The sequence below is a fragment of the Oncorhynchus tshawytscha genome, linkage group LG03, assembly GCF_018296145.1.
Source record: "Oncorhynchus tshawytscha isolate Ot180627B linkage group LG03, Otsh_v2.0, whole genome shotgun sequence".
In the NCBI taxonomy this organism is placed as follows: Eukaryota; Metazoa; Chordata; class Actinopteri; order Salmoniformes; family Salmonidae; genus Oncorhynchus; species Oncorhynchus tshawytscha.
In genome coordinates, this window is record NC_056431.1 from 46,355,751 (window position 1) to 46,427,839 (window position 72,089).

A 72,089-nucleotide genomic window follows, 5' to 3' on the forward strand; every position below is an offset into this window, starting at 1 on the left:
GATCCTGGTTGTGATATAACTGTAGTGAAATAACCATGCCAAATAAAGGATGATGCATCAGATCTTTCTTCTCATAATTGTGCCTTCAGGGGATTAATGGTTTGTGGATAATTGCCCTTCTGAAACACCACTCAAGTCTGAGTGGTGCTAGATCAGAGACTAAGTCAGCACACAGACCCTCAGGGTGTCACTTGTATTACTCTCACTTCCGGAGTACATCTCATTTCCTGTGTCAATAGTTCTACATTGAGCTCCAAAAGTATTGGGACAGGGGATTTTTTTTAGCTTGTTTTGGCTCTATACTCCAGCACTTTGTGAAATGATACAATGATTATCAAATCGAATCAAATTGTATTGCTCACATACACATAGTTAGCAGATGTTATTGTGGGTGTAGCGAAGTGCTTGAGTTCCTAGTTCCAAAAGTGCAGTAGTATCTAACAATTCACAACAATACACACACAATAAAAAACAATTTAAGTAAAAGAATGGAAAGAAATATAGAAATATATATATATATATTTATATAAGAAATATATAAATATTAGGACAAGCAATGTCGGAGTGGCATTGACTAAAATACAGTAGAATAGACTACAGAATGTCACATTTTTAAAGTAACAAGTGTTCCATTATTAAAGTGGCCAGTGATTCCATGTCTATGTACATTTTGAAGTCAGAAGTTTACATACAGCGTAGCCAAATACATTTACAGTCAGTTTTTCACTATTCCTGATATTTAATCCAGGTAAAAAAATTCCCTATCTTAGGTCAGTTAGGATCACCACTTTATTTTAAGAATGTCAAATGTCAGAATAATAGAATAATAGTAGAGAGAATGATTTATTTCAGCTTTTATTTATTTCATCACATTCCCAGTGGGTCAGAAGTTTACATACACTCAATTAGTATTTGGTAGCAATGCCTTTAAATTGTTTAACTTGGGTCAAACTTTCGGGTAGCCTTCCACAAGCTTCCCACAATAAATTGGGTGAATTTTTGCCCATTCCTCCTGACAGAGCTGGTGTAACTGAATCAGGTTTGTAGGCCTCCTTGCTCACACACGCTTTTCAGTTCTGCCCACAAATTGTCTATAGGATTGAGGTCAGGGCTTTGTGATGGCCACTCCAATACCTTGACTTTATTATCCTTAAGCCATTTTGCCACAACTTTGGAAGTATGCTTGGCGTCATTGTCCATTTGGAAGACCCATTTGAGATCAAGCTTTAACTTCATGACTGATGTTGCTTCAATATATCCACATAATTTTCTTTCCTCATGATGCCATCTATTTTGTGAAGTGCACCAGTCCCTCCTGCAGCAAAGCACCCCCACAACATGATGCTGCCACCCCCGTGCTTCACGGTTGGAATGGTATACTTCGGCTTGCAAGCCTCCCCCTTTTTCCTCTAAAGATAACTACGGTCATTATGGCCAAACAGTTTTATTTGTGTTTCATCAGACCAGAGGACATTTCTCCAAAAAGTACAATCTTTGTCCCCATTTGCAGTTGCAAACCATAGTCTGGCTTTTTTATGCCGGTTTTGGAGCAGTGGCTTCTTCCTTGCTGAGTGGCCTTTCAGGTTATGTCAACACAGGATATGGATGATTTTGTACCTGTTTCCACCAGCATCTTCGCAAGGTCAATTGCTGTTGTTCTGGGATTGATTTGCACTTTTCACACCAAAGTAAGTTTATCTCTAGGAGACAGAACGTGTCTCCTTCCTGAGTGGTATGACGGCTGCATGGTCCCATGGTGTTTATACTTTGTACTATTGTACTTTTGTTTGTACAGATGAACATGGTTCCTTCAGGCGTTTGGAAATTGCTCCCAAGGATGAACCAGACTTGTGGAGGTCTATATCTTGACTGATTTCTTTTGATTTTCCCATGATGTCAAGCAAAGAAGCACTGAGTTTGAAGGTAGGCCTTGGAATGCATCCACAGGTACTGTACACCTCCAATTTACTCAAATTATGTCAATTAGCCTATCAGAAGCTTCTAAAGCCATGACATAATTTTCTGGAATTTTCCAAGCTGTTTAAAGGCACAGTCAACTTAGTGTATGTAAACTTCTGACCCACTGGAATTGTGAAACAGTGAGTTATTAGTGAAATAATCTGTATGTAAATGACTTGTCATGAACAAAGTACCGTGTCATGAACAAAGTACATGTCCCAACCGACTTGCCAAAACTATAGTTTGTTTAACAAGACATTTGAGTAGTGGTTGAAAAACGAGTTTTAATGACTCCAACCTAAGTGTATGTAAACTTCCGACTTCAAATGTATATAGGGCAGCAGCCTCTAAGGTGCAGGGTTGACCAACCGGGTGGTAGCAGGCTAGTGATGGCTATTTAACATTCTGATGGCCTTGAGATAGAAGCTGTTTTTCAGTCTCTCGGCCCCAGCTTTGATGTACCTGATTTGACCTCGCCTTCTGGATGATAGCGGGGTGAACAGGCTGTGGCTCGGGTGGTTGATGTCCTTGATGATCTTTTTGACCTTCCTGTGACATCGGGTGCTGTAGGTGCCCTGGATGGCAGGCACTGTGCCTCTGATGATGCGTTGGGCAGACCGCACCACCCTCTGGAGAGCCCTGCGGTTATGGGCGGTGCAGTTTCCATATCAGGTGGTTATACAGCCCAACAGGATGCTCTCAATTGTGCATCTGTAAAGGTTTGTGAGGGTTTTAGGGGCCAACCTGAATTTCTTCAGCCTCCTGAGGTTGAAGAGGTGCTGTATCACCTTCTTCACCACACTGTTTGTATGGGTGGACCATTTCAGATGGTCAGTGATGTGTACGCCGAGGAACTTGAAGCTTTCCATCTTCTCCTCTGCAATCCCGTCGATGTGGATAAGGGCGTGCTCCCTCTGCTGTTTCCTGAAGTCCATGATCAGCTCGTTTGTTTTGTTGACGCTGAGTGAGACGTTATTGTCCTGTCACAACTCCACCAGGGCCCTCACATCCTCCCTGTAGGCTGTCTCGTCATTGTTGGTAATCAGGCCTACTACTGTTGTGTTGTCTGCAAACTTGATGATTGAGTTGGAGACGTGCATGGCCACGCAGTCATGGGTGAACAGGGAGTACAGGAGGGGGCTGAGCACGCACCCTTGTGGGGCCCCTGGGTTTAGGATCTGCGAAGTAAAGGTGTTGTTTTCTATCTTCATCACCTGGGGGTGGCCCGTCAGGTAGTCCAGGACCCAGCTAACAGAGGGCGGGGTTCAGACTCAGGGCCCCGAGCTTAATGATGAACTTGGAGGGTACTATGGTGTTGAAGGCTGAGTCAATAGTCAATGAACAGCATTCTTACGTAGGTATTCCTCTTGTCCAGATGGGATAGGGCAGTGTGCAGTGTGATGGCAATTGCATCATCTGTGGATCTAGTGGGGCGGTAAGCAAATGGAAAGTGGGTCAGGTAAGGTAGAGATGATATGATCCTTAACTAGCCTCTCAAAGCACTTCATGGGGCGGCAGGGTAGCCTAGTGGTTAGAGCATTGGACTAGTAACCGAAAGGTTGCATGTTCAAATCCCTGAGCTGACAAGGTACAAAATGTGTCGTTCTGCCCCTGAACAGGCAGTTAACCCACTGTTCCTAGGCCGTCATTGAAAATAAGAATTTGTTCTTAACTGACTTGCCTAGTAAAATAAAATAAAAATGATGACAGAAGTGAGTGCTACGTGGTGATAGTCATTTAGTTCAGCTTCCTTGGCTACAGGAACAATGGTGGACATCTCGAAGCAAGTGGGAACAGCAGACTGGGATAGGGAGAGATTGAATATGTCCGTAAACACTCTAGCCAGCTGGTCTGTGCATGCTCTGAGGACACGGCTAAGGATGCCAACCTTGTGAGGGTTAACACGCTTAAATGTCTTACTCACGTCAGCCACAGAGAACGAGAGCCCACAGTTCTTGGGAGCGGGCCGAGTTGGTAGCACTGTGTTATCCTCAAATCGGGCAAAGAAGGTGTTTAGCTTGTCCGGGAGCAAGATGTCAGTGTCTGCGACGTAGCTGGTTTTCCCTTTGTAATCCGTGATTGTATGTTGACCCTGCCACATACGTCTCGTGTCTGAGCCGTTGAATTGCGAATCCACTTTGTCTCTGTACTGAGCTTTTGCCTGTTTGATTGCCTTACGGAGGGAATAACTACACAGTTCGTATTCGACCATATTCCCAGTCACCTTGCCATGGTTAAATCAGGTGGTTCGCGCTTTCAGTTTTGCGTAAATGCTGCCATCTATACATGGTTTCTGGTTTGGATAGGTTTTAATAGTCACAGTGTTGACAACATCCCCTATACACTTCCTGATGAACTCAGTCACTGTGTCCGTGTATACGTCAATGTTATTCTCAGAGGAAACCCGGAACATATTCCAGTCCACGTGATCAAAACAATCTTGAAGCATAGATTACGATTGGTCAGATCAGCATTAAATAGACCTTAGCTCGGGTACTTCCTGTTTCAGTTTCTGCCTATAGGAAGGGAGGAGCCAAATAGATTCATGATCTGATTTTCCAAAAAGATGGCGGGGAAGGACTTTGTAGGCATCTTTAAAGGGGGAGTAGCAGTGGTTGAATGTATTTCCAGAGCAAGTACTACAGTCAATGTGTTGATAGAACTTTCTGTAGCATTTTCCTCAAATTTGCTTAAAAAGAAAATCCCCAGCTACAATAAATGCAGCCTCAGGATATGTGGTTTCCAGTTTGCATAAAGTTCAGTGTAGTTCCTTGAGAGCCGTCTTGGCATTGGCTTGAGGGGGAATATACACGGCTGTGACTATAACCGAAGAGAATTCTCTTGGGAGGTAATATGGTCTGCATTTGATTGTGAGGAACTCTAGGTCAGGTGAACAAAATTACTTGAGTATCTGTATGTTATCACAATCACACCATTAGTAGTTAATCATGAAACATACGCCACCACCCTGCAAGATGTACTGTGAACCCAGCTGGCTTTATGGATGGGGACAGTATACCCCAAGAGAGCCATAATTCCGTGAAACAGAGTATTTCCCAGTCCCTGATGTCTTTCTGGAAGGAGATCCTCGCCCTGAGTTCATCTACTTATTGTCCAGAGACTGAACATTAGCGAGTAATATACTCAGAAGCGGTGGATGGTGTGCACGCCTCCTGAGTCTGACTAGAAGTTCATTCCAAATACCTCTTCTCTGCCGGCGGCGTCTTGGAGCAGTCTCTGGGATAATTTTTTAACATTTTTATTTCACCTTTATTTAACCAGGTAGGCTAGTTGAGAACAAGTTCTCATTTGCAACTGCGACCTGGCCAAGATAATGTGTAGCAATTCGACACGTACAACAACGCAGAGTTACACATGGAATAAACAAAACATACAGCCAATAATACAGTAGAACAAAAGGAAACAAAACGTCTATATACAGTGAGTGCAAATGAGGTAAGTTAAGGAAATTAATAGGCCATGGTGGCGAAGTAATTACAATGTAGCAATTAAACACTGGAATGGTGGATCGGCAGAAGATGAATGTGCAGGTAGAGATACTGGGGTGCAAAGGAGCAAAATAAATAAATACATTTCAGTATGGGGATGAGGTAGGTAGATAGATGGGCTGTTTACAGATGGACCATGTACAGGTGCAGTGATCTGTAAGCCGCTCTGACAGCTGGTGCTTAAAGCTAGTGAGGGAGATGTGAGTCTCCAGCTTCAGAGATTTTTGCAATTCGTTCCAGTCATGAGCAGCAGAGAACTGGGGTGACCAGTGAGATATACCTGCTGGAGCGCATGCTACGAGTGGGTGCTGCTATGGTGACCAGTGAGCTGAGATAAGGCGGGGCTTTACCTAGCAGAGACTTGTAGATAACCTGTAGCCAGTGGATTTGGCAATGAGTATGAAGCGAGGGCCAACCAATGAGAGCGTACAGGTCGCAGTGGTGGGTAGTGTATGGGGCTTTGATGACAAAACGGATGGCACTGTGATAGACTGCATCCAGTTTGTTGAGTAGAGTTTTGGAGGCTATTTTATAGATGACATCACCGAAGTCGAGGATCGGTAGGTCCGGATGGTCCGTTTTACGAGGGTATGTTTGGCAGCATGAGTGAAGGATTCTTTGTTGCGATAAAGGAAGCTGATTCTAGATTTAATTTTGGATTTGAGATGCTTAATGTGAGTCTGGAAGGAGAGTTTACAGTCTAAACAGACACCCAGGTATTTGTACTTGTCCACGTATTCTAAGTCAGAGCCGTCCAGAGTAGTGATGCTGGACGGGCGAGCAGGTGCGGGCAGTGATCGATTGAATAGCATGCATTTAGTTTTACTTGTGTTTAAGAGCAGTTGGAGGCCACGGAAGGAGAGTTGTATGGCATTGAAGCTCGTCTGGAGGTTAGTTAACACAGTGTCCAAGGAGGGGCCAGAAGTATACAGAATGGTGTCGTCTGCATAGAGGTGGATCAGAGAATCACCAGCAGCAAGAGCAACATCATTGATGTATACAGAAAAGAGAGTCGGCCCGAGAATTGAACCCTGTGGCACACCCATAGAGACTGTCAGAGTTCGGACAACAGTCCCTCCGATTTGACACACTGAACTCTATCAGAGAAGTAGTTGGTAAACCAGGCGAGGCAATGATTTGAGAAACCAAGGCTGTTGAGTCTGCCAATAAGAATGTTGTGATTGACAGAGTTGAAAGCCTTGGCCAGGTCGATGAATACGGCTGCACAGTAATGTCTCTTATTGATGGCGGTTATGATGTTGTTTAGAACCTTGAGTGTGGCTGAGGTGCACCCATGACCAGCTCTGAAACCAGATTGCATAGCGGAGAAGGTATGGTGGGATTCGAAATAGTCAGTAATCTGTTTGTTAACTTGGCTTTCTAAGACCTTAGAAAGACAGGGTAGGATAGATATAGGTCTGTAGCAGTTTGGGTCTAGAGTGTCAACCCCTTTGAAGAGGGGGATGACCGCAGCAGCTTTCCAATCTTTGGGAATCTCAGACGATACGAAAGAGAGGTTGAACAGACTAGTAATAGGGGTTGCAACAATTTCGGCAGATCATTTTAGAAAGAGAGGGTCCAGATTGTTTAGCCCGGCTGATTTGTAGGGGTCCAGATTTTGCAGCTCTTTCAGAACATCAGCTATCTGCATTTGGGTAAAGGAGAAATGGTGGGGGCTTTGGTGGTTTGCTGTGGAGGGTGCCGTGCAGTTGACCGGGGTAGGGGTAGCCAAGTGGAAAGCATGGCCAGCCGTAGAGAAATGCTTCTTGAAATTCTCAATTATAGTGGATTTATCAGTGGTGACAGTGTTTCCTAGCCTCAGAGCAGTGGGCAGCTGGGAGGAGGTGCTCTTATTCTCCATGGACTTTAGTACTACAGGATGCAAATTTCTGTTTGAAAAAGCTTGCTTTAGCTTTTCTAACTGCCTGTGTATATTTGTTCCTAACTTCCCTGAAAAGTTGCATATCACGGGGGCTATTCGATGCTAATGCAGAACGCCACATGATGTTTTTGTGCTGGTCAAGGGCAGACAGGTCTGGAGTGAACCAAGGACTATATCTATTCCTAGTTCAAAATTTTTTTGAGAGGGGCATGCTTATTTAAGATGGTGAGGAAGGCACTTTTAAAGAATAGCCAGGCATCATCTACTGACGGGATAAGGTCAATGTCATTCCAGGATACCCCGGCCAGGTCGATTAGAAAGGCCTGCTCACAGAAGTGTTTCAGGGAGCGTTTGACAGTGATAAGGGGTGGTCGTTTGGTCGCAGACCCATTACGGATGCAGGCAATGAGGCAGTGATCGCTGAGATCTTGATAGAAAACAGCAGAGGTGTATTTGGAGGGCGAATTATCCATGGATGACAACTACGAGGGTGCCCGTGTTTACTGATTTGGGGTTGTACCTGGTAGGTTCATTGATAATTTGTGTGAGATTGAGGGCATCAAGCTTAGTTTGTAGGATGGCCGGGGTGTTAAGCATGTCCCAGTTTAGGTCACCTAGTAGCACGAGCTCAGAAGATAGATGGGGGGCAATCAATTCACATATGGTATCGAGGGCACAGCTGGGGGCAGAGGGAGGTCTATAGCAAGCGGCAACAGTGAGAGACTTGTTTCTGGAAAGGTGAATTTTTAGACGTAGAAGCTCAAATTGTTTGGGTACAGACTTAGATAGTAATACAGAACTCTGCAGGCTATCTTTGCAGTAGATTGCAACACCGCCCCCTTTGGCAGTTCTATCTTGGCGGAAAACGTTATAGTTAGGAATGGAAATTTCAAGGTTTTTGGTGGTTTTCCTAGGCCAGGATTCAGACACGGCTAAGACATCTGGGTTGGCAGAGTGTGCTAAAGCAGTGAGTAAAACAAACTTAGGGAGTAGGCTTCTAATGTAAACATGCATGAAACCAAAGCTTTCACGTTTACAGAAGTCAACAAATGAGAGCACCTTTGGGGTGGGAGTGGAGCTAGGCACTGCAGGACTTGGATTAACATCCACATCACCAGAGGAACAGAGGAGAAGTAGGATAGGGTACGGCTAAAGACTATACGAACTGGCCGTCTAGCACGTTCAGAACAGAGAGTAAAAGGAGCAGGTTTCTGGGCACGATAGCATAGATTCAAGGCATAGTGTACAGACAAAGGTAAGGTAGGATGTGAGTACATTGGAAACGCTAACCAGGAGTAGTTATCTGGGATTGCGGTTAGCTAGTTGTGAAAATCCAGATGAAAATGTTCAGTTTGCGGTAGGAATCCGGGGATAAAAATAGCAGGTCCGTTATGCTCTGGTTAGAGTCACATTGTTCGAACTGACTAGAGCTTTCCAAGCTGAAGGTTAGCTGATGACCGCTGGCAATGGTTTGCTGACTGATAGCTGGTAGTTAGCTGGCTAGCTTCAGTTGAGTAAATATAAGTAAATATAAATACTTTTGGGAAAAAAAATCAGATCTACGCCGCATTGGGTGAGGCGGGTTGCAGGAGAGTATTTAGATGTTGAGGTTTAGCAAAATATTTTAAAGGATATGCACCGAAAAAGATGTAAAACGATATAATCAAGGGACACGACAGGACAAAGACGTCTGACTGCTACGCCATCTTGGATTCCATAAGTTAAATTACCCTATAGGGGGTACGAACAAAGGATCCACTCTGATATCCAAATGTTATTTCCAGCTGTATGTAATAACACAAAAAACGTTCTGGTCTAATAATGTCGGAAATAACACACAAAAAAACAAAATACTGTGAAGTTGCTTAGGAGCTAGAAGCAGATTTCATTTGAGGGTATTTTCATTTGTATCGGGTGAACCATTTAAAACTTAAATAGCTTTTTGTACATAGTCCCTGCATTTTAGGGGACCAAAAGTATTGAGACAAATTCACTTATATGTGTATTAAAGTAGTTAAAAGATTTTGGTTCCATATTCCTAGCATGCAATTATTACATCAAGCTTGTGACTCTACACACATTTTCTGTTTGCTTTGGTTGTGTTTCAGATTATTTTGTGCCCAACAGAAATGAATGGTGTCATTGTTATTGTAAATAAGAATAGAATATGTTTCTAAACACTTCTACATTAATGTGGATGCTACCATGATTACGGATAGTGCTAAATGAATCATGAATAATGATGAGTGAGAAAGTCACAGATGCACAAATATCATACCCCCACAAAATGCTAACCTCCTCTGTTATTGTAATGACATGTCTTGGGGGTGTGATATTTTTAGAATACCCTTAAATTAAAGCTGACAGTCTGCACTTTAACTTCATAGTCATTGTATCATTTAAAATCCAAAGTGCTGGAGTACAGAGCCAAAACAACAACAAATGTGTCACTGTCCCAATACTTTTGGAAATCACTGTATACACTATACAGTTATTGTTTGACTGGCTCATTATACATTCCATTATGTATCACCCCTGTTCCAGAAACAATCTTATAAACAGCCTACTTGGAAAGTTGGGTCAAACAGTGCTGATCCTTTGGTCAATTGAATATAGATGACTTTGATACTATAAGGAAACGTTTTTGTATACCTTAGACCAGGGTTGGGGTCGATTCTATTTCAATTTCAGTCAATTCAGGAAGTAAACCAAATTCCAATTCCACATTTTCCTCATTGAAAAGCATTGAGGGGATTGAGAGTTGGAATTTCAGTTCACTTCCTGAATTGACTGGAATTTAAATAGAATTGACCCCATCCCTGCGTTAGACCGGCTTAAAGAGAATCATCTTGGTGGCTGTCATGGGCTTGAGAGCTGATGCAAAAACGTTATTCAAATGCAGTAGTTTTGTATTGCCTACCCACTGCCCCTGACAGAAGTAATATTTTATTCAGCTGCAGAGTGAATCATGTAAAAGAAAGGACTCTCCATCCTGCATAATTCTTAAATGTAGCATATAATGTGCATCCTATTGTTTTTAACAAAAATAATGATTTCACTTGCCTTGAATTCCTTATAATAGTTCCACATACTTTGCTTGCTTTGCCTTCAATGCGGGGGCACAAGGTACATCTACACAAATAATAAGGCCATGGCCTCTTAGTGGATGACAGGAAAAATAAAAGTGCTTTGTAGCGAATGTGATCCATTGTATTGAAATGAAGGCGAGTGGAATCGACATTGGTCACAGAGCCTTGAAGACATCCTTTGAGATATGACAATGTGGCATCTCATTGCCCTTAAAGGTGGCCCAGGTAAATAGCTGTCATTTCACAATCATTTCCTCTCCAATATGTCCCTGGTATAGAAACCAACAACGGACACTGTAAAGGTATAAAATCAAGACTGACACAACCACCTCAACCACCTCATTCTTCCCTGTAGATTCTCAAAACACATTACAAAGACATTGTTCCGCCTGCAAAGGGCTATTATTGACAAGAATAATCTGTCAAAGTCAATGGGCTGGAGGAGGTTTACAGACAGTACTTTGAGATGAGGAAGGGGGTTTTGGTCGTGCGGGGTTGTGCTTAGACAATAAATGTATTGTTGTGTATGAGAGCGATTGAGGTGCCATTTTTCCTCAATCTTCCATACACAACAATTCATACTGTGTAAGAACTGCCTTCCTAAGACACCTTCTTTAGCCCCCCCCAGCCCATTCACTTTGTTGACTGATTTTTATTTTTTATTTAACTAGGCAAGTCAGTTAAGAACAAATTCTTATTTACAATGATGGCCTACCAAGAGGCAAAAGGCATCCTGTGGGGATGGGGGCTGGGAAAAAATAAATTAAAAGTCTGACAAAACACACATCATGACGAGAGAGACACCACAACACGACTACATCTTTCCTCTCCGAAGCAGCTCCCAATGTCCCCTCATTGTCTCTAAACAATACACTAGCCAGTCCCAATCGGTTGATACCTTTACCAACAAAGGCATGTTGCACACAACAAGTGTAAAACGCTAACCCCACAACCATGTCTTTCCAGGAGATGTGCAGTACCAGAAAATCTTCTGCAAGAGGACCAAACAGTTGCTTGTTAAGAAGCCCTACACCACTTTTGTCAGTCTCATCCAGCTGGCCGTTCATCGCAGACAGGACAAGCCCTTCGTCATAAGCACAGAGTCTCAGCTTCCCCAGCCCACCAAGCCAAACACAATTGACAGTGTACCGAAGCAGGTCCCTTCCACGGGACGGTTGAGCTAACGTAGACTAATGTGATTAGTATGAGGTTGTAAGTAAGTAAGCTTTTGTAAGAAAGCTTAAATTCTTGTTAGTCTAACTGTACTGTCCAATTTACAGTAGCTATTACAGTGAAATAAAACCATGCTATTGTTTGCTATTGTTTGAGAGTGCACAATTTTGAACATGAAAAGTTATTAATAAACAAATTAGGCACATTTGGGTCAAAAAATAAAAATTGGATCATTCTAAAACTTTGCACATACACTGATGACATCTAGTGGCCAAAATCTAAATTGCACCTGCGGCTGGAATAATACATTATGGCTTTTCTCTTGCATTTCAAAGATGATAGTACAAAAACTAAAATAAAAGAACGGTTTGTTTTTTCTTTGTATTATCTTTTACCAGATCTATTGTGTTATATTCTACTATATTCCTTTCACATTTCCATAACTTCAAAGTGTTTCCTTTCAAAATGTTACCAAGAATATGCATATCCTTGTTTCAGAGCCTCAGCTACAGGCAGTTACATTTGGGTATATCATTTTAGGCAAAAAAACCCCAAAAAGGGGTTAATCCTTATTAATAAGAGGTTTTATAAAGGACTCTGGCTGCATTTACACAGGCAGCTCAATTCTGATATTTTTTCCCACTTATCGGTCTTTTGACCAATCAGATCAGTTCTGAAAAAGACCTGATGTGATTGAGACCAATTTGTGAAAAAAAGTATCAGAATTGGGCTGCCTGTGTAACGCAGCCAGTGTTGCTCAGCATAACACCATGTAGAACTATGTAGAAGTTACATAAAGGTTCAATATAAAAATCAAATAAAGAAACCCAGAAGAGGCTGCCGAGGGTGGATGGTTCATAATAATGGCCCGGAACGGAGCGAATGGAACGGCGTCAAACATGTGTTTGATACTATTTCACTTATACTACTCAGGCCATTACCACGGGCTCATCCTCCCCAATTAAGGTGCCACCAACCTCCTGTGGTAGAACAGGGGTCTCCAACCCTGATCATGGAGAGCTATCCCAGTTTTAATTAACCTGTTTGAGCTTATCAACCAGCTAATTATTAGAAACAGGTGTGCTCGATTAGGGTTAGAGTGAAAAACCTACAGGACTATAGCTCTCCAGGAACAGGGTTGGAGAGCCTTGATTTAGAACCATCATAAAATAAATATGGATATTTTCTATTCATCTTTGAAATTTGTCTGTCCTTATGGATTCACAGAAGATATGTATATAAGCTGTACAGGGTATGGAGGGTTTGTGTACACTATTTAATGCTAACTCAAGAGAACTGGGTATTCAACAAGAATGTTTTTTTTGTATGAACAGTGTAGTTCGTTGTGTCCAAGTGTCTCAGGTGTAGAAACACACAAGTGCAGAGTACTGTAGCATCAAACAGATGCTGGACATTCAGATATCCAAAGAATGTTTGTTTATTAGTAAAATTCTAAAATACAGGGTTTGTGTACACTATTTAATGCTAACTCAAGAGAACTGGGTATTCAACAAGAATGTTTTTTTTTGTATGAACAGTGTAGTTCGTTGTGTCCAAGTGTGTCTCAGGTGTAGAAACACACAAGTGCAGAGTACTGTAGCTACAGATTGTTACACCAGATAAAGTGATTTTCCCAAACATCTTGTCTATTTCAAGTCTTCTCTCATTGATCGAGACAGGTGGGTGTCCACCCCAAAGTGCTGCATGTTATGATGACAGAGACCTGTTTTGATCAATGAGTGAGAAGACTTGAAATAGACATATGATTGAGGTCAGGGCTTTGTGATGGCCACGCCAATACCTTGACTTTGCTCTGCTTAAGCCATTTTGCCACAACTTTGAAAGTATGCTTGGGGTCATTTGGAAGACCCATTTGCGACCAAGCTTTAACTTCCTGACTGATGTCTTGAGATGTTGCTTCAAAATATCCACATAATTTACCTTCCTCATGAAGCCATCTATTTTGTGAAGTGCACCAGTCCCTCCTGCAGCAAAGCACCCCCACAACATGATACTGCCACCACCGTGCTTCACTGTTGGGATGGTGTTCTTCGACTTGCAAGCCTCCCCCTTTTTCCTCCAAACATAACAATGGTCATTATGGACAAACAGTTCTATTTTTGTTTCATTAGACATTAGAGGCCATTTCTTCAAAAAGTACGATCTTTGTCCCCATGTGCAGTTGCAAACCGTGGTCTGGCTTTTTTTATGGCGGTTTTGGAGCAGTGGCTTCTTCCTTGCTGAGCAACCTTTCAGGTTATGTTGATATAGGACTCGTTTTACTGTGGATGTAGATACTTTTGTTCCTGTTTCTTCCAGCATCTTCACAAGGTCCTTTGCTGTTGTTCTGGGATTGATTTGCACTTTTTGCACCAAAGTACGTTCATCTCTGAAGACAGAACGCATCTCCTTCCTGAGCGTTATGACAGCTGCGAGGTGCCATGGTGTTTATACTTGTATACTGTTGATTGTACAGATGAACGTGGTACCTTCAGGAATTTGGAAATTGCTCCCAAGGATGAACCAGACTTTTGGAGGTCTACAATTATTTTGTGAGGTCTTGGCTGATTTATTTTGATTTTCCCATGATGTCAAGAAAAGAGGCACTGAGTTTGAAGGTAGGCCTTGAAATACATCCACAGGTGCACCTCCAATTGACTCAAATGATGTCAAGCGTCTTGATCAAATGATCAGAAGCGTCTTTAACCATGACATCATTTTCTGGAATTTTCCAAGCTGTTTAAAGGCACAGTCAACTTAGTGTATGTACCTACAACTGTGCCTACATGTTTATCAGGCATGCTTAGGCAAATATGTTTTTATAGTAAAACCACCTTCAGTTTTAGAGATTTACAACAGTAAATTGTTGCATTTTTGTTTCTCCTCGCTGTTTGCTAGTAAATTTAGCTAACTAGCCTGCTGGATATGCAATCCTTTGATTTACATCTGTTTGGAATCCTATCTTGGGATTGAAGTGCATCCACGGTCATAATCATAACCAATGTCAACCGTCATCAATTATGTTACATAGCTAGCTAGTAAAATCATTTACAGTTGCTGATCTTACACATGTTTGCGAACAAGTTACAAATGCAAGGTGTGGCACATAACAAATTAGCAGGCACCAGGCTAACTAGCTACTGCTGTCTTTTGCTGGTAAACCTAGCTTTAGGTGGCTGGTTATAACGTTGTAGCTTGCAGTTTAGTAGCTAGCCATATCTACGACAAAAAAAGAGAAAAAGTATTACAATCGAGAAATAAAAGAGCTTCGATCGTAATTTTTCTTCTATTTTTAGTCATAGATATGGCTACCGGTAGTTGTTTAGCTAGCTTACATAATTAAATTTCCCCCCACTGTAACACAGTAGTATGTTAGCCAGCAATGTACAATATGGGTTTCAGTAGATAAACTAAAGTTAGCTAGGTGGCTTGCAGGAAAAATAACTTACTTAGCTAGGCACCGTATTTGTCATCTGCCCTCTTGGTGGAGGAATCACTTGAAGCCATTGCGTCTGGTAAGTTCTTTCAGTTTTGCCCAAAGGATTGTTGTTAGTGTCCGCCTCCTTTTCAAAAAAGCCTGCCTTAGTGGAGGGACGGGGGCCAGAGCATGAAGCACTACCCAACACAAGTTGTAGTCTTCCAGAGACTGGAAAAAATGTGTCTGCTTGTATATTTAGCAATGAATCTCCCAATAGAAACATTGTTGAAAGACGTCCAATGGTTCTATCGAAAAGTACAACCATATCTACAAACAAAAAAATGTATTGTGTGATCAGTTTAACATAGAGCCTTTCTCGAAATGCCACAAAGCCCCCCCCCCATCAATACACCGGAAGCCGTCATGGGGTGTATCGTTCAGGGAACAAAGCCCTGACCTGCCTTCCTCCTGGGTAATTATGTGTGAAACACATCTCACTGTCCTAGAAATGCCTCAGACATGATGAAAACAATCCCATATTCCCCCAGGGAGAAATTCCCCTTTAATCATGTGGCTCAGTGAGTAGCTGTACATTTTTCAATTCAAGGACCTTAAGAACACTTTACAAGATGAAGTACATTAATAAGGAAGCACAGTACTCGGGGTGGAAGGTTTGATTGATTTACATGTACTGAAAGACAATACATTATTCCTATGAATGATTATTAGTATTATTATATTTCCAAATACTTGAGCTGTGCTTGATTTAGTTTGCCCAATACAATCTAACCAATAGAATAGTCTCGAAGGTGTAATTTACACAGTAAATAAAACATTATGATTGGAAACATCATCACAAGAGTTCCGAATCATTTGTATTGTCACTTTAATTCAGTTTAATCTTAAAATCCCTTCTCTACAGCATGTGTCAATCCTCAGGTCAGTTGTTGCCCAGCCTCCCCTCCCACCCCTCTGGCAGAGGGCTAATCTCCATGTCTAAAAATACCTTCAGTACCGTAACAGAAGTGATGCATGCCCCCATCCTGTGAGGACAGATGTCACAGAGTCAGCAGGGGAGACAGGACGCTCTCCAAAAAATGACCCCTCAAAGTAAGCATCGCTCTTGCAAGTAATGTAATCACTTCTAAAACTGTCTGGCAGGCAAATGTTTGAGGCATTTTTTTAAAGGATGCACACAAACTTAAAAAAATAAAATGATTAAAAAGTATTGTTGATGGAGAGATTAAGGACAGATCTGCTTCTTTCTCAGCACACATTTCTAAAAACTCTACCACTCCCAGACTGCATCAGTGGAGGTTCCTCAGTGAACTTCATAAACATTAAAATAGTGAAACATTTTTATGATTTTTAGATAGAGCTATACAAAATATATTCACATCACCAAATAATTGATTAAAACACACTGTTTTGTAATGCACGTCTACGGTAGCCGCAGCAGCACTCTGTAGGGTAGCACCATGGTGTTGCCAGAGGACAGCTAGTTTCTGTCCTCATCTGGAAACATTGACTTCAATACAAAATCTAGGAGGCTCATGGTTCTCACCCCCTTCCATTACCCAGTAATTATGACAACTTCCGGAGGACATCCTCCAACCTATCAGAGCTCTTGCAGCATGACTGACATGTTGTCCACCCAATCAAATATTCAGAGCATCAATCTAGTACTGAAAGCATAAGCTACAGCAAGCTAGCACTGCAGTGCATAAAATGTGGTGAGCAGTTGACTCAAAGAGAGAGACAGAAAATAGTTGAATAGTTTTGAACAAATGAATTTCTTCCAAAATAACGGAGAAATGAGTGAGAGAGATACATTTGGTTGTATTTAAAAAAAACTTTCACTTTCACTTATCTAGCAAATGCAGCTAGCTAGTTTAGCCTACTCAAACACCCAACTCAAACAGAGAGGGATGCTAGGATAGCTAGCTGGCTATGGCTAACCACTATTCAAGGTAAGCCTTTGGTCTTTTTAATTTATTACCACCGGGGCTGCCGGTGTAACTTCTAAACTGCTTTCTGACTGTACACTGAACTGCATGATTGTAGCGAGTTTACTAATGGGTTAGTGTTGACTATGACGTGACAATGACGTAGGCTGTGTGTAGCGGTTAGCGGTCATGATATGAAGGTTTGGCTTGGAAAGTTTTTTTTCGCCTAGTCACAAACAGCTGATGTGTTGGTAGTCCACAAGCGAAGAGAGGAGATGAGAAGAGGAGAGCGCGTAGATAGTTGCGATTAGGAATTACACTACCGTTCAAAAGTTTGGGGTCACTTAGAAATGTCCTTGTTTTTGAAATAAATCCCTTTTTTTGTCCATTAAAATAACATCAAATGATCAGAAATATGGTGTAGACATTGTAAATGTTGTAAATGATTATTATAACTGGAAACGGCAGATTTTTTATGGAATATTTACATTGGCGTACAGAGGCTCATTATCAGCAACCATCACTCCTGTGTTCCAATGGCACGTTGTGTTAGCGAATCAAAGTTTATTATTTTAAAAGGCTAATTGATCATTAGAAAATCCTTTTGCAATTATGTTAGCACAGCTGAAAACGGTTAAACAATTAAAGAAGCAATACAACTGGCCTTCTTTGGAGCATCAGCATTTGTGGGTTCGATAACAGGCTCAAAATGGCCAGAAACAAATAACTTTCTTCTGAAACTCATCAGTCTATTCTTGTTCTGAGAAATGAAGGCTATTCCATGCGAGAAATTGTCAAGAAACTGAACATCTGGTACAATGCTGTGTACTACTCCCTTCACAGAACAGCGCAAACTGGCCCTAACCAGAACATAAAGAGGAGTGGGAGGACCCGGTGTACAACTGAGCAAGAGGACAAGTACATTAGAGTGTCTAGTTTGAGAAACAGACGCCTCACAAGTCCTCAACTGGCAGCTTCTTTAAATAGTACCCACAAATCACCAGTCTCAATGAAGAGGCATGTGTCACCTTGAATGTGTCACTGTCTGACACCTTGATTACTCAGAATTCTCTTGACCTGTACACCTACTTTGTAAACTAGGTTGTAGCAACCTCATGAATGGAACAGGGAATATTCTAGTATCATGTACTGGACTGGACTAGCCTAAACCTATCGATGTTACATGCTCATAAAAAATAAATAATCCTCCCTCATCTTAAATGGCACTGACCGCCACTGCTGTGCATCAAATGTAGCATGTGTGCAAACTCAATACCCAACACTCATAATTCTTATAACATAATTCTTTACCATTTGCTATAAATTGAGAAGCAGTTATTTTCTAATGTCATATATTAATGGTCATTTTCTGTCGATTAGGCCTTCAGAACTGCCCAGAATTCATCTGGGCATGGACTCTAAGGTGTTGAATGTGTTCCACCGGGATGCTGGCCCATGTTGACTCCTATGCTTCCCACAGTTGTGTCAAGTTAGCTGGATGTCCTTTGAGTGGTGGACCATTCTTTATACGGGAAACTGTTGAGCGTGAAAAACCCAGCAGCGTTGCAGTTCTTGACACAAACTGGTGCGCCTGGCACCAACTACCCCATTCAAAGGCACTTAAATATTTTGCCTTGCCATCCACCCTCTGAATGGCACACACACAATCCATGTCTCAATTGTCTCAAGGCTTAAAAATCATTCTTTAACATGTCTCCTCCCCTTCATCTACACTGATTAAAGTCGATTTAATAAGTGACATAAAAAAGTGCACAGCAGCCATTTTACACCAGAGCGCTTACCACACTTCAGCTAATACAGCCAATGGATTGAGTTGAAACGGTTTGTTACTCATTTAAATCAACACTATTAAAAACCACCAGATTCGATGTCCACGCCCCAAGTAAATATAATTAGCATAATACAAATCTCCCCATCAAAATCCGTCTGTTTAAAACATCTTAGATATTATGTCCCCTGTTTAGGGTACCTCCCTGGTTTTGGTACCGGTTCCAACCGATCTGTGCACACTGTAGATCGAAATGGCTTGCATTGAGCGATAGCCCTGGTTCCCCTCGGACACAGTAGTATTATTATTTTTGCCTGATATAGGATTTGAAATGTGAAACAACTTGAAGCTGGGATGTACCTCCTACCATTTCATTTGCTCTTCCGAAATATGTATTTTACAGTTATAAGGAAGTTGAAATCTTATAGTTAGTAATTTTATAATTTGATTATACTATATTTAGAAAGCATATAGGTAATTTCAAGCCTTATTCATACAGTGTTGTTGAATAGGAAACATGATTTATAATATTTCATATTTTCATATTTGTACTGTGTAGTTGAGTTTGTGTCCTCAAAAGTGACTAGACAATCTAATGAATAACTATTTTTACCAGAATGGTGAGATTTTAACATTTATTGGAGTATGCAGCATTAATAGTTATTGTTTATGGCCCTATAATGATACATTATTTATTTGGGAGATTATGTAGATTACATTTTCGATTACATTTAGTTACATTTAACTTTGGCCGAGCTACAGCAGTGTTTGTCAGCCCATCCAACATCCAGAAAATCACAAACACCTACATGTAGTAAGTTTTAAGTTCCTCGGCGTACACATCTGAAACTGAATTGGTCCACCCACACAGACAGCATCATGGAGAAGGCGCAGCTGCGCCTCTTCAACCTCAGGAGGCTGAAGAAATTCGGCTTGTCACCAAAAGCACTCACAAACTTCTACAGATGCACTATCGAGAGCATCCTGGTGGGCTGTATCACCGCCTGGTACGGCAACTGCTCCGCCCACAACCGTAAGGCTCTCCAGAGGGTAGTGAGGTCTGCACAACGCATCACCGGGGGCAAACTATCTGCCCTCCAGGACACCTACACCACCTGATGTCAAAGGAAGGCCATAAAGATCATCAAGGACAACAACCACCCGAGCCACTGCCTGTTCACCCCGCTATCATCCAGAAGGCGAGGTCAGTACAGGTGCATCAAAGCTGGGACCGAGAGACTGAAAAACAGCTTCTATCTCAAGCCCATCAGACTGTTAAACAGCCACCACTAACATTGAGTGGCTGCTGCCAACACACTGACTCAACTCCAGCCACTTTAATAATGGGAATTGATGGGAAATGATGTAAAATATATCACTAGCCACTTTAAACAATGCTACCTAATATGTTTACATACCCTACATCATTCATCTCATATGTATACGTATATACTGTACTCCAAATCATCTACTGATTCTTTATGTAATACATGTATCACTAGCCACTTTAACTATGCCACTTTGTTTACCTACTCATCTCATATGTATATTGTCACACCCTGACCATAGTTTGCTTTGTATGTTTCTATGTTTTGTTTGGTCAGGGTGTGATCTGAGTGGGCATTCTATGTTACATGTCTAGTTTGTCTATTTCTATGTTTGGCCTGATATGGTTCTCAATCAGAGGCAGGTGTTAGTCATTGTCTCTGATTGGGAACCATATTGAGGTAGCCTGTTTGGTGTTGGGTTTTGTGGGTGATTGTTCCTGTCTCTGTGTTAGTTTGCACCAGAATAGGCTGTTTCGGTTTTCCACGGTTGTTGTTTTGTATTATGTTCATGTTTAGTTGTCTTATTAAAAAACATGAATAGTAACCACGCTGCATTTTGGTCCTCCTCTCCTTCAACTCAAGAATACCGTTACATATATACTGTACTCGATACCATCTACTGTATCTTGCCTATGCCGCTCTGTACCGTCACTCATTCATATATCTTTATGTACATATTCTTTATCCCTTTACACTTGTGTCTATAAGGTAGTAGTTTTGGAATCGTTAGCTAGATTACTTGTTGGTTATTACTGCATTGTCGAAACTAGAAGAACAAGCATTTCGCTACACTCGCATTAACATCTGCTAACCATGTGTATGTGACAAATAAATTTAATTTTGATTTGATTTGATGTTTTGCTATAGGACGCTGAAGGTAGCCTGATACCAGTAAAAAGTGCCAAAATATGGGGCTAAATATGGCTAAAAATTAATTACAATAATTTCCTGATCTTTCTGATGCCTCTCAGTGTAACATTTCTCTTTGTCTGAGGAGGAGTAGGAAGGATCGGACCAATACGCAGCGTGGTATGTGTTCATGATGTTTTATAGTTTCTTTTTTATGGTTCTCAATCAGAGGCAGGTGTCGTTCGTTGTCTCTGATTGAGAATCATACTTAGTTAGCCTTTTCCCACCTGTGTTTTGTGGGTATTTATTTTCTGTTTAGTGTTTTCTGCACCTTACAGGACTGTTTTTTTTTTTCATGTTGTTATTTTCTATTTCAGTGTTCAGTAATAAAACATCATGAACACATACCACGCTGCCGTCAGTCTAATGTCTTCTGTATACCACCCCTACCTTGTCACAACACAACTGATTGGCTCAAACACATTAAGAAGGAAAGAAATTCTACATACAAACTTTTAACAAGGCACACCTTTTAATTGAAATGCATTCCAGATGACTACCTCATGAAGCTGGTTGAGAGAATGCGAAAAGTAATCAAAGCTGTCATCAAGGCAAAGGGTGGCCAGTTAGAAGAATCTCAAATATAAAATATATTTTGATTTGTTTAACACTTTTTTGGTTACTACATGATTCCATATGTGTTATGTCATAGTTTTTTTTCGAAAACATAGAAAATAGTACAAATAAAGAAAAAACGTTAAATGAGTAGGTGTGTCCAAACTTTTGACTGGTACTGTATATATTTTTTAGATACCCGAAGGGGGTCCTAAAATTCTAAATCAATTAGCTAAATGACCCTTGGTATGAACATCTTAAAATAATTCCATGTTAGCTTAGTAGAACCCCCCCACACACACTTCCCCACCCTCCCTTAGACTCTTAAGGATTAATTGATGTCTTCATGATAGCCCAAGACATATACTTATTGCATAACTATCTAAATGAGTAGCAAAGAATACTTCCCTTGATAAGATCGCTAGATATTATTTTAAGTGTTATATATCGGCTGCTTCAGTATATTGACGTTGTGCAACTCTTGATTAATTCATTTTCTGAACAGCAACAAGGCACATTAATCTGCTTGGCCAGCTCTTCCTCCCTTATGTCCCTTTTGATGCACAGTTAAGTTCTTATGATTCTGGTCCCCCCCACTTAAGCTCTGAGAACATTTATGATGCACCTCATCTAAAAGTCCTATTGAGTTTCTATTATTCATAATTATCTGCTAACACTACATTCATATTAGATGACTAATTATATTTTTTGATACACAGCAATTTCCTGGGTGGTGCGGCAGTGAATTCTCCATATCCTGTCTTGACAGCGTAGCCCTTTGCAGATATGAATCTATGAGTAGCCTAATTGTTAGCTATGATTCATCCAGAGTTCAAAAAGTAGTAAAGTGTTGCCATGATTAAAAACGTATCCCAGATATACAGAAATCTAAGCTTCATGATGTTTGTACACCTCCTCAATTTAAAGCAACATACAGGAAGAGTACATTATGTAGGCAAATCTTGTGTATTATCATGCCTTTGAACCAATATGTATACACCCCTGGGTGATCAACATAAACCAATGTAAACTCCCAAACAACAGCTTTGGACCAAAGTGCTCAGTTTGAACTTTATATACTTTGACTCACACACACAAAGCAGCCATTTGACATCCAGAGCTATTTTGCTGGTGGGGAAATGTTGTCATGAAGAATAGCTTATTAAATGCTCCCAGTTGAAACTTGACTTTGATATGACAATCCTGAGCACACCATGTCACCACAAGGCAACACAATGAACAAATCAAACAGCACGCTAAGCTTTTATCACAAAGGAGGACACTCAACACTCAAATGCGTTTTCTTTTTCCCTTATCTTGCTCACTCTTGGAGAAGGGGAGCTTTCAGATTTTTATAGAATACTAAAATAAACTTCAATAAAGCTATTTGTCTTTGGCAAGAATCACTGTGCGTCATCAACGTCCAAGGGAGATTCAAAATAGTCAATCTCAGTCAAGACTGGGGAAGGGCGAGCTTCCACCAATATTTGTAGTTTGTGTAAATCCCAGCACAAATATGAGTACTTCTGGAACTTGTATTGGGGATTCATAGCTAAATGAACTGTCCTGGCCGCAAATGTGATGGTGCAGAACGACTCAGGCACTCTCATCTCTCTCTGTCTTCTTGGCACTGGTCCCTGTTTGCTGAGTAGCTTCAAGCGACGGTCACAAATTTGGAAAATGTGAAGCTTGAAATGAGCGGCGGTCTGAAAAGTGATCTGACAAGAAGTGTCCAACAGTCATGTCTGTTAGACCACACTGGGAATTATTTACGGTGATTCTCTTTTCCCAGAGAGGGGAGATCAATCAAGGCAAATGTCTGGGCCATAACTCCTGTCTGAGACCTGTCGGCTCAAGCAGGCCTTATTGTATCTCTCCACATGAGTGTCTGAGAGAGGGCTCAATTTTTGGGAGGGATATAAACCAGGCGCCAAACACAGCTAAAATATGTTACGGAAAGTACGGTAGCAGTAGGCCTACATATTTTTTCATTTTTTTCTTGTTTGAGTGTGAACGATTGTTATGGACAGTATATGGATGGAAAGAGAATGGATAATTTAAATGAAGCTGTTGCGAGACATTCATATGCTCTAGGCTTGAGATCGAGTATTTAGTGACTGCAATGCAACCTGACCAGAGAAAATTATGTGGTTCTGTCAGTTTTATACTGTAACGGCAGAAATAGATTATTTCGCCTGGAATCATGGTGGAGCTTAGAGATTTCAAGAGAGTGGCTTACATGGAAGCGATGCTCAGTTCATCGTTTCTCAGCTTGTTTACCGTTCAGAACTAAATCTTCTCTGCAAGGGGAGCCATGCTTGATAAGTTTCACAGCAGTGTTTTGATAGTGGGCTCATCAGAGTTCTTGACAAACAGACTAGCTATGACTACACTCGGCTGTCTATTGATCTGGAAGACCAGTCACGGCTCACGAGTCGTGGAAAATACTTCTGAACCCGAGCAGCACTTTTCACTTAATAATACATTTATATATGTCATTTTCGAAAACTTGGAAATAGTACAGTTGACTTAGAATGCCTTTTATTTGCTTTTAGTTGGATTTACCTCGTGGAAATAAATAAAACATTTGTGCTTCAAAATAATGCGTGAACATGCATAATTCAACAGTTAAGAAAACATTCAAGGTGAAGGGGACGTAAAGAGTAAATTCCTGCCACTTGAATCTGGTAATCCCACAGTGCAAAAGAAACAGAGAGTAAAGTTGTATTTCTTACTGCCGCTAAGGCTAGCTCAGATCTTTCCTCTCTGTTTCTCAATGTCAGTGGTCTCCTGTCAGTTAAGAATGAAAAAACAAAAATGAACTGTAGTTACAGAGAGCTATCAGTTTGAAAGCTGCTATTAATGTATGAAATACACTAATAGTGAAAGTCAATGACATGCACTATTGCAAAGAGGGCCAAAAGCAAACAAATGATGCACAATCCCGGGATCAAGGTATCTTCAGTTCTGGAACAGCTTCTGTTAAGTGCTATGCCTTGGCATAGCCATGCATCCTCTTACTACAAGTCTTCTCATTTTTATCTTGTGTTAGGAAATTACAAGCTGGAGAGAATTTCGTTATCTTCAGCAGAGATTAAATACATTTTGGTAGCAATTGTCTTACACTACATTTAAGGTGTGATCTAAAAAAAAAAGTGTCCGCCCTCAGGAGAGTGAATAATTACATTGCTGCGTATGTGTCTTATACTTGTTTGCATCAGCACTAGTTATCAAAGCATAATTTGCAGAGGAGCCATCTTGCATTGTCCCTTCTAACAAACCTTCTTTTTTGAATCAAGAAAACGGTCCTTTCTATTCTTTTTGAACTTGGCAATCATGGAGACAAAGAAAAGTTCACATTTAATCAAAGCCAGCAGAGAAGAGAAAAAGGGTTTGGGGAATTGAAATGAGATTTGGAGCATGGGGGGGGTTCAGTTGCCATTTCCACCACAATAAAATTAATTGACAAAAAAAAAATCCTTGGGTGTTCTCATTTTTGTATAGTATCATCCTGGCGGAACATCACAAACAATATCCAATGATTGCAGTTATCGTTTTACTGAGGCAGTGCAGTTACAGCTGAGTGAGTTGTACTTCAATATTTTTCCTTAGCAAGGCAATTTAAAAAGCATCATTACAGTGTTCCAAGAAATAGACCCACAAATAGTGGTTACGGCCTTGACCAGATCACAACACTTATCCACCCTTAGACATTTATACAGGAACCTCTGGTGCTCACAAAGTCATCATTGATTTCTGCATCAATCCAAAAAATGTCAGGTCTATAATGTTCATGCTAAAAATGTTATGGACACAAACCGCACAATACTTTTAGTTAGTGTAATTTATTAAGCCCAAATCAGGATGGGAAGACCACAATATGTTTGGTTTTCTGTGGCTATCCAAATAGCATGTCAATATACTTGGAATTGATTTTCGGCTACTAGTGAGAAAATGTCATTAGGAACCTGTTTGAACCCTGATCCTCCCTGTCTAAGACAGAGCATCACTTTGGTATTCACAACTAACCTCATCCGGCAAGGTCTTCCTGCAGTTTTAGGTTGTTCAGCTCTCACTTTATCTCTTTGGATCTGTAATTAACTAGTTATTAACCATTGCTAAAGGCATTCCCTTGAACACTCACAAATTGACAATCACAATCCAAACAAAAGTTCTTGAAAAGTAATTCCGGGAGCAACCAGACATATTCAGGATTTTGGTAAGGGCCCATTGGTGACTCATTTCGTACAGTAAAAGTCGCTTCCTTCGACATAATTTGTTCCATCTTTTCCTCCTACTATTTATTGAGAGGTTTCTTCATTACAAAATTGATTTTGCTTTGGGTTCAATACCATTAGAAAATAGAGTTCGTTTTGTGAGCTTGTAGAGAAATTCTACATCCATTCACTTCCTTGAGTTTCATCATAGACATTTTTGAGAAGGGTCCATTACTTACAACTCTGTGTTCTAAGAATACTCTTGCTTTTTCCACAGAAGGCAGAGGTGTCTATGGGTGCCTTAGATCCTCATAAGAAGCGTTTTTCCTCACTGTTCCCCACTTCTGCATAACAAAAATATAGCCTCCTAATAGCAAAGTCAGTGTTTTGAAAAGTATATATGCTTGGTGATATGCCAAATATATTGGAGAGAGAAACAGATAGGGGGAAGAATACTGAATTGATATTATTGTAAGATGCATCTGATGTTTCTTTGGTAGATTGTCTGAACAGTCACTCTGAGCCTCAGTATGACGAGGCGATTTTCACCCCCTCTCCAAGCTTTTCTATCCTCCAACCCCAAAATACACTTATTTTGGCAGACCAAGTTCATTGTAAACAGCAGGGGGTGCCGCTCCTGAGATCAGATGAAGTACTCCTTCTTGCTCTCGTCCATGGCATCCTGCAGAGCCGGGTCGCCTCGAAGTGCCGCATCCGCTGTTTCGGCAAACTCGGTGCCCTTGGCCTCATTGGTGTGGTAGGTGCCTTTGTGCCGGTACATGTAGCGAATCACTACCACTGCCAAGCAAAGAAGCACCAGGACCACAGCAGCAATGACAGCTGCAAATGGAGATAGATGAGGGTGTTACAGAAAGGACTTTGGTCTCACAATGACAATTCACTATCACAATGACAAAATACAATGAGGGATGCTTTTCACAATAGCCCGCGATTCTGCACAGGCAGGACTTCGACATTGAAGTGTCATTGATCTTTGAATGGGCAAAGTCATTGGACTGTATGTGGATCAGAAAGATGACCATTCCCTGATGGTTGGTAAACGCCAACTCAAAACCAAAAGGGATATGCATCTCCAAATACTTATCAAGCTTCAATCTGCCAACAGAGTGCAGTACAAAACAAGAGTTTGCTCAATAATGTGGTGTTCAGAGACAAGTACAGGCCTAAACAACGGTTTCTCTGTTATTTTCAAAGGACAATATTTCAATCAAAGGTCATTGTGATGGTTTGCCAACAGTGAATGGTAGTGGTAATGTGGTAGTAGAGACACATTGTCCTACAGTGACCTGTTAAGTTTGAAAAATCTGTCTTGGGCCAAAAATCACAACACGTGAAGATGTTTTGCAACTTAATTGTCTATTTTGTGAAATGCCAGTCTCTTGATAATAAAAAGTCAGTTTCACGCTAGATTCTAGTTTGAACACATTACTGGCAGAAGAAGGACAAAGTGTTTTTTAAATGCATATTTTGTGGTCTGTTACAGCTGCTGGGAGACAAGGACAGTATTTTGTGCCATAAAAATAGCAAAGGCATTACATGTAAAATTTGTCCCGTTGGTTGGCTGACTCCAGAAATTAGCTTTAAATAGCTCTGTTCCGAAACATTTAGCAGACTGCTGCTTTGAAAGAAGGGGAAAGCGATGTCTTTGTGTTGCATCGTTAAACTAAGGAGGATGTCTGCCTCCAGCATCAAATCCATCAGCCATATTGACTTGGATAAGGTTTGCAGGGGGAAGCAAAGCTGATGAAAACCCTTTGAGTGTTCTGGGCATGAGAAGAACCCTATTATAACTCACCTCCTAGTATGGCATCAAAGTATCCATCATCCACGTCGCGAACTAACGAGGCAAAAGGAAAGGGATTTCAGATGTGCTCATATACACTACTGTTCAAAAGTTTGTGGTCACTTAGACATATCCTTGTTATTGAAAGAAAAGCACATATTTTGTAGATTAAAATAACATCAAATTGATCAGAAATACAGTGTAGACGTTGTAATGTTGTAAATTACTATTGAGGCTGGAAACGGCAGATTTTTACGTAGGCACACAGAGGCCCATTATCAGCAACCATCACTCCTGTGTTCCAATGGCATGTTGTGTTATCTAATCCAAGTCGATCATTTTAGGCTAATCGATCATTAGAAAACCCTTTTGCAATTATGTTAGCACAGATGAAAACTGTTGTCCTGCTTAAAGAAGCAATACAACTGGCCTTCTTTAAACTAGTTGAATATCTGGAGCATCAGCATTTGTGAGTTCGATTACAGGCTCAAAATGGCCAGATACAAAGACCTTTCTTCTGAAACGCATCAGTCTATTCATGTTCTGAGAAATGAAGGCTATTCCATGCGAGAAATTGCCAAGAAACTGAAGATCTCATACAATGCTGTGTACTACTTCCTTCACAGAACAGAGCAAACTGGCTCTAACCAGAATAGAAAGAGGAGTGGGAGGCCCCCGGTGCACAACTGAGCAAGAGGACAAGTACATTAGAGTGTCTAGTTTGAGAAACAGACGCCTCACAAGTCATCAACTGGTAGCTTCATTAAATAGTACCCGCAAAACACCAGTCTCAACCTCAACAGTGAAGAGGCGACTCCGGGATGAGAGTTCCTCTGTCCAGTGTCTGTGTTCTTTTGCCAATCTTAATCTTTTCTTTTTATTGGCCAGTCTGAGATATGGCTTTTTCTTTTCAACTCTGCCTAGAAGGCCACCATCCCAGAGTCGCCTCTTCACTGTTGACGTTGAGACTGGTGTTTTATGTAGATATTACAAAAACAATCAGCCGTTTCCAGCTACAATAGTCATTTACAACATTAACAACATCTACACTGTATTTCTGATCAATTAGATGTTATTTTAATGGACAAAAATTGTGCTCTTCTTTCAAAAACAAGGACATTTCTAAGTGACCCCAAACGTTTGAACGGTAGTGTAGGTTCACATAAGTTACATAGATGGCTAAAGTACAGTGTGTAGTTATAATGCTGTAAGAGCAATTATTTTACCTTCCATTTATCCCATGTATCTTGAACCACATTAATATTTAGTTTCCCCAGGCTTTACTTTGTTATTTTAACAAATGTAAATGTTTCATAAAGGTTTGTTTTTATAGACAGCTGTCTCCCTGGTGTGTGTGTGTGTGTGTGTGCAGAGAGGTACTTTGTATCCGTCACCGGGGGACAAAACTCTCATTAAAGAAAGTGATTAAAGGTAATCATGAATTATTGCACATGCAACATCTGCCCATCTTGACTTGACTTTCTCTGAAGGACAGAGTCACAGAGTCAGTCAGTCATAGCCGAAACCGTGTCATTTATAAAAACACAACGTTAAATCCAAAAAGGAGATCGATCCCTGCAAGCATGAGAAAGCGCTATAGCTTAAAGAAGGAAGAAAGAAAGGAAGAACAAAATGGTGATTAGTTAATGGAGACCCCAAAGTGCGCAATTAAAAGGCAGCCTCATTAATGCCTAATCACCCGAAACACATCTTGGTGTTCGCCCACTCATTAGATCCTCATCTCAATGCATTGTTTATGATGTGGACACATTCTCAGCAATTAAAAAGCCCTAACAGAGCCTTCTCATTTGGGACAGAGGGAGGGAAATTCAACAACAGATCCTCAGTGTGTAGTTGTGGGAACAGAGTAGTGAAGTGAAGCAGCTGGGATGGGACAGTGTCCAGGATGCGTGGCTCATTCAGTTACTGTGTACTAAATCAAGATTTGAATTGTGTAAAACACCTCAACTTTAGGCCTATGGACTTTGACGAATGCTTGCCTGTTCTGGGGGCCTCAATATGCATATGAAATCCATAAGTCATTCAATCTTGATCCAAATATGATTGGCTATTTTAGATGCAGACTCACAGACCTTCTCTTCTCCCTCAGTTAGACCTGACCAAAGCAACACATACTCCGTTATGAGACTGTGGGTGTTTCTCAAAATGCATACTACCGTGCTCCAAGCATGCAAATTGGAGCACGGGAGGATCGGAGTATGTGTCCAACTCAAAGTATGTGAAACGGAGCACGGAGGGCACTTCTCGAATGCGTACTCTGTTTGTAAATATTTTGAAGCATGCATCGATGCAATCTTCAAAGGAAAGTATGCAAAGAAATAATGACGCAACCATGTAAAAAATGACGCAACATTTATTGAAGTCAAGTGCGCCCATTACTTGAGCTGAAGTGAGAGAAAATACACTCCGACTTCGGAATGAAATGTTATCTATTCACATCTCATATATTGCCTGACTACAATATTTTATCTTGATATGTTAGTAAATACATGCTGTGTTAATTTTGGCATGTTTACCTGCCTACGTACTGTAGATCGCAAGCCCGTACTAAGTCAATAGGGCTAATTGGCTAGCTACTATTGCTAGCTAGCCAGAAAGTCACAAAGAATTGTTAGCTAGCTACCCACAAAGAATTTACATCTACCTTGCATCACATTTATTTTAGATTATTTTACCTGTTAAACTATCTGGTTAGCTACATTATTACGATTCACATATAGCTAATTGATAGTTATGAAGTAAAATGTTTGCTTTGTGTATATCTTGTTTCGTCTCTTGCCATTGTCCTGCCTGGAAGAAGGTTCAGTGAATGGGTAACTCAATAGGGCCTACCGATTAGCAAGCTAGCCATGAAGAATTGGTAGCTATGTCACGACTTCCGCCGAAGTCGGCTCCTCTCCTTATTCGGGCGGCGTTCAGCGATCGACGTCACCGGTTTTCTAGCCATCACTGCTCCATTTTTCATATATCCATTTGTCTTGTCTTGTTAGCGCCGGTCTTGTGGGATCTGGATGCGGACATTGAGCAGGCGTTGCGTACAGAGCCCGCTCCCCTCCAGTGTCCCATTGGGCGTATGTACTTTCTGTCTGCTTTCCATGACCAGTTGATCTCTTGGGCCCACACTTCTCCCTCCTCTGGTCATCCGGGGATCAGTCGGATGGTGCGCTGTCTGACTGGGAAGTACCGGTTGGCCCACTTTGGCTAAGGACGTGAGGGTTTATGTCTCCTCCTGCTCGGTGTGTGCCCAGTGTAAGGCTCTGAGACCCCTGCCCAGAGGTAAGTTACATCCCTTACCCGTTCCACAACGACCTTGGTCACATCTGTCAGTGGATTTCCTAACGGATCTTCCTCCCTCACAGGGAAATACCACAATCCTGGTCGTTGTGGATCGTTTTTCTAAGTCCTGTCGTCTCCTCCCTCTGCCTGGTCTTCCTACGGCCCTACAGACTGCGGAGGCCCTGTTTACACACGTCTTCCGGCACTACGGGGTGCCTGAGGATATAGTGTCGGATCGGGGTCCCCAGTTCACGTCGAGAGTTTGGAAGGCGTGTATGGAACGTCTGGGGGTCTCGATTAGCCTCACCTCAGGTTTTCACCCCGAGAGTAACGGGCAGGTAGAGAGAGTCAACCAGGATGTGGGCAGGTTTCTGCGGTCCTATTGCCAGGACCGGCCGGGGGAGTGGGCAGCGTTTGTGCCCTGGGCTGCGATGGCACAGAACTCGCTTCGCCACTCCTCCACTAACCTCTCCCCCTTTCAGTGAGTATTGGGGGTACCAGCTGGTTCTGGCACCATGGCATCAGGGTCAGACCGAGACTCCTGCGGTGGACGACTGGTTTAGGCGCACAGAGGAGATATGGGAGACCGCCTGTGTCCATCTCCAGCGAGCCGCGCGTCGCCAGAAAGCCAGCGCGGACCGTCACCGTGGTGTTCGCACCAGGGGACCAGGTCTGGCTCGCGACCCATAACCTGCCCCTCCGCCAGCCCTGCCGGAAGATGGGTCCGCGGTTTATGGGGCCATTTAACCTTTTTGGGATAGGGGGCAGCATTTTCACTTTTGGATGAATAGCTTGCCCAGAGTGAACTGCCTCCTACTCTGTTCCAGATGCTAATATATGCATATTATTGTTAGTATTGGATAGAAAACACTCTGACGTTTCTAAAACTGTTTGAATGATGTCTGTGAGTATAACAGAACTCATATGGCAGGCGAAAACCTGAGAAAAATCCAACCAGGACGTGGGGCATCTGAGGTTTGTAGTTTTTCAAAGCTTGGCCTACCGATTACACATTGAGATTGGATGAGGTTGCTCTTCCTAGGGCTTCCACTAGATGTCAACCGTCTTTAGAAACTGGTTTGAGGATTCTACTATAAAGGAGTGGCTCATGAGACCTCTGAGTCAGTGGTCTAGCAGAGAGCCTTGGTCTCATGACGCGCGCTCCCGACAGAGTTACTTCTCATTCCAGTGCTTTCCTGAAGACAAAGGAATTCTTTGGTTGGAACATTATTGATGTTTAATGTTAAAACATCCTAAATATTGATTCCATACATCGTTTGACATGTTTCTAAAGGACTGTAACGGAACTTTTCGACTGGCTATTTGGACATAAATGATGGAACTTTATGGAACAAATCAGTAATTTATTGTCGAACTGGGATTCCTGGGAGTGCCTTCTGAAGAAGATCATCAAAGGTAAGTGAATATTTATGGTGTTGTTTCTAACCTTGTTGATTCCAAAATGGAGGATATTCCTCTGGCTGTTTTGGGCTCTGAGCGCCGTTCTCAGATTATGCTTTTTCCGTAAAATCTTTTGAAATCTGACGCAGCGGTTGCATTAAGGAGAAGTCCATCTTTAATTATGTGAATAACAATTGTATCTTTTATCAATGTTTATTTTGAGTATTTCTGCAAAATCCCCGATGTTTTGGAATCAAAACATCACTGCACGTAAGGCGCCAATGTAAACTGAGATTTTTGGATATAAATATGCACATTATCGAACAAAACATACATGTTTTGTGTAACATGATGTCCTATGAGTGTCATCGGATGAAGATCATCAAAGGTTAGTGATTCATTTTATCTATATTTCTGCTTTTTGTGACTCCTATCTTTGGCTGGAAAAATGGCTGTTTTTTCGACTTGGCTTTGACCTAACATAATCATATGTTGTGCTTTAGCTGTAAAGCATTTTTGAAATCGGACACGATGGGTAGATTATCAAGATGTTTATCTTTCATTTCCTGTATTGGACATGTTAATGTGGGAAGGTTACATATTTCTTAAAAATATTTGTGAATTTCGCACGATGCCTTTTCAGCGGCATGTTGTCGAGCGAAAGGTTAAAGTCCTGAGGTGGGTGAACAAGGTATGTTATAGATTACAGCTTCCCTCTGATTATCGTATTAACCCCTCTTTCCATGTGTCTCAGGCCGGTGGTGGCTGGTCCTCTCCAGGAATCTGAGGTGGGGGAGGTCCCTCTGCCCCCTTTGGACATCGAGGGGGCTCCAGCGTACATTGTTCTTTCCATCCTGGATTCGAGGCGTCAGGCGGGGCGGCTAAAGTACCTCATGGAGTGGGAGGGGTACGGGCCGGAGGAGAGGTGATGGGTTCCGGTTGCAGATGTTTTGGATCCTGAACTGCTGCGGGAGTTTCACCATCGCCGGCCGGATATCCCTGCACCTTGTCCTCCGGGTCATCCTCGAGGCCGGTGTCAGCACGCCGCTGGAGCCGCGCGTCAAAGGGGGGTACTGTCACGACTTCCACCGAAGTCGGCTCCTCTCCTTGTTCAGGCGGCGTTCGGCGATCGACGTCACCGGCTTTCTAGCCATCACCGCTCCATTTTTCATGTATGCATTTGTCTTGTCTTGTTTCCATACACACCTGGTTTTCATTTCCCCAATCAATCTACTTGTATTTAACCCTCTGTTTCCCATCATGTTTTGTGTGTAATTGTTTCATGTTATGTTGGGGTTTTATTTACCCGCTTTACTTTTGTTATGTTCCGTGTTTTGAGCGCATGTTATTTATGTAGTGCTCTCGTTTTGGAACTAAATAAAGTGTGCCTGTTTACATCACTCAACTCTCCTGCAACCTGACTTCGCCTCTTAAACACTCGATGACAAGCTAGCTACACATGGACAATGTACATCTACCTTGCATAACATTCGTTTTAGGCTATTGTTGCCTGTTTAACTAGCTGGATTACTACGATTCACATACAGTATATCTGACAATTATGAAGTAAAACGTTTGCTTTGTGTATATCTTGTTTTGCCTCTATTGTTGCCATTGTCCTGGTTGGAAGACTGTTCAGTGAATGGGGAGATGCAGCGTCAGGTAATACAGTAGGGGGAGTGCAAGGACTTCTCAAATGTAATGTTTTATGTGTTCTCCACACTCTTGTCCTCAAAAGAACATACTCAAGAGAACGTCCTCGGAGAATGCACACGGAGCATGAGAGTGTGGAGCACGGTTTTATGCATATTGAGAAACACCCTGTGTCTGCTGCCGAGCTGCATGTATTTTGTCTTATCTAAATATAACCATTCTTTAGTGTGGTGTATTATCGCTGTTTATCAGATAGAAGACAGGATACCTCTATGCAATCTCATTCCCTTGTAAAAATCTAGATTGGATTTCGGAATGCATAACATTATTCAGATTGTAGAAACTTAAGATACTTTATCGAAACATAAACTCACCAACAGGGGTTATCATGTCTGCTGTTTCACTCAGACCTGTGAATATACAAAGAAAGCAAGCCGTGTTTGGTTATAGAATACAGTGGAAGATACACTTTCACTCCAGAAATGTATAATCATAATACATTTTTCACCTCACAGTCTTACTATATATGAATAGTCGCTGAAACAATATGTTTTACATAATTACACAACAGGTATAACTGTTATACTTCTTATAAAGTGTAGGTAGAAATTGTTTCTCAATATTTTGTAACGGAACTGCACTCTTTCAAGTGCATGCATCATTTCAAATACTTGCAAGGAAACCCTGCTGGAAAAAAATAGCAACTTTGCTTAAGGCAAGATTCAACATCACATGAGGCAGCAAGCAGGTCAATAGTTTAAGCTGCTACTAAGATGCATGGTGAAATTCAGAGGGAGGCAGCCTATCCTATCCTTTTTTAAAGCAAAAATATATCCATCCATAATTCAGGGTAGGGGAACGGGTTAAGTTTAATTTCTTTATATGGTCTACACTTAATCAGGCCAGCCAAGATCTGAGAGCTGTGGAGAGAGCTCAAATCCCTGATAAATTTGCCAAGCAAACACGGGGGGCCTGTCTCGCCCGGAGGTGTCTCCTCGTTAGCCTCGTTAGCAAGATCCGTTCGCTGCCGCGACATGGAGAGTGGGACATCTGCACTGCCCCCGATGGGGACCACTAAGCCACATCCAAGTGCAGATTTCTCTTCCCGTCACCAGAAGCCAAAGAGGCCGACAGGCAGGCAAAGGCGTGAGGAGGGTGGTGAGTATTGGATGCCACAGAGCATTAGCCAACGTGCATCACCTCCTTCTTTCACTTCGTTCGCCGACACATCCGCAGAAGAGTTTGCCCCGGGAACGAGACACTGCTTTCATCGCATTCCCAGAAGTGGCGTTAATCTTGCCCAAAGCCGGCTGTGAAGCAGGCCTGGTAAGTGTCTCCCTGTAGGAAGGAAGGGGGAACTGGAAGCCAAATTAATTCCACCCTGCAGATCTGTGGCTGACACTGTGCTGATATGATATTCTCAGGAAATAAATATATGCTAAAGCCTGGCCGCATCTAGCTCTAGTGGCTCTTGGTCCCTAAATGGCTGTCCAATTTAGTGGCCATCGTAAGGAAAAGTAAATAATATCCATTTAAATGTTAGAAAAGCTGGCATCTTGCTTCTCACACTATCAGACTGCATGGACAATCTTAATGAAAATGTTATCACGTAGTGCAGAGTTGGTGCTCTAAAGTAGTTTTCAGTATAGAGGTATTGCAGTTGGACAGTCAATTTCCTGGTTCCCTCTCTGGGCCAGCTGGCATAGGGGATGTCATTAATGGAGTTGTGATAAGTCTTGAGAGGTGAATGCAAATGCTAGCGACCATGACAATAACACTCTTGGTTTTTTGGCAGCGGTCACTTGAGGCCACCCATACTGTCGCAACACAATTATGTCTCAAATCAAATCAACAGTTGTGGTGTTGTTACTGACTTGTACTTGTTGGTGAGTTGCTGTTCAATTTGTAATCCCACAACTTTTTGGGATCATTTAGCTTGTTGAACCAATGCTTCTCCAATTATGAAGTGGCAGAAGGGGCTTGAGAATAATCTCCATCTCAGTCTGAGAAGCAGAGCCTATCAAACAACATGGGAGATTGGGAGACTAACATAAAAATTCATTGTCAAATAAGTAGATGCTAGATATGAATTTTGATAGCACTGCAAAAAAACTGCCAACTCTTCAATACAGCCTTCGAATTTCAAGGATTGAACAGACGGTGTTCAAAGCACAGTTTCACCTCAGAGGATTTCAAACTTTTTTAATATCGATGGGCTGCAAGGGCGGTTTCTCAACTGTATTTCCCACCTGTCGTTGTCTGGTGGATATGGCTGACTCCTGATTTCCGTCAGCAAACAGCTCAGCTGTGGCCCGCTGCCTGTGCCTAACTGAGGGTGAAAACATCCACTAAATGACTGGATAAATACCTCTCTCTTCCCCCATCTCTCTCTGCTCTTCCCCTTTCGGTAATGTTCCACAGAGAAGGACGCTCGTCTTGTATTATTTAACATGCTGAGAGCTGCTCATGCAGCTGTCTGAAAAATCTAAATACTTAGTGTCCTTTAAAATGAAATGCACATCTTTGGAGTTCTGGCAGGTGGAGTGGTTGTGTCTTGGATAAACATGATAATATTGCAGTTCCCTTTATTTATTTCCCCCTTATATACTGTGTACTGAATTTTCTAAATACATATACTGCAAGTCGAGAAAATGATGCACAAGCATGTTCAATGTACAGCATTTGTGTTTGTGGATGAGCTAAGCACCAACCATTAGCAACACTATTCTTAGGTATATGTTACGTAAGCAACCAGGAGAAATCATAACCAATCACATCAAAAACCTACTCATCTGGTCTTGAGACTGCAAGGCCTCCATAAATGAACAATGAACTTTCTCCCAACGTCAGGGTCTTAGAATGCATTAAGATAACACTCCTGAGTAAAATGTCAAATATTTCAATTTGCCGACCAAGGGAACTTTATCCTTGCAGAAGAGTTTTAATATGCAGGGTTTGTCTCTCGTATCTTTCATTCACCTCAAACTCCCTGCCTGGGCTCCAAACATATTTGACTTTATAACTTTCAAAAAACGTTGGTCTAATATTCATATACATGTGTTCTGAACACTGCCTCTCCCACACACTGCGGGTACAAAAAAAAAACTTTGGCTTTCTCAATCATTTTCCTCGTCACATCAACTTAAAGGAGAAAACATATTTCTTATTTATCCCCTCCAGTAAGAGCACTGTCAGAGTAAGACTGGTATGGTGCTGTACAACAAAAATAGTATCTAAATGGACTATTCAATGAAAGGGCAATAATTGGCTGACTGAAGAATTGCTTTGATTTCGTCACTTGAGTCAGTAGCTCATAGCCATTCTGAGGAACTGAAAGCCTGAGCTTACTGCTTCCATTAAGTCCAAGTGTGCAACTCCCTGATAGACTATATAGAAGGCAGAATGTACGGGTATGTATGGGTATGTACAGGTATGTATGGGTATGTAAAATGGACTGCAATCCAGTCTTACCATATTTTCTTGGCTACATGCACATTGCTGTCTGAGAAAACAATCGTGCTTCGCTAATCAAAATGGCTACTTTGTTTGAGCTGGCCAAAGCTGCCTTTTCTCTTCCATGTTCCAGACTAATATTTCCCTCACATACTGTACTCTACTCATGCACTGACCTCCAAGTCACGTTGTGATAAGAATATGGAGGAAAGGATTGGGTAGCGGTGGGAGGCTGGGGAGGGAGGCATCTTATCAGCTCTTAAACCATGCAGACATACCATTTTAAATTATTAATCTTAGAGGTTTGACCAGCCTCTATGAGTTCATTAGGTAAAAACAGATATCTAATGGGAACCTCCACTTCATATTTTCTTTATACTGCCATTTATCACTGTGAATGCTAGTTACTCAGCTCTAGGATAAACACTTACATTAGACGGTATCTTTACTGATGAACTGTATGTTCAGTATTAGCAGAAAGCATGCCCTTGTGTGTTTAGAGATCTCCTGCAAAACACAGTTCAAGTTGCATGGCAGCCATTTAGGCTAGATAGGCACCAAACTACTCAGCGTTGTTCTATCTAGTGCATTCTGTAGCAGTGATGCAGGTTGATCATCATCTCCAGAGATGGTAATGAAAGTAAATGACCGCCTGAGAGACGAAGCAGCAGAACGACACACATTTGAATAACTTGCGAACGGCCTGCCAGGCATAACTAATCAACACATTCTAATGAGTTTCTTTCTTCTGCTACTTTAGACTGGGTTGATTGGGAGGGCAATAGAGCAATCTCTTCAACAGCAGTAATGTCAGATGCTTTGATGAAATGCAAGCAATGCCAGTGCAATCTGGCAATATGGAAACATCAATAATGAACTTGCAATGAAGTGTTTACAAACAGACACACAGCAAAGTCATCATCAGAGTAGTGCTGTCTACCGCATATGGGCCGAGAGAGAGAGAGAGAGTGTGGTAGCAAAAAAAATGGCTTCAAAGTTTCATTTAATGAAATCTGGCTGGGTATCTCAATCAATACAGACTGTACAAAACAAAACTAAATCCATCTCGTAGATACAGAATGCAATTTTCAAAACAAAACAGTCAGCTGTTATCTTCTCCAAAGGGTCCACTGAATAAACACAATTATCAGTACACTTCATCTAGGCCTATTGAGAAACCGTAGGTAATACACAGTCTGTGTTTAAGGTAAAATATGTTTAAGTCCGAGGTCTTGTAATTGTTGCCAATGATACTACGTAAAGCTAATTTGTGGAGTGAAATGCTGTATACAGAAGACGACCAGGCCTGTAAGTAGCCTTGAGTGGGTCGCCCCCGTAAAAGCCCAATATATCATATATATGAGTTGGAGTTTTAAGCTTGTCAGACACCATTTTGTGTTAAACTTGGACAGGCTTTACAAACCTGTATTTTCAGTGTTGAACACTTTTTATTATCAGGCACCCCATCAAAAGTGGAAAGCATATTTCTTCTGGCTGTAGGCATGAATGTACGAGAGATCCTATCAGAAAATTGGTCCTTGAAGGAGCGCTTCTTGGAACCCGAGGTTGTTTATCAAATGTTATGTGTTGTGTTGTAACAAGTTAAATATGTGGAGAGTTGGTTCTCGCAGACCTACCCATGTGCCATGATCATCCCTCTCCCCTTTCCTTCCATGGCTACTTCGCTGCTCGTTGCTACCCTGACAACCCGTATCCATTTTCTGACAGAGTCTCTAACCGGGACCAGAATTCTCAATGACAACATTTCAATCACAGCTCGGGAAGGAAGCAAGTGAGTGAGGAGGCCAACAACTTGCAGGAAGCAGGTGTCTGAAGGGTGTGGCGTGAGGGAAGGCAACCGGGACAAATGGAGAGGAGAAAAAAGACAATTAGAGAAAAACAACTGGAATGATATACAAAGACAGGGAGAGGAAGAGTGAAAGGAGAAGATGGAATAGAGGTTTGGGGATTCTAGACTGAGGCTACAGGGCAGCCACACCTCAGCACAAACTCTTGTTTGTGATCCAGTGGGCTGTACTGTAATAAAACATGTTTGGCCCCTCCAATCCCTTCCACCCACGCCCCAGAACCATTACACTGAACCATTACACTGTGTCTCAAGTATTTGGCATTACTTTCCATTTTCCCTTATCTTTCCTTGCCTCTCCCCACATTCTTACTCTGCTTTCCTCTGTCTGTATCTGGCTGTGTTCAGGCTTTTCTCTCGCTATCTCTCTCACACTCAGCCTCTCAGACTCCCTAGTCTCTGTCTGCAAGTTCTGTTGCAAAATCAAAGTTCTACTAGAATGATCGATGACAATGTTATCATCGGACTGCCATGGAATACTCTAAAAGTAATTAACCTGTTGAGGAAGCCTCTAGATTGGCATCTTATAATTTACCATGCCACCATGAGGATGGCTCTCAATAGAACATTGGATCCAATATCGCAGCTCTGATTAAGAAGACAAAACAAATTATCTTTCTCCCCCACCTGCAGTGTCACTTATTTGTCGGGCCCAGAGCTGTCAGAACGATGGATTAGGGTGCGCCCCAGATCCCCTCTCAGAGACTTGTTACCAGGAACCTTACAACCTATTGAATAACCATATATTTTAGGTCAAACCTCCAGGGAAGCACAATGGTAACTTCATATCGTTGTGAGAAGGATACAAAAATGTATAATTTCTTGGAATTATATCTTGTAGTACTCCAAATAAATAAATAAAGTGTTATGATTTTGTAATATATTCTCCTTGTCCGACAATGTCTTGTCATAATTCATGAACCTGTAACACTGGGTGTTTGGGCTTTGGGTGTTTGGTTTCGAGCACTGGTTGTCAAACCAATTATAATCTGTGGCCTGAGTGACCAGTTAAAGATTTATATCTAACATTGTGGACACATGTTTCCTGAGTCACTGGGTGAAGCAGGGCTGGCCCTCTGCACATCCTGTTTGATGACACTGTCCGATCTCACTTCAAAACAAAAAGTGAAAAATGATAACAAATTCAACTGGAGTCGATGGCTCAGAAAAATAAATGAGGAGCTTTGCAGAAATAGTGTTTACCAAGCACAAGGTCAGTTTAAAATTGCATGAAGGAAATGTTTTCATCTTTCAGAGGCAAAAATGGATTCTGAATTATTGAGAGAGTTGACATGTGGGAGATTGTGAATGACCCATTGGTCACCAGGTCACATATATAGTTATTTAGTGACTGGGAAATAATATTATGTTTCAGGGAGATCATATTGGAAAATTAAGCTGGAAGGGAAACACTGTTTGTCTTTTATCCCTGTGAGACCTCCAAGTGCAGAAATGCAAAAATGCAACAGGTCGTAAACTCATGTCGAACACTACATAGTTAATATCCTTAGACCCAGTATCTCTTGCTGTGTGTGCTCCTGTCTTCTCTATGATGTAGTGATTCTGTAGAAAAAAATAGAGAAACAAATATTCTTAGCTAGAGTTATTTTTCTAAGTGTTGCAAAAACGCTTGGGTCTCACAGGGTTAAGATGGCTGGTTGACTGGACATAGCCCAAGAGTCTACTGCCAAATTGTGAAAAACTGTTTGAGGACATAGGACCTACCTAGTGAAGGTTCGGGAAATAAACTGGAAATATTGTGTTGGACACATATAGTAGCAGCATCACTCTCCCTGTTTTTTTTAACCTTTCTCCTTTACTTTACTACAACACAAAATGAGGAATACAGACAGAATAGATTAAGAAAGTCACACACCTTTAGAGAAAGAGGTGGTGCCCTGAATGTGTGTCAATCATCAAAATCCAACAAATAGACACCTCAATAAACATGATGTCATCTGGCAGATCAGATCACTATTCCAGCATGTTGCGAAAGCCTCACTTGACCTGACTGACCAAAGTTAACCAGTCCACCAGCTATGCTAACAGTTGTCATCTTAACTTTAGGCTACTAATACTTCAAACTTAACATATGCCCCCTGGCTGAAACAGTTATTAGCCCTAATCAGACACTGTCAGCTGGAGACTGCCTCAGGGATTGTTATTTGAGAAATGAAATCACTTTCCCTCAGATCCTTTCAATTACCTCAGTGCTCCCCTGTACCGATTCAATAGCAGGACCACACTTCATCATTACAAAATCACACAGAGGGAAAATAATTGGAGGCTAAAGGTTACTGGCAGCAGGAAGAAAGATCTTTCCCCCTGTGAATTATGGCAATGCAATTGTATTTACGTTGGAGTGGCTTATGAACAATAATGAGCATACTTTTTATTTTGGAGAACAACCAATGGTTGCATTGTACTTCAGAATACAATCTTAGGCAAATATAAACAACAAAGAAAAGTTAGGGTCCATGAACTTGTTTGAGACCATGGAGGCCCATAATGGTATGTAAACCTGCCTTCCATGAATTAGTCTATCCTTCTGAATTGTTATTGTTTGGGAACAGTTTTTAATGAAAGCTGAACAATGGTATCTGTGTTACATTGACTTCAACAGGGGGATATCCTCAAGAGAGTTACGGTCAACCTGAGTCCACTTCGAACCCCACTTCATAATGCAAACATATTCACACGACAGGCTGAAGGAGATGACAAACACCCTTCCCTGTGCCTTCTCCTCATTCTTCTTGGAAAGACACTGGTAGGCAGCAAACTAATCCATCCCTCTTACTGGCTGGCAGCCTTGGCAGCCCGGACTTGTGAGCTGAAGACTAGACGTAACATAGAAAACAAAATACAAATTTGAGCGTCCCGGATTTTCGTTTACTATGTTAAGTCTTCCACTGAGTCCAGGTTGGCCTTGGGGGTCACATCTGGCTGGGAATATAGCTTGGAGACCCTATCTCTTCCAACCATATGGCACTGGCAACTGTAGAACACTACTTTCCATTTCTGTTCTTCTTCCTTTCTTTCCTTGTAGTGTAAAAGGTACAGCAGTTGTCCCATTGCTGACCGGGTAAAGCGGAAGATTCTGGGCCAGGTTGTTAATGGCTATGAAATCTTATGACAGGATCAGATGACTTGCTTCAGGCATGATTGAGGATTATTGGGGACAGATGGTGCCTTGTCCTGTGCTCCCCTTTGCCTTACCGCCTATGGGGATAAACAAAGAGGTCTGTTCTCTGCCGGGCTAACTACTGTAGCTACACACAGAGAGACCAGTGAATCAGGGAGAAACAGATAAACAGAACAGTCCAGACCGTGGCAGATAGGTTCAGCGCCTGGCGAAGGCTTTTGCTCTTTTGTAGAAAAGCAGTGAAAGTTTGTTGCCATGGTTTTGGCCTAATTAACTGCATCTCAACTCTGCACCCTGCACCCGAATACTTGGAATTTGATTAATTGCAAATGCTATACATTTTTTACAAAAACGGAACCAACTTTTAAATATTACTCATAACATTTCTGTGGTTACTGACGACAGAGGATATTAGAGCCTGAAACTTTTTTGGAGCTACCGTACCATTTTCTCCTGCTTTTCTCTCAGTTTAGATATGTGTGTAACACTCCTGCACTGAGATTTACACTGTATGGGAGGGCTATAAACATCTGAGAGTTCTCAGCCTTTACCCTGGGTGGAATCAATTAAGCACCTCTGCTGTCTCCAGAAACTGAAAGACAGACACTCCAAGGGAATTGGAAAACGTACTGGACAGCTGTCCTCCAGGACCAGCATCGAGCCTCCCTGCCAGGCACCTGATTGTCTCTCCCTGGTGTGAAGCTATAGCACCAGCGTGAGGGAGAGAGGGAGAGTGTGAGGTAGTTGGTGCTGCTGCTGTGGCAGCACATCTGTCCTGTTATCTCTGGAGTATGGAGCTGAGGGATGAAGTGGATAGGGGAGGAGACTCTGGGGGGAGTAAGATAAACACACTACAGAGACGCCAGTTTGGGATTGTTATTGGGTCTCTCCCCTCTTTCCACACTGGTTTTGAAACACATCCTCCTCTTCTTCTACCTCATCTCCTGGAAAAATACCTCCAACCCCTACAGTTCTAAATACAACACATCCTGCTCCAAGAAAACAGAAAGGATTATTTCCTGTTCCCATCTCGTCTTTAATTCTACTCCAGTTCTCCCTTTAATTTCTTATCGATTTCTCCAACTACTCCATCCATCCCAGGCTCAATCTATCTCTGTTGCACTTTCTCTCCACCTGCCACATACCGTTCCCTTCTGTCACTCTCTGCTTCTCTGTATTTGTCTGTGTCCTCCTCTGTCAAGCATGCTCTCTTTCTCTCTCACACTTTTTTTCTTTCTCTCCCTCTCTCTATCAATCTTTCCACCTGTCTGAAAGTAGAGTAAAAACCCTGACAGTGAGAGCAGAGGAAGGGGAAATCTCCTTCTCTGCCTCCTCACAAGCACAGCCTCTCACGAATGCACAACTCCAGCAGCCCAGACAAGTCAAGGTCAGCTCTACTGTCATCTCCTCTCAGCTCCTCTGACACATATGCTTTCATACTAAAAATGGAGAATCTCCTTTATCCTGTGTCCTTTCCTGACTCTGTGTCTGAGATGCTACATGCTTGTCTCTGTGAACTAAGATAGGGGCACTGGGGGTTAGTGTGTGTGGGAAAATAATAGCTCTATTTCCATGTCTGATTATTCATAGGTTGCAGTTATACGCTGCAGAAAGTTAACATGGTAGCTAGCACAGTGAAAGTTGATAACACATAGAGAAGGGCCTCTTTTCTGTAGCAGGCTAATGAGAACACGTTGAGTGACAGCCACCAGAACAGCTTATACAAACAAACATCAGGTTGCTGCCTCAGTGTTTTTGAACAGCCCTGCCAGCTGGTTGAAAAACAGATCATTATTCTTCAACACCTATTTAATGGACCTATTCAATGTGGCCTGGTCCACAATTGGTGCTTGATGAGCAAATGGATGTTAACAGATCTGTATACATACAGTCACATTGACATACTCCTTAGTGTGTGGTTAAATGAATCTTGCATTCGTGACAGTGTGTGGCGTCATGTAGTTGTCAACTAAAAGCCTTACATGCATGAACCCTAGAATCACTCACACTCTGCTAGTTGTTTATTTATCCTCAGCTCACCAACAAAATGTGTCCTACACAACACAAAGCTTACTACAGTCGTATTGCAGTTGTATGGTGAAGGACATAGGCACCTGAATGAGCCCAGGTGTATACCCATCTTTGGTCCCACCATATGACAATGTGAGGATGATCTCAAAGCACTCCTATGACAGTGCCACACACGTACTTTACTTCAAATCAAATCACATTTTATTGGTCGCATACACGTATTTAGCAGATGTTAATGCAGGTGTAGCGAAATGCTGGACTTTGTGGCTCCCATAGTGTTATTGTCTTGTGCTACAAGCAGGGAATGATTCAACCTGTAGGCATGGTGACAGGTAATTGTCAATTAACATTAAAATCACATTTCCCTCCTAGCACTTTAGGGTTATCAGCAGCCAAGCATGATGGCAAATTTTATGCTCGCTTAATCATTAATATCTCATAAAGCAGAGTTATTGGAGCTTATCCTCATCAAAAAGTGACAAGTCAGTCTCTAAAATTGGGTCTTCATCGCCTATTTTGAGATAATTGGAGCTCGAAGTGATCACCTCTTTTTTGCTTCAACCTAATTCCTGTCAGTAGTTACTGCACAATATCGAATTAAATCGAAAACCCTCTAATATTCTTTTACGGCTTTCAGGCTTTCAGGTGTGCTCAGTGAAAGGAATGTCATGCTTACAAGGAGAAATAATAAATTCACAGACTTGTGCAGAGGAACATTTTTACCCTCCCTTCCTAAAGCTTATTATGCATGGGTTGGAGAACTAGTCATTTTCTGAAGTAGCCGAATAGAATGATGTTTGCTGCTGCCTCTCCTCCGTTATGAAAATGGAGTTTAAAAATGCATCACCGGAAAATAGGAGAAGGAACAATCAGGCCCTGAAAGACAGCTTTGTAATGTCTGCAGGCGCTTGCCTGCCTCTTTCTTTGGCCCATAACTGTCTCTCTCATAGTAGCCTACAGATGTATTGAGTGATAAGACTTGCTATTATGTCATTAACTTAAATGCTCCAGATAGTACAGATGTACAGAGATAAAATTTGATCTACACACTGACTAGACAGACACTGACTAAACCTGTGGCCCATGTGGTGGTGTTCTCCATACAGCCTCACTTTGTGGTCCATAAATTTATCCTGAAACCCACAGAGATGAATAAATATATATATATATATATATATATATATATATATATATATATATATATATATATATATATATATATATATATATATATATATATATACAGTATATATATATATATATATATATATACAGTATATACATATATATAACTATTAAATGTTCATAACTTCAACCCAGCCTGAGCAATTTGCTTCTAATATCCAGACAGAATAACTGTTTGTCACTGTATCACTAATGAGGGGATACTTTTTCTCATGATAAGATTGCACCTTGTTAAATCCCACAACTCTGTAAAAGTGGTTGGTTGTGAGAGATGACTGTTTTTATCCTGTGGATGTCTAGCTGCCACTCTGGCAACACATTCCCCGCTGTCAGGCCCAGGGCCCGGTGTCTGAGGAGATCTATATTCACAGCTATCATATCGCCCGCCTGCTCCGTCTCCCCCAGACCCTAGCAGACAACCCTAGCATGCACAATGGATAGCACGCACAATGACAGCTGTGAATATAGCATAGCTGGAGTAGCCCTGACTTTTACTAAATCCCCCGCCCCCATACTTATGTGCCTTAGGTATTGTTTGTATACATGACCATGCACTTCCAGCATGTATTTTTGGCTTATGGCAGCTGGCAACCTAAAACAACACATTTGACTCTACCTATTCGGTGTATGTGACAATGTATATATTTTTCACCTGTCTGCCAATACAGTACATATTCAATGATGAACTCTCAAAGACTGAGAGTTTGTGTTTTTCTTCACGCCAAATGAAATCGTATTGTATATCAAAACTTGCTCAAGTATAGGCCTATTTATTTGTTGTTGTTGCTCAGATCCGATTTTAATTATGAACTTTGATTGATCTGATAAAAATATAAACCCTCAGATATTGCTCGTTATAACATCTGGACATTTCAAAATGTACAGTATTCAATAGATTAATATCATTTGCATTTCTTGATTCTAACATTTTACTCAGTAATCTTCTCTCATTCAGTATATTTGTGTACGTGTAAGAGCTATTTTGTGTGTTTGTAACGGTCGTCACGCTACTTGCTTAGCGAGTACCGCTTCCTCCCGATTCAGCTCACACTGAGACCTAGGAGATCTGCCTTTATAGTACACATGACGTCTTACCTGTCGGCCCCTTTGACAAGCTAGCAGTTTTTCAGAGCAAGTGGTGACACTTCAGGCTGAGGAGTGAGTTTCACACATCACCATATTCCATATAGCAATGAAAATGTATTGCAAATATAGAGAATTACAGGAACTATAAATGTTCTATAATGTATGGAAACTGTATGGAAATGCTTTCACTTTTCTGACATCTACTTTATTTAAGTAAAATGTACTTACTATGACTGAGATATGTGGTTGTCTCACCTAGCTAACAGTCGCTCTGGATAAGAGTGTCTGCTAAATGACTCAAATGTAAAACATTTAAATGTCAATGCTTTGAAAGAAATTCTAACAACTGTAGAATTTTCTTCCTGCTCTGTCAATGTTTGGCCACTTTACAAGGCAGCTCTTGACAGGACACACAGGTGGAGTCTAAAGAAATAAAGACATTTAAAAAACTATGAAATCCAACTCAACAATGGAAGATCACAAGGAGTAAAATAAAACCGCTGCTTGCTGTTGTTAATTTTGTTTTGGTTTCTTGATTGGAACACTCCTGGCCCAAACCCAGTAATACAAGCATCACTCAGAATGCCTCTTAGACTACCAGGTGTCCGATATATGTTGTGCCTCTTCCATTTTTTTTTAATCTCAGGGGTAGACAAGGTCAGGTGCTGTGTGCTTTACAACAGTGTGGAGTATAGGGGGTCTCGAGAGTTACAGTACAGTGAGAAGGAATCTGTTTTAGTACTTTCACCCTGGCTCCACCCCATATACTCCAAACCATTATCCCTTCCTGTAAAATACTGTAGTGGAGCAGAAGGTGCCACTACAATATGTTTCTGTTCTGCAAGGCACAGCCCAGGCTGCTCAGGCATGCAGAGAGTTGTGTGGTGGTTCAACGGTACCAGACTGGACAGTTGGAGAATACTTACTGGTTGGCATGGGTTGTGTCATGGCTTCTGGTTTCGCCTGGTCAGGGGTCGTGTTAAAGGCCACAGCGGTGGAGTTCCACATGCCGGGCAGAGTGGGTGTTAGGCAGGATGTCCAGAGAGAGAAAAGGAAAGAGAGAGAAGAAGAAAGAGAGAGAGACAGAAATTAGAGGGTAAAGGTGTATCCTGATGTAGGAGTGTGGGGGTGTTACTCAGCTCTCTAGTATCAAATCTCTATGTGAAAGGAAGTAAGAGGAGATGGTATGTAAATATCCTAATCCCTCTTAGCCTGTTTAGTATAGGTGCAAAGAAACGTGTTCTGTACACACACACAACCACAAATGCTTGCACACATGAACAAAGACAAACCCACACACCTGTTGCGTTGTTGCATTCACTAGGTCTTGCTGTTCTGTAGATCACATCTTTTATTGCTACACAGATACAATGTGAGACATATTCCTGTTGAGTATCTCACTCCAAACTGTAAAAACAAGAATCAAGTCTGATTCATTATTTAATCATATCCCAGTTTACCTATCTACTTATGGCCCTGCCTAGACAAAGCAAATTGTGTTTTTTTCCAATTATAGAACGGCAAACCAGACAAAATTAAACGGGCCTATTTATATAATGAATAGGGAGGGCTGAAATGACTAAATATTAAAGCATTGAACCTCTTACTAAAATATTCTGTCATACAAAAGTTGTACTTAAGTCCTAAATGGTTTTCCAGCAGATTAGTAAGAATGACGAACCCCGTGTTAAAAAATGGCCTTGTTCCCTTTATTCAGATTACAACCTTTCACTTTCAGTTATTTGAAAATGAAATAATCTCCAGAATATTGCTATAATATAGATTTCTAAATTTATTTTGCAACGCTCACACATGCGACACGAGCGGTGTAGTGAGCCGGTCAGATGATCCCACAGGTGAAGAAGCCGGATGTGGAGGTCGTGGGCTGGTGTGGTTACACGTGGTTTGCAGTTGTGAGGCCGGTTGGACGTATTGCCAAATTCTCTAAAACAAAGTTGGAGACGGCTTACGGTAGAGAAATTAACATTGAATTATCTGGCAACGGCTCTGGTGGACATTCCTGCAGTCAGCATGCCAATTGCACGCTCTCTCAAAACATCAGACATCTGTAGTATTGTGTTGTGTGACAAAACAGCACATTTTAGAGTGGCCTTTTATTGTCCCTAGCACAAGGTGCAACTGTGTAATGATCATGCTGTTTAATCATCTTTTTGACATACCACATCTGTCAGGTGGATTGACTATCTTGGCAAATGAGAAATGCTCACTAACACTAACAGATGTGAACACATTTGTGCACAGAATTTGAGAGAAATATGCTTTCTGTGCTTATGGAACATTTCTGGGATCTTTTTATTTCAGCTCATGAAACATGGGACCAACACTTTAAATGTTGCTTTTATATTTTTGTTCAGTATAATAATACTCTTAGTAAAAATGGTCATCTTTAATTTACAATCTGTAGAAATGATGAGAATAGAAAGGTTCAGAACTTCTGTGAAACATTAGAGCACAGTTAAAATATGTGGAAATTAGAAATCAAAAGTGGATGGTTTTCAGGGATAAATGGGTGTGGTTGAGGGTAGCTGAAGGGTGGTACTAAAAACAAATAAAAACGATAAAAAAAGATAACTAATATAAAATATACATACCATGTCTGTAAAATGTATATAGTATGTATAAGCTGGAAGTTGAAGCCTACATTTTGTTGTCCATTAGTTTACTCCAGTTAGTGGAGGGGTGATAGGGTTAGGGGAAAATAATAAAGAAGCAAAATATATGGGGGATTGGAAATGATGCAGACAATTACATTGATAGAATCCACAATCTATCTGCAACGTTAAAGTGGATCTACCCTCTAAAACAATCAAACAAATACAAAATAACATCTGAGGCTGTCTATACTATCCCATTCCCTTAGACATGGTCCAAAAGCCCTCCTCCCTCTGCTTCCCTGTATCTGCAGCATGCTGACCCAACAGCTTTCTAACAGACAGAGGAAGTGCTGCTGTGAGGAAGCATGGAGCACAGCCTTATCGCAGTCAAACAGTCAGATATACAGTTTAGTCTGGAGAGCTGAATAACTCTCCTCACTCCCCTCTTCTGCCCTCCTCACACCAACCCTGTGAATGCTCAGGTTTTTAACGCTCATTACGAGTGACTTTTTAGAGAAAAGGATAAAGACAAATATTAACTTACAGATTTAGAACACTAAGGGGGGCCTTACACAGGGTCACTTACTCTGGTACAGTCCAATCAGTCTTAGGGCCATGACCATTCATACTGTGCTGAATACCAGTGTGAATGTTAATGTGGATATACTCAATTAAACAACCATTGTGTACTCTTTCTCTGCTACTGTATGAATAATTTCCTAGCATTTTTTTCTCACTTTCCCTATTTCAGGTTGTTACTACTTTTGCTCTAAATAATGTGTGGTTTCTAACATAATATGTTCTACTTATAATACAGTTGTAATAATGTAATAATAACCAGCAACATACACAGTTAAACATTTTTTATAAGAAAAGCATGAACGGTCAAACTGAAATTAATCAATCTCCACTCTACAAAATTATTTAAAAAATATATAATCATAGCTGCCTATCTCCTGCATGAAGTTAACGCATGCAAAACACCGTCTAAACTTAAGCTGCTATCATTTAATCAGAGATCATATATAATAAGTCAGATTTATTCACACTAAGACAGATCATCAGTCTATGAACTCTGAGCTTGGAGAGGCACTTACCTGTTTGTTTGTGTCTCTCTCTCTCTCTCCCTCTCTCCCTCTCTCTCTCTCCCTCGTTGTCCCTCTCTCTCCCTCTCTCTCTATCCCTGTCTGTCTGTTCATGGGTATCATCATGGCTGCCTCTCTCCTGCATGAAGTTAACACATGCAATCCTCTTCTTTCTTCTACAGGGATGGGCAACTTTGATGGGGGTGGGGGCTCTTACACAACGTGCAAGCCCCCTCCCCCCGGCTACCTGGTTACAGGAGATAATTTTGTCTCAGAACTTACCTTCTGTGTCTTGGAGAGTCTTGCAGTACCCAACCAATGTCAAGTCATAACTATAACCTTTTGACTCAAGGGCGTCAAGTAGAATCCAAGCATTAATTCTGAACTTCGTGTACCACAGAAGTAATTTTGACCTAAATTGTCCGTGTTAGGTGTCTACTGGCTGACTGAGTGCCACGATGAGGGCAGATGTCATTCACAGCTGCACCGTCACATAAGCTGAAAAGGCTGTTTGTGTTTAGTTTTCATAAAATGCAGACTACTGCATCATAGATGTATAACTCTGTAGGCTACATTCCACTGTCTGCCTCAATTATAACTTTACAGAAGTGTCTTATGTGAGGAGACACAGTAACACTTTGACCAACGTTGAGGTGCTAAAACAGCCTACTGGTTATAACAAGCCTCACAATCTCAGTTGCAGGGTGCTGGTGTAAGTAAACAACTAATCAACAAGTTGCTTCATTATTTCCTGCGTTGTTAATAGCTACTATGCCACTGTATAGTATATCTCTAAACAAACTCAGGAAGCTCTGCCTTCATCAGGTCTGTTACTATGACAACCTGTCATGAGTCAAGAGCAGTAACAGACAGTACTAACTTTGCCCAGGGTGCAAGAGAAAATTCTACCCTAACTGCATTAAAAGCATGCAGAAAAAAGACATACTAAATCGTTTTCAAAAAGGACCTTAAAAGGAGCATGCACTCACCAGCTGCACAGCAACAGGTTTCCAATAACCCCTTCCTGTTCTCTCTAACTCCACTCTCCAAGAATAAACCCTTATTCAGAACAGGTTAGCAGAACATTTAAAGGTAGTCGGTCCTCCCTCTTAACAAATATTTCACCTTAAGACATTCACCCTAACAGTGTCTGTAGCCAAAACAATTTTTCTCTCGCCCTAAGAACCGGGTGTGCTATGCAGCTCATGAACTGTTTTTCCCCCCTGTGCCTGTAAACCTATTCCCCTAACTAATTATCTCTTCCACTCCACCAATGGACCGGGAGGCCCCTCCCAGCACCATGCAAATGATCCCCAGCTGTTGTGGGGCTGATTCTCACTTTATGCCGCTTTCATGTGCTATTCGGAACTAGGAAATTCTACACCAGTCGTTCTCTCATCATTTGTTCCACGCAACTGTAACTCTAGAGTCATGAATTTCATTCCCATAGGCTCAAAAATCCCTTTCTGTTAAGTCAGTTTTAGCAAAACCTTGTTTGAATCGATACCAGTGTTTTGGACTACATAACTCCCATGATGAATTTGTTTTTGCTCAGTCCACACCCTTCCACAGTCAACGGCAGTAATTCACAGATTACATTTTGGCAAGAGGACAATGCCCTACCCTTTCCCCTCTTCCTGTCCCCTCCCTGTGGCCTACCCCGGATTAATGCCACATTCATGTGCTAGTGGAAACTAAGAAATTCAGAATTTTCTGACTTGCTAAGTGGTTGAACGCAGCATGTGTATGCCTACATCCAAAGCCATATATACTGAATAGAGAGTTGGGCCAATGAGGTTTCTGTCTGAATGTTCTGAGAGAGCCACTTCCTCCTCCATAGCCGTCACTAAGTGATAGTTGACTCTTCTGAGTTGTGCTGCGTAAGGATTTATACAAAAAAAGGTTACCCCTTTTTCTCCCCAATTTCGTGGTATCCAATTGGTACTTACAGTCTTGTCTCATCGCTGCAACTCCCGTGCGGACTGGGAGAGGTGAAGGTCGAGAGCCGTGCGTCCCCCGAAACATAACCCAACTGCTTCTTGACACAATGCCCACATAACCCGGAAGCCAACAATCATTTTAAATTCTATTCATGTTCGTTCTAACTCGAAGCCATATCCCTTTTAATGGGTTTGCTTATTATGCATTGTCAACGTTGACCTCAGCAAGACTCAATAGAGTGGTGAGGAGGTGAAGGAGCTCTGGGGACCTTTTGTGTCCGGATGTAATTTAGCCATTCATTACACTCTGTAGAGTTGCTATTTTCTTGAGTTTTCTTGTGTCAATTAGCACGTGACATTTCTGAATTACTCATTATATTAATCAATTCCAATTTAATCAACAAATACAATAGCCAGTTTTATAAAGGTTAAGGGTACAATATTTTGTACAAATCTGTCTGTGTTGGCAAAATCACCACTGTTGGCTTGTAATTTGAAATACTTGCTAGAAGTTAATGGTTACATGTATGAGGAATGTATACCAAATAAAATATATAGCCCTTCGTACATCAGCTGATATCTCAAAGTGCTGTACAGAAACCCAGCCTAAAACCCCAAACAGCAAGCAATGCAGGTGTAGAAGCACAGTGGCTAGGAAAAACTCCCTAGAAAGGCCAAAACCTAGGAAGAAACCTAGAGAGGAACCAGGCTATGTGGGGTGGCCAGTCCTCTTCTGGCTGTGCCGGGTGGAGATTATAACAGAACATGGCCAAGATATTCAAATGTTCATAAATGACCAGCATGGTCCAATAATAATAAGGCAGAACAGTTGAAACTGGAGCAGCAGCACGGCCAGGTGGACTGGGGACAGCAAGGAGTCATCATGTCAGGTAGTCCTGAGGCATGGTCCTAGGGCTCAGGTCCTCAGAGAGAGAGAAAGAAAGAGAGAATTAGAGAGAGCACACTTAAATTCACACAGGACACCGAATAGGACAGGAGAAGTACTCCAGATATAACAAACTGACCCTAGCCCCCCAACACATAAACTACTGCAGCATAAATACTGGAGGCTGAGACAGGAGGGGTCAGGAGGTTGGTTATGAGCCAGTGGCTTGGAATGTAACTAAGCAAGGGAAAAAGGCAATCACATAGTAGCGGTCACTGGTAAGGGTGGATAGTGGTGGATTAGTGAAGAATGGGGACCCGAGGTCAGGTCAGATCACATGAAGGGAGAAGGAACCGTTTATTACCCACATTACTTAACTTCCTGCCTAGCAACAAAGATGTAGTGTCTAGAGAAAAGGCTCTACCTAAAGGGTGGTATAAATACTTGTGCTGGTGCAAACATGTCTTGGTCTTTTTCAGCTGTTTGACCCAGTGGGTGAATAAACTTGGTTTGAGCTTTAACTAGTTGTCTGTTAGGTTCTAAATAAACAGAGTGAAAATGAACACCACATATTCCATCGAGCCAAGCGGGGAAGGCTGCCCTTTGTCACAGTTCCAAGGCCAGTCAGAACGTCCAGCTAACCATATGCCAATGATCTCAAAACTGAACTTAAGTAGCAATGATATCCTTCGCCACCGCCATCTTGCGAAAGATATCATAAAGTAGTCATGACCATTCAACAAAACAATGAAACAACATTGAAACAATGTTTATTTCCAGCAAATGTCTTAGTTATATGATTGTATAACTAGCAAAGGAGTTTTGAAGTTGAGGGTGCGGTATTTAGGGAGCTGGGTAATGAGGACGAAAACTAGCATAGTTCATTCATCAGCTAGTTTCGACAGGGAAAACCAGGGAAAACTTGCTCTGGCCTAGTGTGCATGTGTTCCCATGCGCAACAGGTTAATTCTGGAGACAAATTGTAGTTTTTATGCCAGGAAAGCAGGAGCTGGTAGGGAAAAGCTTGATTGAACAATTCAAGTTTCAAGTTTTAATGTCACATCCAAAAGTACAGTGAAATGCTTTTCTTGTAAGCTCTAAACCCAGTAATGCAGTAATCAATAACAATGCAATACTAAACATTACATAAGGTAGAACAAAAATATACACGAGAATTAGGAATAAGAAATAAGAAGAACACGAGAAAGTAAGTAAGCATACTATATACACTCAGTTACAGTACCATATTTACAATGTGCAGGGATACTGGTGGGATAGAGGCAGATATGTAGAAGGGTAAGGCAACTAGGGTGTATAATAAACAGAGTACAAAAAAATGTGATCCAACAGAAAAAAATAACAAATAATGCAACAAATATTGTGGCTAAGTTCAAATATACTAACAGATTTTAAACATTATACCTTTTTTGCATTTTTTCCCCAAAAGATAATCTTTGTAAATAATATTATAAATAGGACTGGTGGAGTTATGTCACACATGCAGCTAACAAAAATATATGGAAATATCTGCTCTACGCAAAATTACAACCAAGTAATTGCAGCATTATGTCAAAAATGGAAGAGGAAAGTAGAAGGGGGAAATAGTAGGGAACTTGTCTGTCAGCTCTGCACTAAAAAACATAATTGGTTAAAGAAAATTGTGACAAATAAAAAAGTATACCCGTTTCATTTGAGGATAAAGCATTTTGACAACTGTGCCGTATAGATTGCAACATAGTTGGGAAGAGATTTTTGATGTACTGATTCCATGGCACATTGTTTATGAACTAATATGCAAAAAGATGCCGGATTCAAAACTTCCAAACTTTTGACTGGTACTGTATGTATGTATATGTATTTGTGTGAATATAGTTATGTATGTGTATCTGTACAGTACCAGTCAAAAGTTTGGACACACCTACTCATTCAAGGGTTTTTCATTATTTGTAGAATAATTGTAAAGACATCAAAACTTTCAAATAACACATATGGAATCATGTAGTAACCAAAAAAGTGTTAAACAAATCAAAATATGTATTTTTTGAGATTCTTCAAAGTAGCCACCCTTTGCCTTGATGACAGCTTTGCACACTCTTGGCATTCTCTCAACCAGCTTCATGAGGTAGTCACCTAGAATGCATTTCAATTAACAGGTGTGCCTTGTTAACACTTTTTTGGTTACTACATGATTCCATTTGTGTTATTTCATAGTTTCGATGTCTTCACTACTAGAAAATAGTAAAATACAGAAAAACCCTTGAATGAGTAGGTGTTCTGAAACTTTAGACCGGTAGTGTTTATATATATACACTATATATATACAGTGGGGAGAACAAGTATTTGTTACACTGCCGATTTTGCAGGTGTTCCTACTTACAAAGCATGTAGAGGTCTGTAATTTTTATCATAGGTACACTTCAACTGTGAGAGACGGAATCTAAAACAAAAATCCAGAATATCACATTGATGATTTTTAAGTAATTAATTTGCATTTTATTTAATGACATAAGTATTTGATACATCATATTAAGTTCTGCTTTTCTTTGGTACAGAAACCTTTGTTTGCAATTACAGAGATCATACGTTTCCTGTAGTTCTTGACCAGGTTTGCTCACACTGCAGCAGGGATTTTGGCCCACTCCTCCATACAGACCTTCTCCAGATCCTTCAGGTTTCGGAGCTGTCGCTGGGCAATACGGACTTTCAGCTCCATCCAAAGATTTTCTATTGGGTTCAGGTCTGGAGACTGGCTAGGCCACTCCAGGACCTTGAGATGCTTCTTACGGAGCCACTCCTTAGTTGCCCTGGCTGTGTGTTTCGGGTCGTTGTCATGCTGGAAGACCCAGCCACGACCCATCTTCAATGCTCTTACTGAGGGAAGGAGGTTGTTGGCCAAGATCTCGCGATACATGGCCCCATCCATCTTTCCCTCAATACGGTGCAGTCGTCCTGTCCCCTTTGCAGAAAAGCATCCCCAAAGAATGATGTTTCCACCACCATGCTTCACAGTTGGGATGATGTACTTGGGGTTGTACTCATCCTTCTTCTTCCTCCAAACACGGCGAGTGGAGTTTAGACCAAAAAGCTCTATTTTTGTCTCATCAGACCACATGACCTTCTCCCATTCTTCCTCTGGATCATCCAGATGGTCATTGGCAAACTTCAGACGGGCCTGGACATGCGCTGGCTTGAGCAAGGGGACCTTGTGTGCGCTGCATGATTTTAATCCATGTAGTGTGTTACTAATGGTTTTCTTTGAGACTGTGGTCCCAGCTCTCTTCAGGTCATTGACCAGGTCCTGCCGTGTAGTTCTGGGCTGATCCCTCACCTTCCTCATGATCATTGATGCCCCACAAGGTGAGATCTTGCATGGAGGCCCAGACCGAGGGTGATTGACCGTCATCTTGAACTTCTTCCATTTTCTAATAATTGCGCCAACAGTTGTTGCCTTCACACTAAGCTGCTTGCCTATTGTCCTGTAGCCCATCCCAGCCATGTGCAGGTCTACAATTTTATCCCTGATGTCCTTACACAGCTCTCTGGTCTTGGCCATTGTGGAGAGGTTGGAGTCTGTTTGATTGAGTGTGTGGACAGGTGTCTTTTATACAGGTAACGAGTTAAAACAGGTGCAGTTAATACAGGTAATGAGTGGAGAACAGGAGGGCTTCTTAAAGAAAAACTAACAGGTCTGTGACAGCCAAAATTCTTACTGGTTGGTAGGTGATCAAATACTTATGTCATGCAATAAAATGCTAATTAATTACTTAAAAATCATACAATGTAATTTTCTGGATTTTTGTTTTAGATTCCGTCTCTCACAGTTGAAGTGTACCTATGTTAAAATTTACAGACCTCTACATGCGCTGTAAGTAAGAAAACCTGCAAAATCGGCAGTGTATCAAATACTTGTTCTCCCCACTGTATATATATATATATATATAAAATATATGGGGGATTGGAAGTGATGCAGACAATTACTATGTTGTAAGCTACAATCTATCTGCAATATTAAAGCTGATCTACCCTCTAAAAAAAAATATATATACTGTATATAATAATTATAGCAGCAGCGTATACTATGATTGTATGTGACTGTGTGTGTGTGTGTGTGTGTAGAGTCAGTATAAATGTTTGTGCATGTTATCTGTGTCTGAGCAAATTATGGAGTGAGTGTTTGTGTGTGTGTGTGTGTGTGTGTGTGTGTGTGTGTGTGTTGGAGTGTCAGTTTGCCTGTGTGTATAGGGCCCTGTGAGTGTTTATGGCCCTGTGAGTGTGAAGGGCCCTGTGAGTGTTTATGGCTCTGTGACTGTGCAAAGAGATGGCTAGTTGTCCTTTAGCTGGTGGACCATTCTTGATAAACTAGGGAAACTGAGTGTGAAAAACCCATCAGAGTTGCAGTTCTTGACACAAACCGGTGCACCTGGAACCTACTACCGTACTTCATTCAAAGCCACCTAAATATTTTGTCTTGCCCATTCACCCTCTGAATGGCACACATACACAATCCATGGGTGTTTCTCAAAATACATACTACCGTGCTCCATTATATTCACTCAACAAAGACTGATCAAATGTATGTTTTGTTCATTCTGTAGCATTTATTTTCCTTTATTTTCTATTAAGAAAGAAATGCTAACTTTAAGTTTTATGCCACCGTTTAAAATCTTGTGACGTTCCATTGTTTTAAAATATTACACAAAAAAATAATAATTGGCAATGTACCAACTCTACAGCTTTTTCAGGGGATACTGCACATCAACTATTTATCTTGGTTTACGGGTGATACTGTACATATCTTTATTCCTCCATGTCTGATTTTCCAGGGAGTTCGGTTTCTGAGAGAGATAATGTTCTCCAACAGCATCCATTCATTTTGACACATACTGTACACGCAGTGGGATTGCTCATCATCTGGCCATTTATTTCAAATGTCTTTGCATGTCGCACTCTATAAAATACGTCACTATAGCTCTACTTTCACACTCGCACACACAGTTTGACTGCACCCCTTCTGGCAAAGTCTTAAATCATGACCCAAGAGTCCGATCTAGATTTTGCTCCACTGCCTCTGGTTTGCCACAACGCAACTGCACCTCTGCCTTGATGAGGTATTGTTGTCAATTGTTGTATTTATTTCCATGCATTTTAATGAACTTTTGTTTTATCAGGTAAATTGACTGAGAACATGTTCTCATTTGCAACAACAACCTGGGGAAGAGTTGAAGGGGAGAAATGAGTCAATTGGAAACTGTAGATGTAATGAGCTAGAACTTGATGCATTACCCGTAATACATTTAATGGACAATTTTTTATTTGATTAAAACACTTAGGAAACACAATGGAAAACAACTGTGAAGCGAAACTCAAGTAACTAACAGAGAAGTAAAAGATACAGTAAAACACTGTTTTGAATCAATTACCATTGGGGTTGTTCAACCTCAAAAATGGTTTGCTCTATGACACTCACAAGCCACTCAAGAGTAGTTCAAAGGTCAGGGGTTCTTCTACAGTACATACAGTAGAAAATAATAGGAACTCACAGGACATAGTGTCTATAATACTGTAATAATCTCACATAGTTGCTGTCACAAACTCCCACCTCCTCACAGTTGACACTGACTAGTTGGACATTCATTTCCCACTGAGCAAACAATTTCCGTACAATTTCCGTAGCATTCTTATAAATTCACTTTCATAATTTTTTTTGCTTGTAGGACCATATTTTTGTATTAATATTTGAATGCAACTGTTTAAATTAAATAGAATAAAATAAAATAAAATGTTATTAGTCACATGCGCCAAATACAAAAGGTGTAGACCTTACAGTGAAATGCTTACTTATGAGCCCCTAACCAACAATGCAGATTCAAAAAATATGTATAAGAATAAGAAATAAAAGTAACAAGTAATTAAAGAGGAGCAGTAAAAAAATAACAATATATACAGGGGGGGTGCAGGTACAGAGTCAATATGCGGGGGCACAGGTTAGTTGAGGTAGTATGTACATGTAGGTGGAGTTAATTAAAGTGGCATAGATGACAACAGAGAGTGGCAGTGGTGTGGAGAGGGGAGGGGAGGGCAATGTGAATAGTCTGGGTAGCCATTTGACTAGATGTTCAGGATTCTAATGGTTTTGGGGTAGAAGCTGTTTAGAAGCCTCTTGGACCTAGACTTGGCGCTCCTTTACCGCTTGCCGTGTGGTAGCAGAGAGAACAGTCTATGACTAGGGTGGCTGGAGTCTATGACCATTTTCAGGGACTTCCTCTGACACCGCCTGGTATAAAGGTCCTGGATTGCAGGAAGCTTGGCCCCAGTGATGTACTGGGCCATTTGCACTACCCTCTGTAGTGCCTTGCGGTCGGAGGCCGAGCAGTTGCCATACCAGGCAGTGATGCAACCAGTTAGGATCCTCTCGATGGTGCAGCTGTAGAACCTTTTGAGGATTTGAGGACCCATGTCTCCTGAGGGGGAATAAGTTTTGTCGTGCCCGCTTCACGACTGTCATGGTGTGCTTGGACCATGTTAGTTTGTTTAAGTTAAATTGTTCTGTTTTCTACTTGTAGCCTTGGTTGTCCTGAAATAAAATGGTAAAACACTTCATTGTGAGGCTAAATATAATTGCTGGACATAAATTAAAGTAGTGAAATAAGCTTTGATTTTTGTTGGGGTCCTTGAGGTTTTAAAGGGATAGTTCACCCAAATTACAAAATGACATATTGGTTTCCATGCTTTGGTTTGTTTTCCACTTTTTCAAATGCTAACTTTTTAGCATTTGTGGAAATAATCCAATGCAAGTCAATGGTACCTATATTAGCATTTTCACGCTTCATGTACAAATCTAAAATCTTGTTGGTTCCACACATTGAAATTGTGCTACAAGTGCCAAAAAATTACCATTTGAAACAGTGGCAAGGTAAACAAAACAAAGCGTGGTTTGCCTTAATACATAGTCCATAAACTACTTATAGTTAGCTAACGCACTTTTGTACGTCGCGCTGTAACGTACAATTTACCTTATTTTAGCCCCCAAAAAACATAATACTGTAATACGAATACCATTGTAAAGCATAATTTCTACCCTTTCCAGCAAAATCAGTGACGAGACCTTCATGCTACCCGTCTCTGCATGATTGAAGAAGGCAATGAGCTCCATCGGGTCTTTTTTAAAATGACGGGTGGGGAAGCGAAACCTACTTCATGATAGGGGAGATAAGTCGTGTGGGGACACAGCTTTTTTCACCTGATCTGTCCAACTTATCACCTCTAAAATGTATATAAACCACCATAAAGAGTTTCTTTCATGTGTCATTGCATACTTATTTGAAGGTTTGTGTCAAATTTGAATCGGGTTTTTAGGGCGGAAGTTATCTTCAGAAGGTAACAGCGGCTGTCGCGGCTTTTGAGAGTCATGTTAGCTTGCAGTGATGACGCAAAAAATGAATGCATTCAGTTGTACAATTGATGAGGTATCCCCCCTTACCCTGTTCCTGTCCATTTCTTGTTTTTAATCTATGAGAGAAGCACTACACCTGGTGGAGAGAGGCTGTATGACACATAATGAGTTGCATTATGCGTGCTGTATGTTACGTAATGACAAGTCGAAATTTAACATACAGCGTCAGAGGGGTCCTTTAAAAAAAACTTTTCTCCAATACTATCGGTCCATTACCATGTCATTCAACGCTTGAATAGAACCGTAGTTCACACCCAAGATTTTGATGCCAACACAGTCGCTACAGTTCCATTAGTTTTCATTACAGCCTCGTTTGAATGCCGCGGTTTTGCAAATTTATACGGAATGGGGTTAGTCAACAGTACAGGATAAGGAAACTAAATATAATTTTCTAATTTGGGTGAACTATTGCTTTAACATTTAGGGGATACCACCATCTAGTGGACAGAGCATGGTAATATCAGGATGGGATATAAACCTAACCCTGGTGGGTTCGTTGATGACCATTTATTTGGATTCCTCATGTCTTACTCATTGTTAGAAAGATGTTTGGTCCAAATCAGATGTTAGGTACTATATTTACTGAATATTATATTAATCCTATAAATTTGCCTAATTTATCATATATCAATCTCAAACAAAATAGAGCTGCAGAGATGCTAATCTTATCTGTTGGTAACTACTGTCGTGTCTTTGGCTTAACTGCCGGCCATTAACAGCCTCAAGCTCATTACCATAACGCAACGTTAACAATTCATGAAAATCGCCATCCTTTTGTTAACAACACTGTCATCTCAGATTTTCAAAATATGCGGCAAAACAAGCATTTGTGTAATACAGCCTCAAGCTCATTACCATTTTCAAAAAACCAGAAAATCATTCAAATAAAATCATTACCTTTGAAGAACTTAATGTTTTCAATGATTCAGTTAGAAAAATGCTCAGTTTTTCCTGAAATGAAATGAAATTAAGGAGTATGCTAGCTAACACAACGTTAACTATTCATGAAAATCGCTTAGCCTTTTAGCCTTTTGTTAACAACACTGTCATCTCAGATTTTCAAAATATGCTTCTCAACCATAGCAAAACAAGCATTTGTGTAACAGCTAGCGCAGCTAGCGTAGCATTTAGCGTTAGCATTAGCAGGCAACATTTTCACAAAAACCAGAAAATCATTCAAATAAAATCATTACCTTTGAAGAACTTCAGACGTTTTCAATGAGGAGACTCTCAGTTAGATAGCAAATGCTCAGTTTTTCCTGAAAGATTATTTGTTTAGGAGAAATTGCAACCTTATCCAGGAGTGTAATTATCCCGCAGCTCATTAGCATAACACAACGTTAACTATTCATGAAAATCGCAAATGAAATGAAATTAATATGCTAGCCGCCTTTTGTTAACAACACTGTCATCTTAGATTTTCAAAAGCAAAACAAGCATTTGTGTAACAGCTAGCGCAGCTAGCGTAGCATTTGGTGCGTCACGTTTGGCTACCAAAGAAAACCGAAAATTCGAAACTTTTTTCCAAATTAACTCCATAATATCGACTGAAACATGGTAAACGTTGTTTAGAATCAATCCTCAAGGTGTTTTTCACATATCTCTTCATGATATATCGTTCGTTGAAAGCCTCCTCTCTCCTCTCAATCACTGGATGACTGTGTGCAGCTTGTAGATTACGCACCAATTTAGACAAAGGACACCGGGCGGACCCCTGGTAAATGTAGTCTCTTATGGCCAATCTTCCAATGATATGCCTACAAATACGTCACAATGCTGCAGACACCTTGGAGAAACGATAGAAAGGGCAGGCTCATTCCCAGCGCATTCACAGCCATATAAAGAGACAATGGAAAACAGAGCTTCAAAAATTCTGCCCATTTCCTGGTTGAAGTTTCATCTTGGTTTCGCCTGTAGCATGAGTTCTGTGGCACGCACAGATAATATCTTTGCAGTTTTGGAAATCTTAGAGTGTTTTCTTTCCAAAGCTGCCAATTATATGCATAGTCGAGCATCTTTTCGTGACAAAATATTGCGCTTAAAACGGGCATGCTTTTTTATCCATAAATTAAAAGAGCGCCCCTATATCCAAGAAGTTAAGTGATATGACATGCTATTCTATAAAATCCTTTCTCTGTAATTAATATTACCTGATTGAGCTAATCATGTAAATGTAATTAACTAGAAAGTCGGGGCACCACGAAATAATATTTATAGAGCTTTATCTTCCGAATAAACTCTTAAAACCTAGTAATATTTTACATCAATAGCAGACCATTTTAATCGTCATTTTATTTCAGTCTCATCTGAAAGTTGTAAATTCGTGGTTATCTTCACGAACCCTGGCTAACAATTTGAATCAGCAATACAAAATTGTGTTAATTTTTTATTTACTAAATACCTAACTAATCACACAGAATTACATATACACAGAATGAATCATACCTTGATTACAAATTATATCATGAAGGAAAACGTCCCTAGCGGAGGGAACAGATATGACACAAAGAAAAGGGGCTGAGTTTGAGTGAAAGAGCGGGAAGACTGAGGAACAAAGGGAGAAGTGATATCTCTATCGTAAATAGTTCAAAGTTCATACCATTCGCAACCAAAGCTCATGCTGATGTTGGCTTCGTTCTGTAGTTATTATCTGAACCATTCTGACATCGGACCGTCGTCCTCACATCCTCGGAACAGGAGGTTACATTTTCGTCAAGGCTTTATATAGTGGAGCGAGAACGTGTGTTTGAAAAGTTTTAGAACCCATGTCTCTTCACAGGGGCAGGCCACTGATTGAGCAGAGCCCTAACCTTATGAAAACTCAAATCTCTCATTTGGAAGCTAAAATTACATTTAATATCTTCACAAATAATTTTATATTTAAACATTTAAATTGAACAACAATTCCATGTGAATCCGATAACTACAATGTGCAGACTTTCCACTGTATAGTTTATGTCATCCTATCATTGTTGAGAATGTCTTAGATGACAACCGAACTGACATCATATTCATTAAGTACCCCCGCATATGTTCAATTGGTTGGATTACCAGAATATAGTGTATAATATAATATATAATATAATTTCCCCCCACCTTCTGATGTTCCCAGAATCTCTATGTTAACCAAAGGATTTTCAAATGTCACATCAGTAGGGTAGAGAGAGGAAAAAGGGGGGAGAGGTATTTATGACTGTCATAAACCTACCACCAGGCCAACGTCATGACACTACAGAAATTATTTCAAAACAATCTGAGATGGTGGGTGTCATGGCTTGCTGAAATGACATGGAACGACCCATTGAATAACTGTTTTATTTCCTCTGTAGCTGAGGAATTGTATCTAAGAAACAAGCTACTGACTCTTCTATAAACAGCAAATATCTAATAATAATAATGGATTAAACCTAGTCATAAAAGACGGAATAATAATAATAATCAGAAATACAAACAACATTTTATTCATTTTGAAATAAAACTGAGTGAATCAAGCTTGTTTAGAGATTATATTTGAGTTATAGTCTTGTTATACTCTTATTTCAAATACACATCACCCACTGAGCGGAAAGCGCTGCGGGGTTCCTCGACACATTGACGGCCTGAAAAGTAAATAAAGCTTGGCTAGCCGGAACTGAATAGCTTTTTAATTGTGACCATTTTATTTTAGAAACGGGGGTGACTGGTGGCTGTCAGCAACTACAGATGCCAGGCAAACAGTTTTCATACCCATCTCACTGGTGCTAGGATTTTTGCCTATTATTCGAGCTATTACATGAGTTACCTAGAAAACAAATTGTCTCGCTAATTTACTGAAGTGGGTGATACTTAACATTGAGAGAAGAGCTCATTCATTTACATCACCAACTTGCAGTCATAGAGCATGATGTTGTGGTAACAATAATACATATTCATAACATGTACAGCGATACAGTTTTTGCGTACTGTAGGTTCCTGTAGTAGCCTCATATAAACCTAACCCCCATATAACACCCCATCAGGCCAGGTGTATATAAATAGACCCATGTGAGCTTAATGGTATTTTTTTAATTATTCAAGATCAGCATTCTATATTCTCCTCCAATGACGTGCGGTGAGGTTGGTGGCTGAGTAGGCACTAGCTATTATAGAAGCCAGATTTACTCACAAATAAACTGTCATGAAGCCCAAGTTCACCATACAACAGATAGATCCAACAACCAGAGTAACATAGGCTATTAACTGAAATTGAGAAGAAAATAAATCACCAAATGTAAATACCAGTGCAGCGAAGTTACTCAAGCGTAAGCTTCTGATGACGGCATATTTGATATCATCTGACAAAATGACACACTGCTCAACTCAGCTCAGCCATAGACCAATGTATCATCCACAGTTACAACTTATAGGTGGCACTAAACAACCAATATATGAACACATTTCATCTCAATCATTTGGAATGCTGACTACACATTTCATCACAGTAATTCGCAATGCAAACTCCACAGCCTTTGACAATGTACTTACATACAACTCTACACACACACAAGCACACACACAATACTATTACAGAGTGGCTGTGGTTCAGGATTTTCAGGAACCCGACTTGCCATGGCTATTGATACGGAGATTTCCGTGCATGTGCAGATTGATGTACAGTATTTATTTAATGTGAATGCTGCCCACTCTGCTACCTGTGTAGCTTCTGCACAGTGCTTCCACGGCTCCGCTGCCCCTTCCCCCTTCTTGACATGGACGGGAAACTTCATGTTGTACACTAAAGATATGGTCAACATATTCAAACTTTGTATGCCTGTTAAGGTTTTCTTTCGTCAAAGGAGAGGCGGACCAAACTGCAGCGTGGTTATTTCGATACATGTTTAATAAAAGAATAAACACGAACAATACAAAACAATAAACGTACCGTGAAAACCTAAACAGCCTATACTGGTGCAAACTAACACAGAGACAGGAACAATCACCCACGAAACACTCAAAGAATATGGCTGCCTAAATATGGTTCCCAATCAGAGACGACGATAAACACCTGCCTCTGATTGAGAACAACTCCAGGCAGCCATAGACTATTCTAGACAACCCCACTAACCACAATACCATGATCTACAAAAAAAACAAGACAAAACACACCACATAAATAACCCATGTTACACCCTGGCCTGACCAAAATAATAAAGAAAACACAAAATACTTAGACCAGGGCGTGACAATGCCATTGTTACAAGTGCGATTTAACGTTATTTTTTCAGGAAGGGTGTTAGGCTACATGTAGCTATCATATTTTACACAAAAGACATAATCAACATGTTTGAACAAACTTTGTTGTGTGTTGTAACAGTATTGCAAACATAAGCCAGAAACAAAGGCAGGTTATTTCGTGTATTTAGCTGCTGAGTTACATGCAGCTATTTAGGCAAGCATATCAAACACAAGCGAGACACTGACAGGATGTCAAAAGAGCAATCATCATTGCAAAAATGTGCTAGTTTTTTTCCCATTAAAAATAGTAGGCAGTCTAAAGTAGTAGGTGACAAACAAACTAAGGAACTTTAGCATGCAGGGCGATGCAAAATGATCTCGGCAATTGTCAGAATCTGGTTACCGGTCTAGATACATATGCTCAGCTGCCTACAAAGTTTGGCCACCCAGAGGTGGAGCAGTTAGGTAGCCTCCTCGTGCGGTACTTGCATGATCATTGAGAAGCAAAATAGCTGTTAGTAGGGCCTGTGTGTGGTTAAAATGCTAATTGTTTCCCCCCCCCCAATGTAAAACTCAAGTGGGGAGTTACATGCAGCTATCTAGGTAGCATATCAAACACAATCAAGACACAGACACACAGTCTAATTAGCAATTTAAACTCTGCATTCACAGCCACTGCCATAATATTATTATGTCAAATATTATTACACTGTTGCGTTCCCCAAATGCTCAACATAAAAAGGAAACTAACAAATGAATCACGGACAACAAAGCTAAACTAGGTGGGGTTTTAAAATGGGTTTTGAAAGGCATCCTAATCCTAATGTTTGCTGGCCAAGCAAACTGAAGTAGGGTCTTAACACGGATGCCTTCTAGATTTGCCTGATAACAGACAAACTAAAAGAAAACCCACATCAACTTAGATTAGGGAGTTAAAATACACATGGAGCAAACCAAAAAGGGGGACAAAATAAAAGGCTTTGTATTCACAAACAAACAGGACGAGCTAAATGGCTGTGTAGCTCTTCCAACATCTCTCATGCCAAGCGAGTCTCTGCAGCTCTTGAATGTCACCTGTACAGAACCAACCTTCAAATCGATATAAAAATAAAAACCAAAGCCTGTAACACACACATTCAGTGCCTTTAGAAAGTATTAACACCCCTTGACCTTTTCAACATCTTGTTGTGTTACAGCCGGGAATACATTGAGATTTTGTGTCACTGGCTGACAGACAATACCCCATAATGTCAACAGTTTTTACAAATGATTAAAAGATGTCTTTAATGGCAAGCCTAAATAAATTCAGAAGTAAGAATGTGCCTGACAAATCGCATAATAAGTTGCATGCACTCACTCTGTGTACAATAATAGTGTTTAATATTATTTTTGAAAGATTACCTCATCTTTGTACCCCACACATACAATTATCTGTAAGGTCCCTCAGTCGAGAAGTGAATTTCCAACCACAAACCAATGCCTATTGTTAGATTGGTAAAAAATAGTAAAGCAGACATTAAGCAAGGTGATGTTATTAATTACACTTTAGATGGTGTATCAATACACCCAGTCACTATAAAGATACAGACGTCCTTCCTAACTCAGTTGCTGGAGAGGAAGGAAACCGCTTAGGGATTTCACCTTGAGGCCAATAGTGACTTTAAAACAGTTACAGAGTTTAATGGCTGTGATAGGAGAAAACTGAGGAGGGTTGTCACGTTCGCTGAAATAATTATCGGACCAAGCTGCAGCGCGATATGCTTTCCACATATTATTTATTAGAAACGCACAAAACAACAAAGGAAGAATGAAACAAACAATGAACGGTAAACAATTGAACCGTCAAAACAATATCCCATAAAACACAGGTGGAAAAATGCTACTTAAATATGATCCCCAATTAGAGACCATGATAGCCAGCTGCCTCTAATTGGGAATCATACCAAACACCAACATAGAAAAACTAAACTAGAACCCCACATAGAAAATAATAACTAGAAAACCCCCCAGTCATGCCCTGACCTACTCTACCATAGAAAATAAGGGCTCTCTATAGTCAGGACATGACAATGGTTCCACAACATTGTAGTTACTCCACAATACTAACATAAATTACAGAGTGAAAAGAAGGAAGCTTCTACAGAATACAAATATTCAAAAACTTACATCCTGTTTGCAATAAGGCACTAAAGTAAAACTGCAAAAATGTTGGAAAAATAAGTTATTTTTATGTCCTGAATACAAAGCGTTATGTTTGGGGCAAATCCAACACAACACATCGCTGAGTACTGTACCAGTACCATCATATTTTCAAGCATGGTGGTCGCTGCATCATGTTATGGGTATGCTTGTCATCGGCAAGGACTAGGGAGTAAAATAATAATAATAATAATAAATGGCATAGAGCTAAACACAGGCAAAATCCTAGAGGAAAACTTGGTTCAGTCTGCTTTCCAACAGATGCTGGGATTCAAATTAAACCTTTCAACATAACAATAACCTAAAACACAAGGCCAAAAATACACTGGAGTTGCTTACCAAGATGACATTGAATGTTCCTGAGTGGCCTACAGTAGTTACAGTTTTGTCTTAAATCGACTTGAAAATCTATGGCAAGACTTAAAAATGGCTGTCTAGCAGTGATCAACAAGCAACTTGACAGAGCTTGAAGAATTTTAAAAAGAATAATGTGCAAATATTGTACAATCCAGGTGTGCAAAGCTCTTAGAGACCTCCCCAGGAACACTAACAGCTGTAATCACAGGCAAAGGTTGACTCTCAGGGGGTTGAATACATATATAATCAAGATATATTAGTGGGTTTATCTTTCATTTGATTTTTCTTGACTGAGAAATGCAGTTCAAAACATCAAAGTGTCTCATCAAAACGAAATTTGAGCTTGACATGTCAAATGCGTCACAGGGATGTTGTCTGTAAATCTAAACCATAAACAGCTAGACCTCTTTAGGAAATGAAATTGAAATTAAAACCACTGTAGACAATAGTGAAAATGATGAAGGAGGCTACTAAGGGACATCTTTTATACTGTTGAATGGACATCGCCTTGGGGGCAACTTATATGATAGACTATAGGTTAACTCCATGGTGCTGAATGGAGTAGCCTGTTGAATGAACATGAGCATTTAGCCCTACCCTTACTACTTAAATGAAGTCCATTGGGGTGAACCTCTCATGACAGTGTTGTAAAAGTCTTTATTCCACTTGAGTTTGACAAGTCTCTCAGTAGTGGCATGAGGGCCAAGAATGGCACAGTTGTGCTTTCCCAACACTCCCAATACATAATCCACCAAGGCCGCAGCTCGTTTGTCATCGCTCACTTCAATCAAAAAATGTTTTGTTGTTGTTTTATTTCACCTTTATTTAACCAGGTAGGCTAGTTGACAACAAGTTCTCATTTACAACTGCGACCTGGCCAAGATAAAGCAAAGCAGTGTGACACAGACAACAACACAGAGTTACACATGGAATAAACAATAAACAAGCCAATAACACAAACAAGTCAATGACACAGTAGAAAAAAAAGTCTATATACAGTTTGTGCAAAAGGCATGAGGAGGTAGGTTATGAATATGCCATAGGAGCGAATAATTACAATTTGGCAGATTAACACTGGAGTGATAAATGAGCAGATGATGATGTGCAAGTAGAGATACTGGTGTGCAAAAGAGCAGAAAAGTAAATAAAAACAGTACGGGGATGAGGTAGGTAGATTGGGTGGGCTATTTACAGATGGACTACGTACAGCTGCAGCGATCGGTTAGCTGTTCAGATAGCTGATGTTTAAAGTTGGTGAGGGAAATAAAAGTCTCCAACTTCAGCGGTTTTTGCAATTCGTTCCAGTCACTGGCAGCAGAGAACTGGAAGGAAAGGCGGCCAAATGGCTTTGGCTTTGGGGATGATCAGTGAGATATACCTGCTGGAACGTGTGCTACGGGTGGGTGTTGTTATCGTGACCAGTGAACTGAAATCCCCAAAACTCCTCCTTGACTTTGCATTTATTTATCTCATGATCACGACATAACTAAAGTTACTTTGTTGAGATCACGATATAAATGCTGTAGAGTGGACATATTTATGATAGATTTACAGTATGGCTGAGGCCAGGGCCGACGTATGGGGGAAAAGTTAGGATGATTCTAAGGGCCTGTGACTGACAGGGGCCCTAACAAATTATTAGAACATTAGGTAAAATTTTTTCAATATTAAATGATTAACCTATCATCATTAATATAATATTTTATTTACAATGTACTAATACAACTAACGGTTTCTTTTTCTTTTCTTGTTTTTGGCAAAAAGTAAACATCCAGAGAGCCTCTGTATTGAAGAGGTTAATGTATATTTAAGTTATTCAGTAATGTTAAGATCATTTTCCATTCAAGAATTTTACCATTAAAATGACATTTAGGCTGTAAAAGATGGCCTTTAACACATTTCTAATAGAGGGTATCACTCCTGCATCAAATAGTGAATTCCACTGTATGCAGAATGTTGCATGCATGTCTGCACAGTGTTATATTTTCACAGCTCACTGTCAGTAAACATCGTACAGTAAATAATGGACTACAAGGGAGTTGCAAGCCTGCAAAGGTAGAGTTATTTAAAGCTTTGAAGGGTCGATTGGGTTCTGAAGGTGTGTGGTTACAGCAATTGTACAGGGTTGGTGCGGCCTGAGTTGGTGAGGCCCAATGTGATATCTTTTCATAGGGTCCAAAATGCCTGGCGGCGCCCCTGTCTGAGGCAGCAAAGCCCACTTGGATCAGCGCATACATTTTTATTGATTGCTACACTAAGAGTACATTCCATTCTAACATCATACTTTCATTTGTGTTTGGAGCTCATTATCCATTTATTAGTTAGAATGCTAACAAGCTAATTGTCCCTTACCTCGTGCCAAGAGCGTGTGGGGCATCTAAGCCCTCATGGGGCATATAAGCCCTAAACGATGCCTGACAGGCAAACTGTCTCCCAGGCTGTGTGCCACACCTAAGACCACGGGCAATTGCATGCAAGCAACAACACAGCTAACTTGGCTAGTCTTGTGAGTAAGCTAGCTAGCTAGGTAGTCTTGTTAGCTAGCTGACTAGCTTGTTATCTGTGCTGGTTGTTAGCTTTCATAACTTATATGTGCATAATTGTAAGGTACATTTCATGTTTTATGAATAATAATTACATTTACAGAGTGGGTGAGCTCCGTTCATGACAAGCTAATCAGATTCAATTTCAGCCTCAGAGGCTGATAAGTCAGGGTTCTGCCCTGTAGGCTGTTTCATAGGTAAAGCTCCTTACAGGCAGATTAGCAGTCTTTATGTGTCAAGAGTGGGTGCGCTCTATTCCTGGAAAGCTGATCAGATTCAATAGCAGCCTCACATACTAATACATCTGGATGCTGCTTGTAGGCTGTCTGCAAGGAGTCTTACACATGAAACAGCCTATAAGGCAGCATCTTGATTGATCAGCCTCTGAGGCTGCTATTGAATCTGATCAGCCTACCATGAATAGAGCTCACTCTGGATGATATGCATCAGCCTATAACATGCTGACAGCTAATCTGCCTGCAAGGAGCTTTACCTATGAAACAGCCTACAAGACAACATCCTGACATCAGCCTCTGAGGCTACTATTGAATCAGATTAGCCTGCCAGGAATAGAGATCACCTCCTGGATCAGATATTCATCTGCCTACAAAACACGTTAACTGCTATTTTGCCTGCAAGGAGTCTTACCTCTGAAACAGCCTAAAAATGCAGCATCCTGAGTTATCAGCCTCTCGAGGCTGAAATTGAATCAAATCAGTCTGTCGTATTATATTATCCACAAAACATGAAGTGTCCCTTATAATTATATACAGATCAGTATTGGAAGCTAACAATCAGCATAGATAAAATATAGTTTTCTAGCTAGCAAATAAGATTAGCTCACAAGACTAGCCAAGTTATCTGCATTGTTTCTTGCATGTGATTGGCTTTGGTATTGGGGGCAGTACGCAGCCTTGGAGACAGGACTGCTTGTAAAAGCAACATTCAGGGCTTAAATGCCCCGCAAATGCATTGCGATTAATGCAACCACAGGGATCTTTGATGAGGTGGTTATAGTGCATCTGAACAAATGCGTGGTACTTTTGATTATCTCGTCATATTAACAAAACAACTTTTGTTATGTAGTGATCATGAAACAAATAAGTCGTGATCTCGACATAATGA

The 72,089-nt window shown here is 40.8% G+C and overlaps 1 protein-coding gene across 7 annotated transcripts; it reads right to left on the bottom strand.

Moving 5' to 3' along the window:
- Window positions 1-24,081: 24,081 nt before the first annotated feature.
- LOC112237379 (glycophorin-C) lies at window positions 24,082-51,658 on the bottom strand. Of its 7 annotated transcripts, none has more exons than XM_042318156.1 (7): window positions 51,383-51,658; window positions 48,504-48,637; window positions 47,994-48,100; window positions 47,620-47,656; window positions 34,304-34,339; window positions 27,591-27,632; window positions 24,082-26,614 (listed from the first exon to the last, which is right to left on the bottom strand). In XM_042318156.1, the coding sequence occupies exons 4-7, from the start codon at window positions 47,639-47,641 to the stop codon at window positions 26,418-26,420; spliced, it is 297 nt and encodes a 98-aa protein (XP_042174090.1). In that variant the 5' UTR covers window positions 47,642-47,656; window positions 47,994-48,100; window positions 48,504-48,637; window positions 51,383-51,658; the 3' UTR covers window positions 24,082-26,417. The 7 variants fall into 7 exon arrangements, with proteins under 7 accessions (XP_042174090.1, XP_024261777.1, XP_042174101.1 ...); XM_024406009.2 differs by lacking the exon at window positions 48,504-48,637 and adding an exon at window positions 50,676-50,891; XM_042318167.1 differs by lacking the exon at window positions 48,504-48,637 and adding an exon at window positions 50,406-50,891.
- Between the last annotated feature and the right edge of the window lie 20,431 nt (window positions 51,659-72,089).

Coding starts and splice junctions, on each gene's coding strand:
- LOC112237379 (XM_024405975.2), bottom strand. CDS start 47,701: ATGTGGAACTCCACCGCTGTGGCCTTTAACACGACCCCTGACCAGGCG. Junction 34,340..47,619: donor GACACAACCCATGCCAACCA/GTAAGTATTCTC, acceptor GTATATTCACAG/GTCTGAGTGAAACAGCAGAC. Junction 26,615..27,590: donor CTTTGATGCCATACTAGGAG/GTGAGTTATAAT, acceptor CTCCATTTGCAG/CTGTCATTGCTGCTGTGGTC.